The 60,948-nt window shown below is 42.7% G+C and overlaps 2 protein-coding genes across 2 annotated transcripts; both read left to right on the top strand.

The window, feature by feature from the left end:
• Positions 1–492: 492 nt before the first annotated feature.
• On the top strand, positions 493–15,635 carry TAF1A (TATA-box binding protein associated factor, RNA polymerase I subunit A). The gene is given in 12 exon segments (XM_079969281.1): positions 493–616; positions 3,125–3,274; positions 4,101–4,270; positions 5,940–6,053; positions 7,564–7,762; positions 9,012–9,142; positions 11,022–11,180; positions 11,818–11,884; positions 11,982–12,105; positions 13,920–14,080; positions 15,284–15,387; positions 15,389–15,635. Coding segments are annotated over 12 exon segments (1,446 nt in total). The 5' UTR covers positions 493–567; the 3' UTR covers positions 15,407–15,635.
• A 5,163-nt stretch (positions 15,636–20,798) lies between these two features.
• HHIPL2 (HHIP like 2) lies at positions 20,799–49,688 on the top strand. Its single transcript, XM_079969225.1, has 9 exons — positions 20,799–21,264; positions 28,081–28,733; positions 30,675–30,818; positions 31,387–31,718; positions 39,404–39,530; positions 39,783–39,928; positions 40,592–40,673; positions 45,002–45,084; positions 48,560–49,688. The coding sequence occupies exons 1-9, from the start codon at positions 20,884–20,886 to the stop codon at positions 48,958–48,960; spliced, it is 2,349 nt and encodes a 782-aa protein (XP_079825351.1). The 5' UTR covers positions 20,799–20,883; the 3' UTR covers positions 48,961–49,688.
• The last annotated feature ends 11,260 nt before the right edge of the window (positions 49,689–60,948 follow it).

The following is a 60,948-nucleotide window of genomic DNA, read 5'->3' as shown; positions in this document are numbered from 1 at the left end:
GCGACAACTACAAAGCCTCAAAAGTTTTTGCGCATGCGCATATAACCGCAAAGTCCTTTACGGCCTCCAGCCCCGCCCCTAACTAAAAAAAAAAAAAAGAAGAAGACCGGCTGTTGCGTACTACGAACAGGAAGTCGGGATATGCCATGGTCAAAGATGGCGGCGAGGAACGCGTCGGCGTGCTGGAAGGAACTCAAAATGGCCTTTTAGACATTCCAAACCCTCGTAGGGAGCGCGCTTTTCCTGTCGTTAAGCGCGAGACCGGGCCCTATCAGGAGAGGTTACCGAGAGACAGAAGGAAGCTCCGCATCCAGGTAGGTTTGCCGGCGAAGGCTCCTCTCGGAGCCCACGTCACTTGTATCTGGGAGCCAATAGATTCCCGTGGGAGACAACACGTGGTAGCCAACCGATAACTATAGAGATAGGAAAAGTATAGATTGGCACCTCACTTTTCTGAAGTTAAGGAAGAGAATTCTGACATCCTCTTGTTGCAGGAGAAACAGCGAAGGCACCTGTGACGCTTCACATGTTCATTACGGCATAAGCTTTCGTGGGCTACGGAATCAGATGCAGTTGGAGTGTAGAGTTTCCTGGCTCCTTTTGAGGAGACACGCAGGTTGGACTAGATTGCGCTTGGGTCCTTTTGGAGTTCTGCGAATGAGGGCTACCATAGCAAGCAGTGGAGGAACTGGGAATTTGAGTGTAGCTGTGATTAGGAAGCAGCACTTTCGTCCTGGAACAAAAAGTAATAGAAAGCAGTTCGTAGCCTTAGTGCTTTTATTTGGAAACGCCACTTGTTTGCTGAACATTCATCCTGATTTGTTAGAAAGGGATGCGAGGGGGCATCACGTCAAAACAAGCATTACCTGTATTTCCCAGTGCATTTTCTTGTCACTTTCCTCACTGCAGAAAGCCCAAATTTCGGGGGAAATGGGTTTGTTGAGCAAGAGTTCCAAAGCAGTTTTAACTGTGCACCCTGAATTTGCCAGTATATGATTGTTATATCCCACTTGAAAAGCCTGCTGATTTAATTTTGCCACAGGTGCACTAAAATATTGTATTTCTCACTTCTGATAAATAGGAAGGGAAAGGAAGAAAAAAAAAAAGAGGGGGAGCATTTAGCGTCAACCTATAATTTGGGCTTTTTGTTTAATTGTTTATGCCACTGTTACTTTTGCAGACCAGGATGGGAAGTGTCAGGGAAACGTAAGTTATCTGATGCCACCTAGTGGCTTCATGGAGTGTAGAAAACTCAAGAGATCGCTGCATTGGCCCATTAGAAAGAAACGACACAAAAGTTGCAATCCATTTCAGGCACTAAACTCCAGGGGATGCTGTTGAATGGGGTGCTGGTGCCTCCTCCGCAGGGGCTGTGGGGCGACAGAAGACTCCAGGGACTAGGTTAAGTATCCTCACCAGGAGTTTGGCTGACTAAGTTGCCTATTCATGGTGTGAGTCTGTGTCTGTTTATTGCGAAGTAAGGCCCATTGAGTTCAATGGAACTCACTCCCATGTAAGTGTGTGTAGGATTACAGCCTAATAACTTAATTAATATGTGGGGTTAACAAATTATTTAAAAATTAGTCCCCTGCTCCACATCACGACTACATGGAGTGATGGGAATGTACAGTCATATGTGGTGGGATTGTCCGTTAGTTAATGAATTTTGGAAACAGATTGGTATAGAAATATCGGGAATTGTGGGAAGGAATATGGAAATATCTAAATTAATAGTTCTTATTAGCCTGAGTAGTACTGAGTTAAAAACAAAAGAGGAATGGAAATGGGTAAAATTGATCGTAATTGCAGCCAGACAGGTTACAGCGAGTAATTGGAAAAATGCAGAAGAGCTAGGGGTGAACCAATGGAGGAAAAAAACTGAATAAAATTATAATTTTAGAATACCTAACTGTGAAGTTACATAGAATGAAAGGGTTTAAGGTCAGTGAGAAAGAGGAGGATTGGTTTGAGAAGATATTGAATTATTTGGGTAGGTTTGAACAATTTGGGGCAATTAAAATGTTAAAAGTTAAATAAACGTTGTGGAGGGAGGAGTGTTAAGGTATATAGAAGTGTACATATGATTGATTTAAATATGTTATTATTGAATATTATTGAATATATATTACTGAATATGTATGTTATTGAATATGTATACCCAATGTATCAGCCGCCTGGGGGGTTTCACAGTTTGTGTTTTGGTGGTTGGTAAAAATAAATAAATAAACAAATAAGAGTCCCCTGCTCTTCTACAGTGCAGTGTAATATTTATTTGTGACGCTTGCATGCTGGCCCATGCTGTAAGGTTCTCTCAGCTGCTTACAATAAATAAGTATGGAAGTAACTTTAATACAGCCTAAAACATAAAATGAAAAACAACATGAATTCAAGAATAAAGCACAACTCCAAGGTTATAACCAATCTGAAACACTGAGAGGACCAAGACTATGTGAGTTGTTGTCCTGCCCCACTTCTGAAAAAATGGGTGACATAGGAGCCAACTCCTAGGGGCTGTGGGGGCTTTGGCTCCACAATAAAATATTTGAGGGGGCTGTCCCCCCACAAAGTTGATGGGCATTCCCATTCAAATGGTGTGTGCACACTGTGCCATGTGATTGATTATGTGGGACGGAGCTTACAAGGGCTCCCACAATATTTTATTCAAGTTGGCACCCCGATGGGTGATACATCATCCTTTCCAATTCTGATTCTGCACAAGGCAAGGAATAAAAATGGTGTGGGGAGCAATGCTGAAGGCTTTTCCAACCCTGCAGTGGCCTGCTTTGTCTGTCTGTCTGTCTGTCTGTCTGTCTGTCTGTCTGTCTGTCTCCCTCCACCTTCTTCTAAGATGCACACTTTAACCTTCACATCACAGTAGCTATGGCAATGTTGACTGAAATTTCAGCAAGGTGGTCTATTCCCTAATTGTATCAGGCACCCTGCTTCCATTTCATGTCTATAAAGGGGCAATATTTAATGGAAAATAGTAATAAAAAACTAAACTCATGCTTCCTTGTACAGCTGTTTTTAAAGACATTGAAAGTGTCTCTTCCCCCCTGCTTCATTTCTTATTTTGATTTGCCTGACCTGCAAGCATAAATATTTCCCCATCTTCCTTTCACAGAAATGGATACTTTTGTTGAAGAACTGAGAAGAAAAAGAGGGCAGATAAATTTGGAAGGAGAAACACAGGATGTGCATGCAGCCACAACAACGACAGCTCCCATCCCAGGAATTTATTTACCTTTACTCCCAAGATATTTTCACTACACAAGTAAGTTCTTGATTGCTGGTTGGTAAGATTCCTTATTGCTTTGCATGGTATGATAGGACTATCAACACTGGAAGCAAGAAGCAAAAATGGTGGAAAACCTTTTCCTCATTTATGCCCTCATCAGCCTACAGTAGGTGGCAGCAGCACATTTTTTTTGCATGAACGACTAAACGACTAAACAACAACAACAAATGCTTGCATGGGTGGTGCTGTGGGTTAAACCACACGGGTTTAACCACAGGGATGCGGGTGGCACTGTGGGTTAAACCACAGAGCCTAGGACTTGTTGATCAGAAGGTCGGATGTTCATATCCCTGCGACAGGGTGAGCTCCCGTTGTTCGGTCCCTGCTTCTGCCAACCTAGCAGTTCGAAAGCACGTCAAAGTGCAAGTAGATAAATAGGTACCGCTCCGGCGGGAAGGTAAACGACGTTTCCGTGTGCTGCTCTGGTTTGCCAGAAGCAGCTTAGTCATGCTGGCCACATGACCCAGAAGCTGTACGTCGGCTCCCTCGGCCAGTAAAGCAAGATGAGCGCCGCAACCCCAGAGTCGGTCATGACTGGACCTAATGGTCAGGGGTCCCTTTACCTTTACCTTTATGTTTGCATGAAGCTGTGAAGGAAGTTAGACAGTTTAGTAGTATGGTATTGGATTTTATGTTCCAAAGATGAAATGCAGGATTGATTCCTGTATTTAGTTGCCAGATGCAACCAAGAATGTATGGGCTTTTGTGTTTTCCTCTAAATTGCAATTTAAGTCTATAACTGCATTAGAAACACATCAAAATTATTCTCATGTCTGTTACCAAAATTATTCTTGTGTTGTAGCATCTAGGGTCGGAATGCACTCGGAATTTCAGAAGGCAAAAGAAGGTTGTTTAAACTGCATCCAGGATTCCCTTTTGCAAGGCCAGTTGCAGAGGGCTGCAGAATTAATCATAAGCTACATAGAAATGTTGGAGCATTACAGTAAAGACAAACTGCGGGCTGCTCCTGAAGTAAGTAGACGAGCTAATCCCCTGATTCTGAGCAGGAAAGACGGAAAAGGATCTCTGTGATTCCTGTGTCCTATGCTTCTATCATGTAATATGTTTAGGAATAGGGTAGAGCAATTTTTGCACCAAGTCTCTTGGGGATAGCCTGTTGCTGAAGTACATGCCAGTGGTGGAAAGGGCAAAACCTAAAGTGGTCTCTCCTTTCTGCCATCTCATAGAATTATTATAATTATAATTATTAAATTTATGTACTGTCCTATATCCATAGATCTGAGGGCGGTTCACAACATTAAATTGCGATTATAGAATTGTAGAGTTGGAACAGACCACAAGGGTCATTGTTTGTTTGTTTGTTTGTTTGTTTTGTATACCGCCAAAGATCCCAGGGCAGTTCACAACAGGAAAATACAAAATGAGAATAAAAAAACAAAACAAAAACAAGCTGAAAAAGCCCCTCCCACAAACACATTTTAAAAGCCATCAGCCAAACACCTGACTGAAGAGAAATGTTGATTGAGTTTCAGCCTGTTGGCTCTCATCCAATCCGTTAGTGAAGTGAGACAATGGTCCAGAACTTTCATTGCCTTACCTGCAGTTGTAAAGGAGAAGTAGAGCTGTTTGTCATCAGCATATTGCTGACCACGTGCTCCAGAACACTGGAACTACTCAGTAGTTTCATGTAGATGTTAAACAGCACAAGGGGTAACATTGATCCCTCAGGAACTCCACATTGAAGGCTCTATGGGGCCAAAGAACACTGCCTCTGGGAACGACCAGCCAAGTAGGTCGCTCCAGAAGGATACCACGGTCGATGGTTATCGAAAGTTATTGAGAGTTGGGGTTCAGCCCCCTGCAATGCAGGAATCTTTTGCCCAACATGGGGCTCGAACCCACAACCATGAGGTAAAGAGTCTCATTCTCTACCAGCTGAGCTTATCAGACTGAGCTATGCTTCTCTCTGTCTTTCCCTCTGCAGCCAGTGGGCTGCTGGGATAGGGATAGATTGCTCTTGCCAGAGATATAACCTGATTGCTTGCAGAAGGCTTTTGAAACAGTGTTGAGGGCCACATGAAATTAGACTAAGGGCCACAGGTTGCCTATCCCCAATTTAGGCTGTTTTGTTGTGCATTTAATTCTGTGTCACGATGGCTGCAAATTTTTGCATTATGCAATTAGAAGTGCTCTTTGTGCCTGTTGTAAAGTAAAGGTAAAGGTAAAGGTACCCCTGCCCGTACGGGCCAGTCTTGACAGACTCTGGGGTTGTGCGCCCATCTCACTTAAGAGGCCAGGGGCCAGCGCTGTCCAGAGACACTTCCGGGTCACGTGGCCAGCGTGACATCGCTGCTCTGGCGAGCCAGAGCCGCACACGGAAACGCCGTTTACCTTCCCGCTGGTAAGCGGTCCCTATTTATCTACTTGCACCCGGGGGTGCTTTCGAACTGCTAGGTTGGCAGGCGCTGGGACCGAGCAGCGGGAGCGCACCCCGCCGCAGGGATTCGAACCGCCGACCTTTCGATCAGCAAGTCCTAGGCGCTGAGGCTTTAACCCACAGCGCCACCTGCGTCCCTTATGTGCCTGTTGTAAGTGACCATATACTTCAAAGCTATGCTTATGTTCGCTTTTTGTAGCTGTCGTTTGCTTCTGTGTTCTGAATGTGTGTTCTCCGTGCTAGGAGATCTGGAGAATAGGAACTGAGATCTTGCAGCGGCATCCACGGAGCAATATTCAAGAGACCAACCACTTTGCAGATCAGATGAAAAATTTAGGAGTAAAAGGATATTTAAAGGTGAGGAGAGTTCCAAAGGATCCTTAAGATCATAATACTTATTTTTCATAGAAAACATTATTAACATTATTATTGCTATTATTAAGAGTGCTGCTCATTCTTCCATGTGTAGCAGGGATGGGGAACTTTTTAGTTCACCATAGCGATTTTGGGTGGCAACTCCTTTGAAGTGCGTTTTCCAAGTGGTTTGTTTTGAGCGTAATTCAGTGTGCAAGCCATGCTTTTGCCTTCCTCTCACCTGATATCTCATGTGACTTTAGGGGTGTGGCGGGTGGGCATGGTTTGAGGAAGATGGTCTCACAAACATAATTAGGACCTCTGCAGGATTAGGCCAATGAGCCGGAGGTTCCTCACCCTTTCTATTTCTTGTTGCGGAGATTTGTAGCAATGTCCATTACTCCTAGTAGAGGTTTCTTTGGTAAAACATATCCTTAATTACAGAATAGAGTTATTGTTTTGCTGTTTTCATTTAATTATTTGCTTGTTTTTATCCTGCATTTTATTCTGTGAACCGCCCTGAGAACTTTTGCTGAAGGGCAGTATATAAAATAATAATAATAATATAATAATAATAATAATAGAGCAATGAATGCTGATGTATTTCCTGCAGCTTTGGGTTGTATCCGATGCTCTTGGAATGTGTGATTTCCGCTTCCTCTCCTCCTCCCACACTTTGCCTAAATCTGGTCCTTCAACCATATGAAGCACAGAGCAGGGAGCACAGCAGATGACAGGAGAGGAAGGGGAAGTGCCATTGCTCACAAGGAAGTTTCTTGCGCATATGGCACTGCAGCACTGGATGCAACTCTTTGAACTGGATATTATTATTTTTGTGTGTGTGTGTGTGTGTATGTGTGTGTGTGCTTGTATATATATATATATATATATATATGTATGTATATATATGCACAGTTCTGCACCTTGATCTCCAGTAAATTGACCCCATGTACATGCAAAAAAGTGTACCATTTGTATACTTGTAGAGTTCAAACTGGGAGTCCCTAAAAAATTTACCTGATTTTGTGTTAATTCCTTTATATTCAGTTTTCCACTCATTTATAATTCTATTTCATATCATTTGCATATTTTTTTTAAATGTTAAGCTAAACGGAGTAATTCCATTTTGGTTTACATTCAGAAGTCTAGTTCTTTTTCATTCTTTCTTGGTGTACAGAAGCTTTAGTCCCTGTTCCACTGGGATGCTACTGAGCCAGTTTGAACCTTGACTGGGATCCAGTGAGTGTTAGTGCATTTGCCAAGATTGGAATGGCGTGTGCTGATGTTAATTGCATCGCCAATTTGACAGTGGTCCCCCATTTATTTCCAGGTCCAGCATCATTCAAACGGCATATCCCTGTTGCTCTTGCAAAGCTGCCAAATTTTTCACTGAAAGTAGTGGGGAAACCCCCGGATGTAGTAGGTCTCTGAGCCCATTGGGTTTGCATTGTAGCATTTTATTCAGAACCACCGCTGCTGCTGCGGATTGTAAGCTAGGTTGAAATTGTTGTAGGTTTCTTTAGAGCACGCCTTCCACCTCCTGTGCAACGGGTTTGAGGATGAGGCTTATCAGAACCTGGTCCTGGCAGAAAGCTGGAAGTACGGAGAACAAACAGTCATTCAGAACAAAGAACTGAAACTCATTCAAGGTTACAGGGGGCTGCTCGACTATTCTAAGTGGTTGAAAAAGAAGGCGGACATGTTAGGGCTTGGTGAGTATGCGCCTTAGGGAAAATCGGTGCAGGACATAGATGGCCATGATTCTTATGCTCAGCTCTTGAAATTGGAAGCATAGAATGAGACTCTAATGCTGGACTTTGAATATGCAGCTAAGTCCTAATAATGTTTTTATTCTCTGTCTGTTTTGTATCCCACCCACAGCAAGGATGAATGAATAGAGGAATAGTCAGTATGAAACAATAATTAAGAACAACACACAAAATAACACTATACAGTGCAGCAGTCAGTGGTATTTGGACTACTAAACTGTCCTGAGGTCATAGTTAAATCAGAAGTCGTGTGTTTAGGATTTCAGCATTAAGCAATTGTTAGGGAGTAAGTCCAGTGACGCGGGTGGCACTGTGGATTAAACCACAGAGCCTAGGACTTGCCGATCAGAAGGTCGGTGGTTTGAATCTCCGCCACGGGGTGAGCTCCCGTTGCTCGGTCCCTGTTCCTGTCAACCTAGCAGTTCGAAAGCACGCCAGTGCAAGTAGATAAATAGGGACCGCTCCGGCGGGAAGATAAACGGCGTTTCCGTGTGATGCTCTGGTTCGCCAGAAGTGGCTTAATCATGCTGGCCACATGACCTGGAAGCTGTCTGCGGACAAACGCCAGCTCCCTCGGCCTATAGAGCAAGATGAGCGTGCAACCCCAGAGTCGGGCACGACTGGACCTAATGGTCAGGGTTCCCTTTACCTTTACCTTTACCTTTAAGTCCAGTGAACTCGACGGAACTTATGAATAAACATGCTTAGGATTGTGTTGTTAAGTCTGCCTTCCTCATCAGGTGAAGGTTAGTTTTTTTGAATAGTTTGTTGAGAGTTTTCTGCTCTTATCATTGCATCTGTACTGCAGGAACTCAAACTGAATGGCATTCTCAGTAAAGCAGACTTGACTGACACTTTCGTTTCAGTCTGCTTTGCCATTAAGTTTAATCAGATTCATTGACTTGCAGTAAACATAAAGTTTAATCATCATTTGTTGCCTTAAGAGGTGGGTGGGGTTGCTCACCTGTCAACATGGCCTCTGCTTGAAAGAGGTTCCCTGCTTAATAGTCCTCTGTTTGACTCTTTTGGGACCAGAAAGATATGTTGTGAATTTCTTTGGTTCTTCTCTTTCAGAAAGCTTTTTATTTTTATTTTTAGGGTGCTTGGAAAGTGAGATTAGTGTCATGATTTACCTGAGTTGCAGATCCCTGTGCTTAATATAAGAGGTTATATTATGCCTTGTCTTTCACAGATGAGGACAGCTACGCAGTGTCTTCTATTCAGCAGGAAATGCGCATCTTGTACCGGCAGGCTAAAGTCAGCCTCAAGGAGATCATTAAAATTCCTGGAGTTTGGGATCCTTTTGTGACGTGTTATGTGGATGTAAGAGCATGCTTCACAACCATCTTACTCCTCCCCCGTCCCCCAAATCTTGATCTAAGTAATTGCTGGCTGTTCCAAGTTTTTGTAGCTCGGGAAATACTAGAAAAACGTCTTTCATAGCAATTAGTAAAATAAGACTCTGAAAAAGTGTCTAGAAAGCATTGGGGAGTCTTGGGAATTCTCTGTCATAGCATATGATGATGTTCAATGGCTTAAAAAAATGTGGCTTTTAAAAAATACTAGATAGATTGCCAGTTCAAATGTAATGGCTAACTGGAGTTTGCTTGGATCAGGAAGCGAGATAATTGTAGGAGGAGAAAGCCTTCAGCCCCAAGTTTTGAACCCAATGACCAAACCATGGTTTGGCAATTTGATCCAAATGATATTCTCTCTCTCTCTCCCTTTCCCTCCCTCCCTCTCCTCTCTCTGTGTGCACCAAACCAATCACATTTAGTGATATGTATATATTATCCGGGACGCAGGTGGCGCTGTGGGACGCAGGTGGCGCTGTGGGTTAAAGCCTCAGCGCCTAGGACTTGCCGATCGAAAGGTCGGCGGTTCGAATCCCTGCGGCGGGGTGCGCTCCCGCTGCTCGGTCCCAGCGCCTGCCAACCTAGCAGTTCGAAAGCACCTCCGGGTGCAAGTAGATAAATAGGGACCGCTTACCAGCGGGAAGGTAAACGGCGTTTCCGTGTGCGGCTCTGGCTCGCCAGAGCAGCGATGTCACGCTGGCCACGTGACCCGGAAGTGTCTCCGGACAGCGCTGGCCCCTGGCCTCTTAAGTGAGATGGGCGCACAACCCCAGAGTCTGTCAAGACTGGCCCGTACGGGCAGGGGTACCTTTACCTTTACCTTTATATATTATCCAGCCATAAGTTCCCACCTGGATTTTGCTTTTTATTCTAAAGCTCTTATTTCTGATCCATTAAACTGGATTATTGCAGTGTATTCTATGTGGGGCTTCCCTTGTTCCTGACCCAGAAGCTGCAGTTAGTGCAGAACGCTGCAGCAGAGTTGCTGATAGGAGTGAGACCTTGCCTGCATATAACACCTCTGCTCAGAGGTCTGCATCTGGCTGCCAGGCCAAGTTCAAGAGGTTACAATTAGTATATGAAGCCCTTAACAGCTTGGGACCAGTTAACTTGCAGGATCACCCTACCCCTATAACAGACGTACCTTGACTTCCAAAACATTCGACTTCCAAGGTGTGGAAGTCCTGTCTTCGGCTTCCAAAAGAACATTCTAAAACTGGAACAATAACTTCCGGTTTTTGATCGTTTGGGAGCCAAAACATTCGGCAACTAAGCCATTCGAGTTCCAAGGTACGACTGTATAACCACTTAGCCTCTTCAGTCTGTGGAACTGGAACTGTTACAGTTCCTCAAAATACTGATTCCACACTTGTAAGAAATGGATAGTTTCGTGTGGAACTTTGGAACTCCTTGTGTATTGACATCAGGCAGGCACCTTCATTGTAATCTTTCTAGTGTCAGCTTAAAACATTTTTGTTTAGGTAAGACTATCCAGACACATTGAAGTTAAACATGCTTTATTTCTTTTTAGTGGCTTGCTGTTGATTTTAATCTTTTGAATATTTTTAAATACCTCATTTTAACTGCGTTTTATCAATAATTTAAATGGTGTTATTTTTTTGTAAAGTGCTTAGAGGGTTTTTTTTTTTTTTTAGAATCAAGTGGTATACAAATTTTGTTTGAAAAATCATTTCAGTCACCTGATCGTTGACTGTATTGTGTTCACTTGAGAAGATTTTTCTTTCAGTGTTTTTTTCCTTGTTGCAAAACACTCTTTTGGGTACCTCAAGGTGAAAATGTGGTCCCCAACCTTAAATAATCAGCTGTACATTTGTGTGTTTCCTCAGATGCTGGAACATTATGAGGAGTATGAAGAAGCAAGAGAAGTGTTGAGCGAATATGCATATAATTCCAAATTTCCTCCAAACCCTAATGCACATGTCTTCTTATATCAGTTCCTAAAGAGAAGGGGTGAATCGAGGAAAACTCAGATGTCTGCACTCCAGGTATTATATTCAGGCCTTATTTAATGGTCACCATTTAATTGTGTAGCAGTTAGACTGTCGGACTAGAAGCTGAGAGACCAGAGTTCAATTTCCTGCTCAGCCATGAAGCTCACTGAGTGACCTTTAGCCAGTCACTGTCTCTCAGTCCAGCCCTCCTCACAGGGATTGTTGTGAGGAGAAATTGGAGAGGTGGAAAACCATGTATGCCACCTTGAGCTCTAGGAGGGAAAGTGAGATATAAAAGTAATTAAATTTTAAAATGTCACAGTAATCCATTAACTGTGGCTCATTATGACATGAGGTTGAGGTACACTGTGTCTGGAATGCCTATGAACAATGTTGTTGTTATTATTATTTATTATACACACATACATGGAGATTTGTTTTCCTGTAAGCACACTGTAAATTCAATTTTCACACCCCCTCAGACTTGATATTGCAGAATTGCAGAAGAAATTCTTTGTCCCTAGTATGCTTAGGCTATAAAGTGAAATTATTGGACCAATCCAGTCCCCTGCTATAGTGAACTTTGGCACAAGCCTCTGCTCATAATTTGTCTGTTGAAACTGGTGGGATAGGGAAGTGCATAACTTTGTCTCAAGATGGATGTTTAGTGTCTTCGTCTTTTTCTTTTTAGATCTTGCACGAACTTGTCCCTTCTCACGAACTGATGCTGGAATATTACGCCATGCTGAAAAAGTCAAGTAAGGCATTTTAATTATTGTGCTTTAAGATACACAGAATTAGGATCAGGTTGCCCCCCTTCCCTCTCCCCTTAATGTGATTCGCTCTTAATTTCAGAAAAAAGGAAAAACCAGAAGCTACGGCTGGAAGTTATTTTTGCAGCCTTGGACTCTGCTGGGTGGAAAGAGAATGTCAAAGCCTGGAGCTGCTTGGCAAAGGACATCGTAGAAATATTGCAGAAGTGGGTGAATGGTGAAATCAGCTGCCCCATGTGATGTATCTCTTGCTTGCCTGCACCTCTGCAGACTGCAGATGGTGCACTGAGGACATTTGACTGCCCCCTCATTCAAAAACTTCCCAACATATTTGAAAATATGTCAGGGGAAGGCTTTAGACACTTTTACCTGTATTCAAAACTGCACCAGTTTTCTAATGGGATATAATTGGTTAATATTTTTAAGCCGTTTTCATTTCATAATACCTTTTAGTTCATTTAGTTCATTCAGCTTGGTGGATTTCTGGGTCCTTGCGACCTGGGACCTCCAAAATGTTGTCATTTGTGGACCTTAAGGTCCTCCGCGGGGCATACCAGGAGAGGCGGCCCCGTAGGTACATGAGTCCTAGGCCGCATAGGGCTTTAAAGGTCAAAACTAGCACCTTAAACCTTTTAACCTTTAAAGCCCTATATGGCGTAGGACCCTCGTACCTACGGGGCCGCCTCTCCTGGTATGTAGACCTTACAATTTACAAATAACAAAACCCTGAGTATCCTGAGCCCCAGGGAGATTAGACTGGCCTCGACCAGAGCCAGGGCCTTTTCGGCTGTGGCCCCGGCCTGGTGGAATGCTCTCTCACAAGAGACTAGGGCCCTGCGAGAGTTGACATCTTTTTGCAGGGCCTGCAAGACAGAACTGTTCCACCAGGCCTTTGGCCAGGTTCAGTCTAACTCATTTTCTCTTTGTATGAACAAGTACGAAGGAGGTTTCCCAGCCCGCTCATAGGTCCTTATAATATCAGTGGAAATAATTGGTCCTGGTGACTATTAACTGCTTTCAATTTTAACTTGAGGATGGCCATTTGTCCAGTCTAATTTTAATTTATTTGAATTAATTTTGGGATGCATTTTAATTGTTTGTTTATTTTTATGTATATTGTGTTCTATATGATGTTAGCCGCTCTGAGCCCAGCTCTGGCAGGGGAGGGCGGGATACAAATAATAGTAATAATAATAATAATTTATTATACAGCCCAGCATTCATGAAAGATACTAGCCTACAAAAAGTAGCCTATCTTTTTTTTTTTTTACTCCATGCGGCACCAATTTATATCAAAAATGTGCCCAGCAGGTTGCATGTTTTTCTTCTTGAATTTAGGACATTAACTGGAAACTGAACATTTTTTCGCTGCAAGGGCTCAGCCAAAAACAAGTGATGGCATTTGAATATTAGCAAAGCATCCTTTTAAATCACTGAGTTAAATAACCATAAGTAATCTTCCATGCCCCTGAAATAGGGGTAGCCAACGTGGCAGACTATAGTAGTCAGAGACGATGGGAGCAGCCGTCCACAACATCTGGAGAGTACTACATTGGCTCCTTCTAGCCTAAAACTCCAAACGAAAAAGAGAAGTTTGGACCATGATGAGATTGCCTGTGCACAGAGCTTGGTAGAGCCACGCATAAGTAATACACACATCCTAGCCTAGCTTAGTTGTGTTCTGGCACAGTCTGACCCCCTCCTTCTGTAACCCTCATAGAACTCTAGCCCAATGGTTGCCATTAATTTGACTCTGAATTGATTTTAGAATGAATTGATTTTAGAATGTATTTCAATTAATTGATTATGATTTTATGTAAACTGTGTTATTTTTTCTGTTGTTAGCTGCCCTGAGCCTGGCTTCGGCTGGGGAGGGCGGAATAATAATAATAATAATAATAAGAATAAGAATAATAATAAGAAGAAGAAGTAGTAGTAGTACAAAAATCTATCAGCATTCAGCATGGATCTAACTGAGATACACTCTCTTTTCTCTCCCCCTCCCCCTCCCTACCCCCAGCTCTGACAAACAGCTTCACTGGCTCAAAAACAAGTGGGCATCTCGAAAGGACTGGTGGCCAGCCTTGCATTTCAGCCTTTATTTGGCAAAAAGGAATTGGCAGGAAGATGAATGTCTTGCTTGTGAAAAAGTACTGGTGGCTGGAATGCTGATGGGAAAAGGTAACTGCCTCCCTCGCAATATATGTTCTGTCTCCTGTATACATACAATAATTAGAATCCTGGCAAAGTGTATATTGCATAAAGCTTTATCTTGTATCTTCTGCCTTTAACTGCGACCACCTTTATCCTTGCACCAGCCCTGTGAGATGGGTCAGACTGAGAAATATGGCTGGCCCAAGGTTGCCCACTGAAGGAGGATTTAAACTCTGGTCTCCCAGCTTCTAGTCTAACACTAAATCTATTGCTCCACACTGCCATTTGGTGCATAGAACTTTATCAAGTAACATAAGCAAAAGTGATTGGTTTTCACACCAAGGCAGTTAGCATCTAAAGTTCTCCAGAGCAGCAAGCAGAAAAGACAAAAGGAAGAGGCAACTGTTGTTAAAAGTTCTTAGGCTTTCTTTCAGCTTGGACTGTGGAGTTTAGCCAAAAGCTTCAAAGAAGAGATCAATTTTGAGGAGTGATGCGAGGAAAGAAAGAGAGGTGGAACCCTGTAGATGCCCCTTCCTCCCTTTTGTAGGAAGGAAATTTGAAAGACCATACAAAATGTGGGAAGTTAATGAACCTCGTATTACTGCTTACATGTGTTATTTTCATGGCCTTCAATGGAGAGGAGAGGCAATTCTAGCTTCTGATGGGAATACCATGCATACTGCTGGTTACTCATTAGTTGAGCCCAAACAAAGCAAGATGATGCATTTTCTTTTGCATGTACAAAACCCAGCAGCCATCAGACCCCCTAATGGAAACATCTAACATGAGAGATGAGCACATGGTCTGTAGATTAATAGTGCTGTTTGTCAGTATCTTAAACTCTATACAGTACCTTCAAAGCTCTTGTAATAATGGTCTAGATAATTTTTTTAAGAAAATGACTCTCAAACCTCATCAGGCTTCTGCATTGGGACCTTGTCATTAAGCAAAGTGACTTCCAGATGTAGGCTAACGTCGCTGGATTATTTGCTCCACATTATAACAATACTGAAGAAATAATTTACCCATAATTTTTCTATACATTGAGATTTTGACACTTGTGGAGTACTGAGGTTTGAGGATGCTCAGTGGGATTTTTTTATTCTTCTCCCTCTCCATCCTTTCAGAAGCTCCATGTCATAATCACAACATGTTCTTAAGGGTCTGATTGTGGCCCAGTTAGTCTTGTCCCATTCATTCTAATGCCATTTCTCTTTTGTGTGTGTCTAGATTGCAAATATTTTAGATACGTCATGCGACAAGGTTGTGAAGCCAATAAGAAAAAGTTCAAACCATTGAAGACATTTGTGAAAAAACACAGCTGGGTCAGTTTGAAGATTATCTGATACTTGATTGCTTTTAGAGGCGAAATCCCTTTTCTTTTCTTTTTGGAACTATACCCCCCCTCCGATTGTACATGTTTTGCTTTGCATACAGATCTCTCCTGCAATGAAAAAACCTTGTAGATAATTGACAACCATTTTTTTTTTTTAAATGAAGTTCCAGTTTTATAATAAATCTTTCCAAAGGAATTCGGCTTTGAGTCATTGCTAAAATAAAACTTCACAGGAAACACATTTTATCATTTATCTTTCAAAGTCTCCATATGAAAACCTTTGAAATATGTTCTTGAATTGATGGTGCTTGTGTGTGTGTGTGTGTGTGTGTGTGTGTGTGTGTATGTGTATCTATAGCAGACAATATATAATATAGACAGGCTGTGACTACAGCTTGCCTTGCATCCTATAACAATAGTGTAGAATTGTTTGCCCTTAGAAATTCTTCTAGTCACCCATCATGGAGTTAAAAGAAGAGGCCCACACCAGCCCATTCTATGCACTGTTGTTAACACATGTCTTTAAGAACCTGTCTGTGCCATAGCTGTCAAGTGTCCCTTATTTGAAGGGACAGTCCCTTATTCCAGCGCCATGTCCTGCTGCTGTCCCTTATTGATGGATGTCCCTTAAATTTCCCTTAAATGATGTCCCTTAAATTTCAAAGGAAGCAGCTCCTCTCCCTCCCTCCCTGCCGGCCAGGGAGGAGGGAGGCTCCAACTGTGTTGCTTGGCAGTGTTGCTCACCCAGTAAGAAGTCTAAGAATGACTGGGGGGTGGAGCTTGCATGCCTTGTGTGTGGCTAGTTAATGCAAGCTGAGGGGGTTTTTGAATGCTGGACGCCATTTTGTTGCACGTGCTGCTGCAAACTTTGCAGTGCAAAGCCAGGCCGGGGAGCCATCTTAAGTTGAGGCTGCATAGGCCTTGTGGTGCATGTGATTCAGAATCTATTCAGTTGAACCTCTGGTTACAAAGTGTTCTCGAAGCTACCAGCATGAATTTGACCAGACTGCAGGAGGACAAGAAGACTGGAGTGCCTGGAACAGGTGAGGCTGCAGGTCCCTTATTTTGGCTGCTGGTCCCTTATTTTCAAGGCTGCTGGTCCCTTATTTTCAAATCTGTAAGTTGACAGCTATGGTCTGTGCACATGCACTTTGCACATTTAAACACATTTTTGAGAGAGGTAGAAGCTTTCTGGTGCTAATTGACTTGCAGGCACTTCTGCCCTCCTTGGGTAACAAAAATGGAGACAGCAGCTGGTACACTGTGTCTGGTAACTCGGTAGGTAGCAAGATGTTCAGACCTGAAGTCACTATGCACGGTTGAGCTACACGTACATTAGGCAAGGCAGGAAACCCAGAGTAACCCCAAGAAATTCTGCTGTGTACATTTAGCAACTTTTGTGTACATTATGAACATTTAGCAAATATGCACAACTAACTTGGGTAATCCAATGCATTGCCATCTGCCTACTAGACACTGCATTCTGCAAGACCAGCGGCTTCTCGGAGGTATCCTTTCAGTCCAAAAGTTCATACCATAAGGGTTAGAAACGTTCTTTTTCAAAAGAAAAGAAAACTTAATAATCCCAGGAATCTGAATGTTGTACCCAGTAGAACTATTTCTTTGCTTGTGCTGCACTGCGGCATTCAAACATATGAAATGCTTTCTTTAGGATGGAGCTCGTGAATGGATTAATTAATCTCTCTCCACCCCCACGCACCTTCCTGCTGGTCATGGTCATCACTTTGGCACAGTCTTGAATTGTGACTTCATCAGAAGTCTGACTTGGGAGAGTGGCTTGCGGAGGCACCCTGCAGAGAATGTCTAGACTCCGGTTGCCTTCAGACTGTCACTACTTTGCAGGAAGGATTCAACTGGAAATTCAGGTTTGTGCATTTAAAGTGGATTACAATGCTCTGGTGCAACAAATCCACTTTAAAAACACACTTTTTGTGGTTAGCAAAGTGATAGGGAAATACAAGTATGTGATAAAGAACAATTGACAGAACAATGTATAACTCCTGTGCAAACCAATCGGGATGAATGTCCAGGGGTGAAACTAGGCTTTATTTTACCTGGGTCAAAGACACAGTTTGACACCCCCCCCCTGTGCATTTGCACACACACACAGAGGCTGGGAGCCTCAGTGGCGCCCCCTGGAGGCTTCACCTGGGGCCAAAACCCCGCCCCCAGTGGTTATGGTTCTGTGAATGTCCCTTGTGTAACTTCCCTGCAAATACATGGAAAGAAATGTTTAATAAAGAGCGGACATAAGTGAGAGAACTGCTACAAGTGGTGCAAAGTATGTTTTGTATTGGTGGAAAACAGCAACAACGCCATGCATTGGAGAAGGTCCAAGAAGCAGCGTCAAACTGGAATGTGTTTTTAAATGGTTTCACTTAAATGACAAATGCAGTATATTATTGAGTTCATCGAGTTACAACAATGGGAACTGAATTACTGTATTTTCTGGCGTATAAGACTACTTTTCAACCCAGGAAAATCTTCTCAAAAGTCAGGGGTCGTTTTATATGGTAGCTACAGTAGCAGCTCCTGCAGGAACTCCCCACCAAAGGATAAAACGACAGCAAATTAAATCAGAGGACACCAAGCTCTCTGGATGAAGCAGAAATATGCTTGAAAATTGGCCCCAGAAGCCCCCGGCCACTGGGAAGTGGAGCGGATTTCCGAGCCGGACTGGAGACTGGTTTTTAAAATTTTTATTTAGTGTGCGTTGGAAGAGGGGTAGTCTTATGCGGTGAGTATATCCCAAACTCTATATTTTAACTGGAAAAGTTGGGGGGGGGGGTCGTCTTATACGCCCAGTCTTATACGCCGGAAAATACGGTACATAATACTACTATTGTCATTTGTGCATATCCTATTCTTCATCTAAATCAGTGATGGAGAAACTGCAGATACTCCTGGGGATGTCCACTGTCTGAAGCCCTGAAGATCTGTTGTCGGTCAACATAGATAATGCTGAGCTAGATGGACTAATGGTCTGAGTTGGTATAAGGGAACATTCTGTGTTCTAGATATATCCCTGGCATCTCATGTTAAAAGGTGCTCAGGAAACAAGGGATCTGAAACCCACCCACCCACATCTCAAAGGCTGTAACATGGAAGATGGAGCAAGCTTGTTTTCTCCTGCTCTGGGGAGCAAGACCAGAACCAATGGATTCAATTTACAAGAAAGGAGATTCTGCCTAAACACCAGAACTTTCTGGAAGTAAGAGCTGTTCAACAGTGGAACGAACTCCCTCAGAAGGTGGTTCATTGGATGTTTCTAAGCAGAGGTTGGATAGCCACCTGTCATGGATGCTTACTTGAGATTCCTGCATTGCGGGTGGTTAGACTAGATGACCCTTGGGATCCATTCTGATGCCAGTCAGATATAGTATAGTAGACCAGATGGACAAAATTGGTATAAGTCAGCACCCTGTGTTCATTTGGGTAGAATAAAAGACAGTATTTTCTCATCTGCAGCACTGGATGAAGCCGCATTGTAAAAGTTGTTCCTAGGTGAAGTTTTCACTAATCTCAGATCTTTTGAAAGTCTGCCACCTGTTGATACGTTTTTTGTTTTTGAAATAGCATTCACCACATTTTTGCAGGGGTCACGGTGGCCTTTTGCAATTTGGCAGCCAAAGCAAGCATTCTTAAAGGTGCATGCCATAAACCTGTGAAGGAAGCGCTGTACCTGTATGTGGAAGTGTAATCAAAAGTACTAGTTTTAAATCTGAAAGCCTCTGAGCAGTGAAGCAAATTTTACTTTTGTTCATATATACTAGAGCTTTCCACCATTAACCCTTTTATCTGCACGGATGCCAATGCTCACCTTGGTTAGCCTTTAGGATGGGGCTCAGAGCAGGTAAAGGGGTACAGCCAGGAGCCAGAGCTCAGATCTGACAGTGGAGTCTAACACAAACACTGTTCTCCTAAAATGTACAGCTTTTTTTTTTTTAAAAAAAAAGGTCAAGAAGGGAAGGAGGGTGGGTAGAAGCAACTCAAGCTAGATTGCCCCTGAAGCAACAACCCTGACCATGTTTTTCTGGCAACTGATCATTTTTTATTATCAGCAGCTTCATGTTCAGAGTCTTAAAAGTCTTGTTGGTCAAAGGGAACAAAACCAAAAAGAGCAAATTAGACATAAATATTTACAGGACCAACCCATCTTCAGTATGGGGCTATGAGCTGGGATAGCTCAGTTGGTAGAGCATGAGACTCTTAATCTCAGGGTTGTAGGTTTGAGCCCCAGGTTGGGCAAAAAAGATTCCTGCCTTGCAGGGGTTGGACTAGATGATCCTCATGGTCCCTTCCAACTCTACAGTTCTATGAGTCTATGAATTCATTTCTGAATTCATTTCTAAACACTGAATGTAATTAGGGTAACAAGTACAGTGGTACCTCAGGTTACAGACGCTTCAGGTTACAGACTCCGCTAACCCAGAAATAGTACATTGGGTTAAGAACTTTACCTCAGGATGAGAACAGAAATCGTGCGGCGGCGGCGGCAGCAGGAGGCCCCATTAGCTAAAGTGGCACCTCAGGTTAAGAACAGTTTCAGGTTAAGAACGGACCTCCAGAACGAATTAAGTCCTTAACCCGAGGTACCACTGTACCTACAGATTGCGGCTAACATCATGCAGTGCTTTGGGAGGGTACAAAAATTCTCTCTCTCTCTCTCTCTGTGTATACAGATGTGCCAAGGTGGCAAAAAATAAATAAGTCAAAATGTAGGATTTACTAAGTAGCATCTAATAAATCACTTAATATACTCATTTCCAGTTTTTAAAAAGGATGTCCTTTGTAATATTGTCATTGAAAAATATTATTGACAGGATGAACGTATTAAACAACCCAAGGCTTTTTTGGTGGGAAGCATATTAACGATCGATTAACAAAACCCTTTTTTAAAAAAATCCACATGCTTGTAATTTGGCAAAGGGGAAATCCTATATAATTTCTTTAGAATGCGATCTCAGTTTGATTAATTTCAAGTAAATGAGAGTAGGAATGTAATGGACAGAAATGATTCATCTTCTTTCCCAGCTACAGTATTTGCTGAGCTTTGGATTCCTGAGCTTTGTGAATAGGAAAAAATGATTATTTTCTATAACTGTTGACCAGATAGTATAGAATGCTTGCAGCAGCTGTAATTTATGCTTTAAGCTCCCTCCCTCCCTCCCTCCCTCCCTCCCTCCCTCTCTCTCTCTCTCTCTCTCTCTCACACACACACACACACACACACAGTGTATGTTACTGTGTGGCATCTGCCTCCTTCTATCAGAGGGGTCAGAGAAACTTGCAAAAAAAGGAAGGAGGGAAGTATTCTGCAGTGTGAGGTGTGGAATTGCCAAGAGGCGGTCTGAAGGCTTTGCTTCTCAGCACACCAATAGTAAACTTAATGGGAGACAGAGAGAGGGGTGTGTAAGCAAACTTGAGCAAACACTGAGCTCTCTGCGGGTTGGGATGCTTCAAAGCTCAGAAGATGAATAACCCTAATCTTCAAGGTGGTCACATCTTGGAGACATCTAGCAACAGGAAAACTGCCGTGAGGAAAGCTACTGTGATCTCCTACAAGAGCAACAGAGCCGGGATTTCCTTCCATTCTTTAGATTTTCTCACCGGCGTCTTCTTTATGCTCTTGGGCCAAAGTGGGCTACTCCTGGGACACCCGCAGTGCCTCGATTATGGTCCTCCTTTCCAGCCTCCCTTCCACCTGGAGTTCTGCTCTGCCTATGAAACTTTTGGTTGTTGTGATCAGGAGAAAGACAATACGATTGCAGCCAAATACTGGGAGGTGATGGATTATATCGATCCGCAGGCTCACAAATTGTGTGGAGGATATATCAAAGATATTTTATGCCAGGTAAGGCAATGGGTGGGTTGTAACCTTCATTATGCATCACTGATATAAACTAGATTGCAAATTCTACTGTTGGTTTATTTATTTTTTTAAGGAGGGAAGACAGGGAACAGAAATAAAATAAAACTAAGCAGCTACACGTGTGTGTGTGTGTGTGTGTGTGTGTGTGTAGAATATATATATGTGGCATCTTTAGCAGCTACAGGGGAATATATATAAGTGGCATCTTTCCTGCGGACAAATTGTGATGTATGTAAAAAGATAATGTAATATTGTTCAGGGGGAGGATGAGGATAATATTCCATTGATTCATTCTACTTATCTGCTTAGAATACAGGTATTAGGTTGTATAAACTTAGGGTGGGTTTTTTTTTTTTAATGTTTCAAACCAATATGACACAGTGGTGAAAATCTCACATCCTTACTCTCACATGAAAGCTGGAGAGCAAGGAATAATTGTCTTCCCCCCCAGAAATTTGAAGATAGCTTGGAAGAGCAATCACAGCTTGCAACTTGTTCACTCATGCTACTTTAACCCCTGCTAAACAGATTTTGTGGATTTCATATCAGAAACCTGCCAAACCTGTTTGAACGGTGGCAAAAGTGCAGCAAAAGAAATACAAATGCACACCCCAAGAAGCAAAATCTCTTTGGACTGCTGTCTTCTTCCTTAAGCTTTCTCGCAAAGTTGTTGTGAGGCTCAAGGCGAGCTGTGAAGCAGGTTCTTTTTTGTGCCCAAGGGGGCTACAAAACACACTTTCAAGTTAATATTCTAGATCAAATGAAGCAGCAGCGGTGCTCTCCGTTGCTGGAAAGGTGGCGAAGCTAATCATTTTGTGTCTGAGGTTCGGAACAAAAAGATAAGTGTTTCTTCCATTTGCTTTGCAAATAAATGCAGACGGAGACTGGGCAGCGCTCGGAGGCTTATGCAGGGCTGAGCAAAGTGGACCTTGGTGTTTTGATTCCCAGGTGCCATGAAGCGATGTGTTTAGATTGTGCTGCTGCCTGGTGCCCTGGAAAGATGCAGTTCTGAAAGCAGCCTCAGATCAAACAGCTGGCACCATTGCCTTTTTGGAAAGGGTTCCCTCCAGTCTCAGTTGCCCGGTTCCTGCTCCCCCTGCTTTCTAGTGAAGGCTGCCCATCTGGCTGAAGGCAGAAGCCGGCCAGTGTGTGTGTGTAACTAGCAGGAGAACAATGAGCAAAGGGTGCAGCTCCCATTGGCATCCTGCCTATCCAGTGATTTATGAGCAGAAAGGGTTCCCCTTTTACAGTGAGTCATGGAGGTCAATGATTCACTCCTTGCCAGCACAAAGGAGCCAAAACACACACCAGGCAAACACTTAGCACTCTTCCATCTAAGCTTCCTCAGCGCTAAAATATTATCTGCATGCACTGAATATGTTCTCTTCAAGGGGCAACACTGCTCAGATTGTGAAGTCAAAAGGAAGCTGCTTATTTTTAAAAATAATTTCACAGCCACAGGAACCCATATTTTTCCCAGTGTGGGATACTTTGTGTGTGTCAGGGGCAGGGATGGAATTGGTCTAAAGTAAAGCAAAGGCAACCTGGATGGAAAATGAAGCCAGTGGTTCAGTTTACAGTACTCAGGACTTAAAGATTTTGCCCCTCTTAAGATGGCAATGTGTTTGTTGCCTCGCTTAATCTGAAATGTATTTTGGTCTGTCAGCAAAGGTGAGCCTTTCTGCTCCTTTTGATTAATTAATTAGTTAATCAATCAATCAATCAATCAATCAATCAATCGGTGCCAGGAACCTTCACATTTATTCACTAATTAATTAATTAATTAATTAATGTCAGTCTTAGGGCCAAAGAGGAAGGTGACCTCAAATGTGTCTTTGCATCCAATATGCAGATCTTTTAAAATGTAGTGGTGCCAGAGAGGGCAGGGAATTCCTGCCTATGCAAATACTAGCTCCAGAGAAAGGATTTTCTTTCCGACTGCAGCAGGGGAGGAAAGGATTAAACTCTCTCTCCTCCTGTTAATTATCAGCTCCACCACCCAAGCTGATGCAAAAAGTTTCACTTCAAAACCCCTGCTCATTAAATGCAGAAAAACACATTTAACACACTGTGCCTTTAAAGCATATTTGAAGCACATTTTCCACATCTCCAAAAAAAAAAATAATTCCTGGTGTCTCTAGTTTATCCCTCACAGTTACGGTTCCCACCAACCCTTAACAACTGGGACAATAGTTAATTCTGCATAGCTCCACTTACTATTATGTGGAAACAACTTTTCAGACAGGGAAACAGGGAGAGGAAATCCTTATAAAACGGCAGACACAGTAGTCACAGAGGGACCTAAAGACTTAATATTTCATCAGCCCCTCTGAGATAGAGGGTGGAACAATGAGCAGAACACCATTTGCAACCTCTCACATAAATGAGGAAAAAGGAACAGATGGGCCAGCCTTTTACTGGCTTAATCCTAGCAACTGTTATGTAGACCCTTAGGAATGTCTTGACCTCAGACATTTTTAGCCGCAAATGGGGGTTGCTTGCATTCTCTGAAAGACAGCCCCTGCAGGGACTAAGTTTGGACTTGAGACAGGGAGAGACTGTAGGATCCAAAGCAAATGGTGGGACAAAGGCTTGTCAGAGGGGCCATTTTGTTGAACTGCACTTCAGCATACTATACTGAGCTCTGAAGATTTAGGCCCCATCTGCCCTTTACATTTAAAGGAGCATCACACCACTTTAAACAGTCATCATAGCATCTCTCAAAGAATTATGGGAACTGCAGTTTGTCAAGGATGCTGATACTTGTTCAGATACTCTTGTTCCCTTCACAAAGCTACCATTCCCAGAGCTCTCTGCAAAGAAGGATTGATTGCCAAACCACTTTGAGATTCCTAGTTACAGTTGTATCTTGGTTGATGAACGCCTTAGCAGTCAAACTCCCGAACGCCGCAAACTCAGAAGTGAGTGTTCCAGTTTGTGAATGTTCTTTTGGAAGCGAATGTCTGGCAGCCAATTGGAAGCTGCACCTTGGAAGTCAAACATTTTGAAGTTGAATGGACTTCCGGAACGGATTCCATTTGGCTTCCAAGGTACAACTGTATAGTCAATAGTCAAACAAGAGCTTTGAATTTAACAGGTCAACAGGTCAGTTTTGGACTGGAATAACAAAAAGCTATGTAAGCAGGAAGAAGAGCAAGCAAGTAGTAGTAGGTTCTCTGTGTGGAGAAGATGGAGAAATGCTATAGTGTGATGGTAAGAATGGCACACTTCTTTGGACATAGCTATGGAGTCTGTCTCCACAAGATGTGGTTGTGGCCATCAAGTGCCATCACAACATAGATAGCTTTTAAAGGGGGAATAGACACTTCCGGGTCGGCGCCATCGCCGAATGGCGGACTCCCTCCGAGCTCCGGAGGGAGTCTGCTGGGTAGGGGTCGGGTCCTGCCGCGCCGGCGATGCGGGGACCCTCAAAAACCATGGGCGGAGATGCCCATGGACTTGGTGACTCGGCGGGCACCGTTTGCGCCCCCCGACCCGCGAAGGAGCCTTTTTAAAGGCTGCGGAGCGGGTGACGGGGTGTGTGTGGTGCTATGAGTCCACTGCTTCCCCTGCCTAGCGAAGCCGCATGCCATTCGGCGGAGAGCAACGACTTCTTCCTTGGAAATTTCGGATTTGGACTAAAAAGAACAACCTGTGAGTAAATTTATTGGACTTAAAAGGGAAATTTGATCTACGAATTTGGAGCGAGCGGGGGGGTGCAAAAAGGAAGTCCGCCCCCCCCTGTTGTAGATGGCTTAACGCAAGGATTTGACAACTAAGATCGAGAGATGAACTTGCTTATTCGAAAAAAAAAATTAACTTCACGAAGGGAAATTACAATAATTGTGCTGGAGGAGAAGATTGGTTTGCGGGAACTAAAGGGCAACCCCCCCCCCGGGAACTGGGAACGATCCGCTATGAGAGACTGGTGAAGAGACACAGAAACTTTGACAGCTGTCAAAGCAGCTGTCAAAGCAGGAAAATAAAAGAGAACTTTGTTACGATGGCTTTGCTGGTTAGAATTGTTACAATTTGGACATAAATTACTGGAAATAAAGGCAACAAGTTATCTGACTTTTGGGTCTGATCTGGAAAGAAATTAAGTTACCATATTCCCTCTAGAGGGAGACCGGGACATTGCAACAGTAACAGCAAGTGGAAAAATACTATGGATTTGAGCAGGATTTGTTATCTCTTGGGAAAGCTGCAAAAACGAAGCATTATTTTGTCTACAGAGGTTTCTACACTAAAGGAGACAATGGATTTATCTATTGAAGAAAGGAAGGGACTGGACGCAAGTTTATGTTCCTGAATAACAAAAGCCTCTGTGGAGAACAAGAAGTTTCTGAATTAGAAGGTTTCTGCGGCAGAACAGGAAAAAGCAAAGAGCTGGACTAAATTCGAAGTTGGGGCATTTGGAACATCCAGACTTTAAAAGGATCAAGAAACGGAATTTGAGTTAGACTTTTAAACACAGAGGTCTGGATGGAAGAAGAATGATCTTTTTTGAGAGTTTCTCCGAGATTGGACTTTTTGAAATTAAAAGCTATTAAAAGACAGCAAAGTGGAGCTGAGATATAGACGTGGATGCACCAGGCTGGCAGTAGACAACGGATGAATTTTGGGGATCGGAACCGGGGAATGGGGGGGGGGGGGAGAGATCTTTAACCCAAAGGCTGTAAAATTACATATTTTTTCTTTTTTTCTTGTTTTTTCTTTTTCTTGTCTGTTGTTTGAAAATAGGGGAATTCGTGGAAGGGAAATGGGGTCGATCTTAGGGAATTATATAAAATATAAGGAGAAATGGTTAATTAAGATAAATAAGATAAATTAATTTGGAATAAATGGGTTAGTTAAAATTACAATAAGGCTTTAAAATTTGGGGTAAGAATTTGTGGAATCAATTTAAGGGAATGGAATACAAGAGGGGGAGGGGAGGGGGAAGTCCGGGAAAGATGTTACTGAAATTAAGTGTAAACTATATTTGTCCTTTCTTTCTATCTTTCCTTTTTATTCTGGAAAATTTTAATAAATTTTTAATAAAAAAAATAAATAAAGGGGGAATAGACAACTCATGGAAGATATGGCTATCACTGGCTGCTAATAACAATGGTTATCATACCCAACTGCCCCAATAAAATGGGGGGAAATGGAAAGCGTAATGCTGGTGGTCAACAAATTAGGTTTAAAGACTGTCTCAAGGCAAATCTAAAAAATGTAGAATAAACACCAACAACTGGGAAACACTGGCCTGCGAGCGCTCCAGTTGGAGAACACCCTTTACCAAAGGTGTCATGGACTTTGAAGACACTCAAACTCAGAATGCAAGGGAGAAACGTGCTAAGAGGAAGGCACGCTTGGCAAATCCACACTGTGATCAACTCCCGCCCGGGAACCAATGTCCCCACTGTGGAAGGATGTGTGGGTCCAGAAGTGGCCTTCACAGTCCCTTACGGACTCATTGTTAAAACTGGGTTTATGGAAGATAATCTTACTCGGCTATGAGTGATTGCCAAAGAATGAATATATATATATATTCTATTAAATTTTCTGTTTTACAATTTAGAATACTTATTTAAACATCCTTAAAATATCAATGACCTTCCTTCTTCTCTTTCCATGGTTCATTTTGCATATCATAAATCCCTGAATATTTTACATAAAATAAACCATTCAGTATTCCATTATTACATCCATCAAAACTTATTTACACTGTTGAATTTATCTTATTGCTGCCAACATGTTCAAGTGTACACAATTTCCCCCCATATATTCAATAAACATTTTCCATTCTTCTTTAAACATATGTTATTCTTGTTCTCTTATTCTCTATGTTAAGTCTGCAAGCTGAGCATATTCCATCAGCTTAAGTTGCCATTCTTCTTTAATTGGGACCTTGCTTGTTTTCCATTTTGGGGCTAGCAAAACACAGGCCGCAGTAGTGGCATACATAAATAACCCTTTTTGATACCTGGGAATTTCCATACGAATTATCCCCAACTAAAAGGACTTTGGTATTTTGGAAAAGTACTTTTAAACAATTCTAGCCATATTGCATCTTTCAGGGCCTTGCTCTCATGTGAGCCACGTGACTCACACAGGAGCACGGCCCCAAAAGCTCGCATCCCGGATTTCCGCTGGGACATGTGAGAGGGTATGGGTTATATACCACCTTCAGCATCAGAGGCACCATGCTCTGAATACCGGTTGTTGGGTAATAACAGTGGGAAAAGGCTATTTCCTCATGTCCTGCATGTGAGCTTCCCATAGGCTTCTGGACGGCTGTTGTGGGAAATAAGATGTTGGATTAGGTCTGCGATGGGGTACCTTTGGCTTCCGGATGTTGTTGGACTATGTCTCCCATCATCTCCAACCATCGGCCATGCTGGCTGGGGCTGATGGGAGCTGCAGTCCATCAATATCCAGAGGGCCAAAGGTCCCCCTGGATTCGATAGCCCTTTGGTCTGATCCAATGGGGCTGTTACATTTCTTAAAGTCAGGGAGCACACTTAGAATTATAAATCATAAAATTGTAGAGTTGGAAGGGACCCTGAGGACCATCACGTTGAACTCCCTGCAACGTAGGAATATGCAGTTGTCCTGTGTGGGGATCGAACCTGCAACCTTGGTATTATCAGTAGCACGCTCCAACCAGCTGAGCTATTCAGGCCTGCTATTTGAGGTGTCTTTGTAATACATAAATGTGCAGATTGAGGAGGCATGACCGTGCTACAGCAGCAGCCACACAGATAGAGTCCATTGCACAGCACTTTCAGAATGCTTTTCGCCCTTTAACAGGAATGCTCACCCTACGCAGCTCATCTTTACGATGCCGAGAATCCTCAGACGCCCCTGCGGAACCTGCCTGGCCTTTGCTCGGACTACTGTTCGGAGTTCCACCTCTACTGCCGTTCTGCCATCACGTTGCTTACTGACGACAAACACATCCAGGAATGCTGCGAGAGGAACAAGACCCGCTTCTGCAACCTGCTTAACATCCAGGATGAAGACTATTGCTTCCCCGACGTGCTGAAAAACACAGACCTGAACCGTAACCTGGGCTCTGTGGTGGAGGACAAGAAAGGCTGCCTTCAGCTGTGCCTAAAAGAGGTGGCCAACGGACTGAGGAATCCTGTGCTGATGGCGCACGCAAACGACAACACCCATCGCATGTTTGTGGCTGAACAGGTGGGCATCATCTGGGTCTTTCTTCCAGACGGAAGTCGCCTGGAAGAGCCTTTTCTGGATATTAAGAACATGGTGCTGACCACCCCCTGGTTAGGAGATGAAAGAGGTTTCCTCGGGATGGCCTTCCACCCCAAATACAAGGACAATGGGAAATTCTACATTTATTACTCCTACCAGGACAAGAAAAAGGTGGAGAAAATCAGGATCAGTGAATTAAGAGTTTCCATGTCAGATGTCAACAAGGCTGATGCAAGCACAGAAAGGTAATGTTTTCCCCAAACTTCCTTCCTCCTTCCATCTTCTTGGGATCTCTGCTTCCTCCCAAGGGCTTAGTCCTCATATTGACCCTGTGGGATAAAGTAGTAACCAAGTACACTCTGTGCTAAAGCAAATCCCAGCTGTGCTCCAAGAAACAATGAATTCTGTGCACTGTGATTTATTTTCCCTGGCCAAGCAAAAGGGCAATTTTATAGGTATGTGGGTGGAGGTGGACTCAGGTGCTAAGCATTACTGTGCTATCCAAGATAAAAGAATGCATTCAGACGTGGGATTTGAACCCAGGTTGCTAGTAAGGGTGGGGAATCTTCAGCTCACAGACTAATGCTGGCCAACAAAGGTTCCAGTTTGATCCATGAGGCCCAACCACGTCCTCCTGTCAATCAGCTGATGTTACTCATGATGTCAACTGATGGGCGGAGTCCACATTGTTCATTGGCTGCATGGGCCTGTTCCCAGCAGGCAACAGGTGTCTGCAGGCAAAGCAAAGGTGTGTGCTTTCCTTTGTAGCCACAAGAGAGACTGCTCTGACTTGCAGCTGATGCTTGCAAAATGTGATGGGGAGGGGAGAAAGGAGGTTTTGCCAGCCCTACGCTCGGCACTTTGGAAAGAATCTAGACAAATCTTCAACCTGGAGAGTAGTTTCAGTTTCGGCCTGTAACATGGGGGTTACTTGTACAGCCTGATCCCACTGTCTTCAATGGAGATCACTGCCAGGTTCATTGGCTCTATTTTTCCACCTAAATATGACAATCTGTAGTCTAGGTGAGTTACTCCCTATCTATCTTAGACCATGGCATGGCCAGTTTTGGGTTCCTGGCCCACCAGTTGCACCAGCCGATGCTCTAGAGCAGAGACAGAGAACAGGACCCAGATTCTGACAGGCTGGATCCTGAGCTCTTTTGACATTGGAGGGAAGGGCTACCCACTTTTCAATCATAAGTGTAGGTATGACTTGACCCATGTCAACAAAGAATGCTCCTTTGTGTTGTTGACTTGAATCAAAGGTGGTCATTCAAAGGAAGAATCGGGAACACCCTCTGCATCCAAACATTGGCTCTGTTGGGAATTTGGTGACTTTCCCAGTTGCTGTGCAGGGCCTAATGTCCAGCGCAGAACCCAACCCTATCATCTACCAGATCATAGTGTCTCCTAAAAAAGAAGCTTATTGAGGGTCCTAGTCTGAATATTCTTCCACCCACATTCAATTGCTGCCGCCTCAAGATGTGGCCGGAAGCAGGATAGAGGTATCGAGAAGTATATTGCCAAATAGGAATGGCTGGATGCAGAAAGACCTTGCACAGTTAATACTCCTGTGCAGGGTCCCTCCCCCCCCCCCAGCCAGAGTTCACTGGAGCTCAGGTGGGCAAGGGAGAAATTCATGGTGAGCTCTGGCACCTCTCTTTCTGGAAAAATAGCACCGCTCCTGCATCCAGGAGTTGTGCTGATCTGCTGTCAGGATTTCCTGCTTTGACTACGGCTTAGACCTGCAACGTGTCGTGCAGTCCACCACGGGTGATTGCCTATTGGCATAAGAGTTATCATAGATCAAAACAAAGCCATTAATTGACTTATGCATGCTGATGGATGCAACACATTCTGACCCAGCTTCTCTCCTGGGAGGGCAAGTGGGAGTGCCAGATGTTCACTTAAGACGGATCTATCCAGCAGACAGATTTCATCAGAAGGATAGAATTATCCCAGGAATTTTAAGGTCCTTATTTTGCTTTGTCTAGGAAAAGGGAAAGATTGAGTGCTATGCAGATAAGATGTTCTGCTTAGTGACTGAATAACTAAAATACGTCTTTGAACTTTGTAAGGCCCTGAATGTTAACCAGCCTTCCTCCCTTGCTCTTTTTCCTAGTTTCTGATCTCTGTGTTTCTCTCTCTCTCTCTCTCTCTCTCTCTCTCTCTCTCTCTCTCTTCAGGAGTCTCTTAGAAATCGAAGAACCAGCCGCAAACCATAATGGGGGACAGATCCTCTTTGGCCTGGATGGCTACATGTACCTGTTTACAGGGGATGGAGGGAAAGCTGGGGACCCTTTTGGTAAATTTGGGAATGCTCAGAACAGGTAAGGTCCATCTTCAATAAGTGCTGATTACATATGAGACAGCTTACTTCGCCTTTAAAGGCAAATTATACTTTTAAAAATAACACTGCTTTCCTGTTCAAGGGTGCTTTTTAAAGATTATCTTATCATTTATCACTTTTTTCAAATATTTTATGTACCGTATTTTTCGCTCTATAAGGCACACCAGACCACAAGATGCACCTAGTTTTTGGAGGAGGAAAACAAGAACAAAAAATATTCTGAATCTCAGAAGCCAGAACAGCAAAAGGGATTGCTGTGCAGTGAAAGCAGCAATCCCTTTTGCTGTTCTGGCTTCTGTGATAGCTGCGCAGCCTGTATTCGCTCCATAAGACGCACACACATTTCCCCTTATTTTTTAGGAGGGAAAAAGTGAGTCTTATAGAGCAAAAAATACGGTAAGTTCCCTTGCGTATCATTTGACAGAAGGTGATGATATCCTATCTAGTCAAGCAGCCAGCCAGCATATATGGAAACTGTTACAACACTCTCCCTTCTGTTTCTTTGTCACGTTCGTTAATCCTTGTTTTATGCCTTGATTTCCTCTCAGGAGTAGTTTACTAGGAAAGGTTTTGCGGATCAATGTGGATGGAAGAAGCTCTGATGGGAAGCCTTACCGCATCCCTTCTGACAATCCTTTTGCCTCTGACCCTCAAGCTCTCCCAGAAGTCTATGCCTATGGGGTGAGGAACATGTGGCGTTGCTCTGTGGACAGAGGTGACCCGCTCAGTGGCAAAGGAAGGGGGAGAATTTTCTGTGGAGATGTCGGCCAGAACAAGTTTGAAGAAGTGGACATAATTCTTAAAGGCGGGAACTACGGCTGGAGAGCTAAAGAAGGCTTTGAGTGCTATGACATCAAGCTTTGTCAAAATTCCTCCTTGGGTAAAGAATGTTACCTGTCATTTTTAGTATTTGTGGGAAGGCCTTATCTTACCTTTTATTTGGTTTAACTGTTATTCTGCAGCTATCATTTTTGTCATTCCTTTGTGAAGGGCTAGGAAGTGCACATGCACTTCATTAAGGATAAGATCCTTGGGGGCAAAGTTACAACATTTAGAGTGCTTTAGTTTCAGGAAAAGGCAAGTACAGTCATACCTCATGTTACGTTTGCTTCAGGCTGCATGTTTTCAGGTTGTGTCCCATGGCGACCCGGAAGTACCGGAAAGGGTTACTTCTGGGTTTTGCCGCTCGCGCATGCGCAGACACACAAAATGTGCATGTGCAGAAGAGGCGAATCATAACCTGCGCGTGCGCAGACATGGGTTGCGTTCTTTTCAGGTTGCGAACGGGCCTACAGAACAGATCCCATTCGCAACCAGAGGTACCACTGTACAAGGAGACATGATAGAGGCATATAAAATCACACGGGGTTGGGGAAAGTGAATAGAGAAATGTTTTCCATTTCTCACAGAGCCTGGGGACATTCAGTGAAGTTGAACGGTAGAAGATTCAGGACAGACAAAAGAAAGTATTTCACACAGCACACATGAACTATGGAATTTGCTCCCATAGGAAATAGTTATGGCCAACAACATGACTGGCTTTAAAAGAGGATTTGGCAAATACACGGCAGAAAAGGCTATTCGTGGCCACTAGTTGTCATGATCTACCTCCACTGCTGGAGTTCTCTGAATATGTGTAATTTCAAGACCCCTCCTCTCCATTTTTATGGTTAGTTATTTTTAAACCAGTCTTGGGCCCATCAGCCGTTCAACCAGAGGACGCCTTCAAACAGAGGTCTGTCCGCTGCAAAGGTAGATGCATGGTGGTCCTATAAACCAGTGTTTCCATATAAACCAAGATATTCCAAGGGGATCATGGTGAACAATGCGTAAGTGGGGGAACCACAGCACAAGGTTAGGGGGCCACAGAGGGAAATGAGAAGTGAAGGGGGAAATCCTGATTGGCTAGCTATCTGCTTGGCCAATCACAAGCGGGTAAGGGGGCGGGCCACCAAGATGTAGTGCTCTCTCTCTCCCTTTTTTTTTGCCACGGATGGGTGTAGCCAGGATTTTTGTTATTTTTTTTTTTTTTTAAATAATTTTTATTGCATTTTTCACAAAAAAGAACAAAAAAAAAAGCAAATTTTCACAAACATTACAAAAAGAAAAGTTTTCACAAACATTGCAAAAGAAAAGAAAACATAGACAAAAAAAAAGAAAAGAGAAAAAGAGATTTTAACATAAAAAAAAGCAAAAAGAAATCCCTCACTTTCCAATTATAACCTTCAAAACCTTATTTTCCTTACTTCCACCCGCCTCCCGATCTTGTATTCTATGTAATAATTAGTTCAGCAAGCTCAATCTTTGTTCATTTTGATTCTTGATCCCTCCCTTTGTGCTCTTATTTAACTCAGTCACTAGAACCCCTTCTTTCCTTTTCAATGTCCTCAACATTCAAAGATTTTACAGTGTTTTTGTAGATAGACTTTAAACTTCTTCCAATCCTCTTCCACCTGCTCTTCTCCTTGATCTCGAATTCTGCCAGTCATTTCAACCAGTTCCATATAGTCTATTACTTGCATCTGCCATTCTTCCAGAGTGGGTAGATCTTGTGTCTTCCAATACTTTGCGATGAGTATTCTTGCTGCTGCTGTAGCGTACATAAAGAAAGTTCTATCCTTCTTTGGCACCAATTGGCCGACCATGCCCAGAAGAAAGGCCTCTGGTTTCTTCAAGAAGGTATACTTAAATACCTTTTTCAGTTCATAATATATCATCTCCCAGAAAGCCTTGATCCTTGGGCACGTCCACCAAAGGTGAAAGAATGTCCCTTCAGTTTCTTTGCATTTCCAACATTTATTATCGGGCAAATGGTAGATTTTTGCAAGTTTGACTGGGGTCATGTACCACCTATATATCATTTTCATAATATTCTCTCTTAAGGCATTACATGCCGTGAATTTCATACCGGTGGTCCACAACTGTTCCCAGTCAACAAACATAATGTTATGACCGACATCTTGTGCCCATTTTATCATAGCAGATTTTACCGTTTCATCCTCAGTATTCCACTTCAACAGCAAGTTATACATTCTCGACAATATCTTAGCATTGGGTTCTAACAATTCTGTTTCCAACTTTGATTTTTCCACCTGGAAGCCAATTTTCCTGTCCAAATGATAGGCCTCTCTTATTTGAAAATAATGTAACCAGTCTCGCCCCTTATCCTTAAGTTTCTCATAGCTTTGCAATTTCATTTTATCTCCCTCCTGCTCCAGAATTTCCCAATATTTTGGCCAATTAGATTCCATATTAAGCTTTTTTAAGGCCTTTGCTTCCATAGGTGAGAGCCACCTAGGGGTTTTATTTTCCAATAAATCTTTGTATTTCATCCAGACATTAAACAATGCTTTCCTGACAATATGGTTTTTAAATGTCTTGTACACTTTAGCCTTACCGTACCACAAATATGCATGCCACCCAAAAACGTTATCATATCCTTCCAAATCCAAAATATCCGTGTTTTCAAGAAGTAGCCAATCCTTCAGCCAGCAAAAAGCTGCTGCTTCATAATATAACTTAAAGTCCGGCAGGGCAAACCCCCCTCTTTCCTTTGCGTCAGTAAGAATTTTGTATTTTATTCTGGGCTTTTTGCCCTGCCAGACAAATCTAGAAATTTCTTTTTGCCACTTCTCAAAACAGTCCATTTTGTCAATGATTTGTAGCGTCTGAAACAAAAACAACATTCTTGGCAATACATTCATTTTGATAACAGCAATTCTACCCAGTAAGGAAAGTTTCAAGTTTGTCCAAATTTCAAGATCTTTTTTCACTTCTGACCAACACTTCTCATAATTATCTTTAAATAAATTTACATTCTTCGAAGTCAAGTTCACCCCTAGATATTTCACTTTTTTCACCAATATTAAACCTGTTTCTTCCTGAAACCTTTCCTTCTCTACTGCTGTCAAATTTTTCTCTAAAACCATAGTTTTTGATTTATTCAATTTAAAACCTGCCACCCGACCAAATTCTTGTATTATTTCCAGTGCTCTTTTAGAACTAGGGATTGGCTCCTGTAACGTCAGTACTAGGTCATCTGCATAGGCTTTAAGTTTATAGTGTTTAACTCCGACCTGTATACCCTGAATCTGTTGGTCCCTTCTAATCATATTCAGCAAGACCTCCAGGACTGAAATAAAAAGCAAAGGGGAAATTGGGCAGCCTTGTCGTGTCCCTTTCTCTATCTTAACTTCTTCCGTTACTGCATTATTCACTATTAATTTCGCCTTCTGTTCTGAGTAAATCGCGCCTATACCGTTTCCAAACCTTTCTCCAACCCCCATCCCTTGCAAATTTTTCCTCATAAAGCTCCACGAAATATTGTCAAAGGCTTTCTCCGCATCAATAAATATTAAAACAGCTTTTGTATTTATATTAACTTGTAGCTTTTCTAAAATGTCAATTAAGTTTCTCGTGTTATTTGACAATTGTCTGCCTGGGAGAAAGCCAGCTTGGTCTTTATGAATCATTGTTGCTAAAACTTTTTTCAATCTTCTAGCTAAAATATCAGCAAAAATTTTATAATCCACATTAAGTAGGGATATGGGGCGGTAGTTCTTTAGTTGTGTCTTTTCTATCTCATTTTTCGGTATAAGCGTGATGTAAGCTTCTTTCCACGACTCCGGCGCTCTTTTCCCTTCCATAATTTCATTGCCAACCTCCATTAGAGGTTGAATTAAGTAATCTTTCATGTCTTTGTAGTATTTGGAGGTTAGCCCATCCGGGCCTGGAGACTTGCCTAGTTGCAGGTTCTTAATGGCACCTTCAACCTCCTGTTCAGAAATTTTGTCGTTCAATATTAATTTATTCTCTTGAGAAATTTTTTGTAATCCATTTGTTTCCAAAAATTCCTCGATTTTAATCTCATTCTGTGGCCCTTGTGAATACAGTTGTTTAAAGTATCTCTGGAAGCAGTCTTGAATCTCCCGTGGGTTTTGTATATTTCGTCCATTTACTTCAAGATTGGTAACAGTATTTAATTTCTGTCTTTTCTTCAGCTGCCAAGCTAGCAGCTTTCCACACTTATTGGCCGATTCGAAGGTTTTTTGTCTCATTTGTTTAATTTTCCATTCTATATCCTGGTTAACCATTTTCAAATATTGTGCCTGATGTAGTTTAATTTCTCGTAGAATGTCCTGTGACTTAGGTTTAGTCCTTAATCTCTTCTCGCCTTCTCTAATTTTCTCTAAAATCTTTTCTTTCTTCTCCTCTTGAAGTTTCCTCTTTATAGCATTTTGCTGGATCAAAAACCCCCTCATTACGGCTTTACTTGCATCCCAGATTACTCTTTTCTCCACGGTAGTCTTCAAATTTATCTCAAAGTAGTCTTTTAGTGTTTTTTGGGCCTTTTTCACAATTTCAGAGTCTCTAAACAAGGTGTCATTCATTCTCCATCTAAAGGAACCAGTAGGTGTTAGTTTCATATCCATCTTCACTGGGTTATGGTCGGAGCAGATTTTGGGGCAGATTTCCACCTTTCGAATCTTGGGTGCCATCCCTCTTGTAATCCAAATTTGGTCTATTCTAGTCCAGGTCAAATTGGCTTCAGAGAAGAAGGTCCCCTCTCTACCTAGGGGATTTTTAGTTCTCCAAATATCAATCAAGTCCATATTGTCTGTCAATTCAAAAAAGGTCTTTGGTAGTCTTCCATCTTTTGTGACTACTTGTCTTTCAGATTTATCCATATATGTCGAGACAACGCCATTCATATCTCCCATCAAAATGATATTTCGATCTATAAAGTCCATTAACGTCTCATGCAGTTTCTTATAAAACTCTGATTTCCCCTCATTAGGTGCATAGACTCCAATTATTACTAATTTCTCTCCTTGAAATTGTATTTCAATTGCCACAAATCGTCCATGTTCATCTTTAAGGAGAAACTTTGGTGATAATTTCTCTTTTGCGTAGATCACAACTCCTCTTTTTTTTACTTTGTCTGATGAAATAAAGTCTTGGCCTAACTTTTTATTTATCAATAATTTCCTTTGGAGTCTTGTTATATGTGTTTCTTGTAGGCAAATTAGGTCCAGTTGTTCCTTTTTCAGAATATGAAAAATCCTCTTCCTTTTGCTGGGGGAGTTCAAACCTCGAACATTCCAAGTTAACATCTGCAGAGACATGTTGTTGTTATTCTGATGTTCCACCAGTTGCTCCTAGAAGTTGCTCTTGGTTTGTCGGCGGTATCTCTTTCCGTTGGTCCAGTCCCAAGAGAGTTCTTCCTAAGTCAGGTGGTCCCAGTCCTAATATTTCCGAGTCTTTTGTTCTGGCCTCTCTTTGTAATTCTTCTCCAAAATTTCTCAGAAAACTCTCTTTATCTTCCTCTGATCTTATCTTAATTTTCTTTCCTTTAAATGTAAACGAGAGGCCTTGTGGGAATTCCCACCTGAACAAAATTCCGTTTCTTTTTAGCAGGTCCACCAAATTTCCGTAATTGGTTCTAAGATCAAGCAGGTATTTCGGGATATCTTTAAAAATCTCAATTCTCACCCCTTGGATATCGAGTGCTTTCTGGTAGTGTAGACTCAGTATTTTATCTCTTTCCTCTTTTGTCCTTAGAGCAATCAAGCAGTCTCTCGGCCTATTTTTCCTCTTAACCCTTCCCAATCGAAAAGCACTCACTATCTTAAATTCTTCTTTCTCTGGATCCAGGTCCCAGCACTCCTCAAATTCCGATGTCAACAGTTCTATCAAGTCTCCTTCTTCTATTTCTGGGACCGATCTAATTCTCAAGTTGGTCTGTTTCTCTTTAAGTTCAATCAAAGAGAATTGTACCTTGTATTCATCCAATTTTTTATTTATTGGTGGTATCTTTTGTTCTACTGCCAATACCCTCTCTTTGGCTTCCTCCGCTGTCTTCTTTGTCTCCTTAGACTCCTGCACCAGTCTGTCAATCGCCTGGGTGTTAGAATTCACATTCGTCCCCAAATCGTTTACTTTTTGCCCCAGGTCCTTAATAGTTGAAGTATTTTGATCAATCTTAGCTGTCAAATTTTGCAGAGCCGATAAAATCTTATCTAATGTTGCAGAATCCGATCCTGTTCCTTTTGATTCTTCCCTTTCTGTGGCTTGTGGAACAGAGAGTCCTGCTGATGATGTTCTTCTATGCTGGAGTTGCTGCTGTGCCTGTAGCTGCTGCTGTTGTTTAATTTTTGCTCTTGTTGATACTTTATCTGGAGGCTGTAACTTGTCTGGTTGTTTCTCTTCCATTGCTTGCCTCTAGAAATCAAGGTCACTCACACAATTCCCAAGCTTCCTTCTTAGCTATAAACAATAGCAGCTGCAGTGGAAAATCCCCAGCTATAACACACAGTTCCTCTAGGGGAGCAGAATACCAGGTTGTTTCTTCAATAATTGTTAAACAGTAACTTCATCAGCTCCCCAGTTATCTTTCCAATTTGTTGCAAGAGTAAAAGAGTAAAAAAGTTATAAATTTGGAGGCTCCCTTGATTGTTACCAGTCCTTCTAAGCATTCAGTAGCAAAAGTTACAATGTCCATAAACAGTACTTTCACAGTAGCCTTGCATTTATTTAAGACAGACCGGCAGATCAGTGTTAAAAGTAAAGTGGTGGATTTTTTATCCCCCCTTCCCTACTTGGGGGGGGGGGGTTCTTTTGCTCTGACAGTGAAATTTAGCTCTTTATATAAAACAAGTCAGTGGTTCAAAGTTCCCTTGTCCCTTGCTTTTATTCTATTTACAGGATCGGCAAAGCGGACTTCCTGTTTGCACTTTGCCGATTTCAGGTCCGAATTTTAAATTCAAGTTCAAAGTCCCGATCAAAGTTTCTAGTTTCAAGTTCAAATTTCAAGTTCAAGTTTCTAGTTTCAAGTTCAAATTCAAATTCAAAATCAAAGTCCAGTACTTGGTCTTAACTTTGATCTTTCCAAGTTCCCAATTCTTACTCACGGATAGCTGTTTTAATCCGATGTTTCACAGGAAAAAGGCCAGCGCTCTCCGGTAACTGCTATGCAGCTTCACTCCGCAGAAGTAGCGATCGGCTCCAGCACAGCGCTACACCCCCGCTCCGCTCCGGAGCTCTTTTCAGGGCTCCTTTGACAGTTCGGGGGGGCGCAAAGCGTGCCCGCTGAGCCCCACGGCCCCAGGCTTCACCCGCCTGTGGGTTTTTTGAGGGTCCTCCGCTTCGCTGTAGCGGTGGACCCGATTTCTGCGGAGCTTCCCCCTCCGTTTCAGAGGGTATCCGCCATTACCGATGGCGCCGCCTCCGGAAGTCAGGATTTTTGTTAGGGGGGCAGGTTTCTTTCGGGGGGGGCAGTACCTCTGATTTGTATTGTTTTTTACTTATTGGGGGCAGTTGTCTACTGCCTACGCCCAATAAGTGCCTGCGCCCATGGGAGGGGCAACAGGAAGGAAACTAGGTCGGATGGGGGCCACAGACGGAAAAAGGTTGGACAACACTGCTATAAACTACACTAATTTTACTTTAAATGTCCAATTTATTTTAGAAAAAAATTGCTCTTGCATTGAAGAAGGATGACTATTTCCTTTTAAGATAATCAAACAGTTTTAATTGACTAAAGTGCATTTTCTCTGTTTTTAACAGATGATATACTTCCAATATTTGCCTACAGCCATACAGTGGGAAAATCAGTCACTGGAGGTTATGTGTATAGAGGATGTGAGTCTCCAAACCTGAACGGCCTATACATTTTTGGTGATTTTATGAATGGGTAAGGAACAAACTTATTTCCACTGACTTTTCAGTACAGAAGGTAACTTTCCTATAGACCATCTCAGAATATTGGTTTTTGGTTCATCCCTAGTCATGGGCTCACACAGTACATGGCAATGGGGAGTAGCAAAAAGTATTTATGGCCCCAGAGAAAGCCTTGGATCTATTTTGGGATATACCAGAAAGAGTTTTTCTAAGCTACAGTGGAGCTGTGAAACCATAAAACACGTGTTCTTGTTTTTTCATCCAGTCGGCTTATGGCTTTGCAAGAAGATGAGACAGCAAATAAATGGAAGAAGCAAGACATTTGCATTGGTAGCACTAAAGCCTGTGCCTTTCCAGGGATGGTCAGCTCTTACAGCAAATACATCATTTCTTTCGCTGAGGATGAAGCAGGTAATGTTGGTTGCTGTGTCTGTTTTCTTAGGAAAGCATTTTTTGGGAGCCCACCAACTCTGAGTTGCTCAACAACTTTTGGGGTGTCCTGGTTTACTTTTTGAAATATGGCAACCCTGGAATAGTCAGGAACCTGGAAGGCCACATGGTTGCTTTAGGCTGGTGGTAGGTTACAACTTGGGACGCAGGTGGCGCTGTGGGTTAAACCACAGAGCCTAGGACTTGCCGATTAGAAGGTCGGCGGTTCAAATCCCTGTGACAGGGTGAGCTCCCGTTGCTCAGTCCCTGCTCCTGCCAACCTAGCAGTTCAAAAGTGCGTCAAAGTGCAAGTAGATAAATAGGTACCGCTCTGGCGGGAAGGTAAACGGCGTTTCCGTGCGCTGCTCTGGTTCACCAGAAGTGGCTTAGTCATGCTGGCCACATGACCTGGAAGCTGTAGGCCGGCTCCCTTGGCCAATAAAGCGAGATGAGTGCTGCAACCCCAGAGTTGGTCACGACTGGACCTAATGGTCAGGGGTCCCTTTACCTTTACCTTTACTAGGTTACAACTTGCGCAGGCCTGGCTTACATAGAGAGGAAAAATTGCACTATTATCAACTTGTTGCAACTTTTTCTGATGAATTTCACATTCCTGGCTTTCTCCTCTCTTCCTGTTGTCTCCAGCTGAGCTCTATTTTATGGCTACGTCCTACCCCAGTGCCTTTGCGCCACATGGATCGATATACAAAGTTGTGGATCCTGCAAGGTGGGTACTTTTTCAAGTCCTTGAATGTCCCTGTGACCTGCTGATTTTCTGAACAGCATCAGCATCACACACAAACATTTGTCAGTTTTCTTCCAGGGCGATAGATACAACAGAAACACCCCATTCACATGACTGGATTTCAGTTTCATGCATTAAACTTGCAGAACAACTATGTTCCTGGGAAGCCACAGTTTCTTGCTCTGGCACTTGCAGGCCAATCGACTAATTTAATTAAAATGAAGTACATTGATTTAAAGCAATTGGGCTCCAGTTAAATCAGTGGGAGCCCACAGGCTTAAACTCCTTTTAAGGGACTTGAGGATCAGGAAACCAAGAGCCTCAAAAGCCCCACAATTGTTTTTCCCAACTCTCTTTCCTTCAGAGAATTCTGGGCACTGTAGTTTGTTAAAAGTTGCTGGGAGAGGTAACTCTGTAAGGGTCCCCAGGGTTCTTTGAGGGAAGAATGTCTCATGAAGGTATTTTGTGTGTGCAGTGCACAGAATAACAAAATACTGTGAAGCATGGGAGCATGTTCCATCAGTAACAAGAATTAAATATCGGATAAGCTACTACACTTGATATCAAGAAACCTGACCCCAAACCCTAGGTCATTCTTCCCCTGGTGGTTCAGATGGTTCCAACTCTCAAGGAGTAAAAAACCAACCATGCTAGGTAGAAGAGCTACCACCACTCCTGCTTTGTTCACCCAACTTGCGCAGGAGATCTCAGGCTGTACTCTAGGGACTCAGCTACAGTAGTAAAAAACCCCCAGTGATTTGAATGTGTTATAAACATGCAGCACCAGATGGCGCCAGAGAGCACAAAACTTTTCTCTAGCATTTTTACATAGGGGTTTTCCCCCCTTGGTTATAACGGTTTAATTTCTGACTTATTTATAGTATTTTTTCCTGTGTGTAAATCCACACTAGCTGTCCCCAAGACCCCAAGGAGCAAGAATTAAAGTACCACTCTGCTTCTGAGGCCTCAGGCAAAAGAAGCCAAATTATCGCAGTTGTAACTCGAGAGGTTCAAGGAATTGGCTTAGAACCAAGGCTTAACTAAAAGAAGCACACCCAAAATGAAGAGGTGGATGTTTTATTAGTAATAATTGAAACAGCAGCATAGCATGAGACCTGTTTACCAAATAGGAGAAACTGGAAATAAATCTGGAGCTAGGCCTGGCCAGTGTTCAGTCTGCTGTTGCGCACATCTCAGTTCAGTTACTCGTTTTATATTGTGTCTGTTTTCACCCCTACTGTAGGGAACTCTGTCCCCATTTGTGCTCAAGGAGAGCTGGCTTGCAGGCAACCCGCAGCATAGAAAGCAGGCAAAAACACATCTCTTTGTAGCTTGTATTTATTTTGAAGTTGAGACCAACCATAGAATTCGTCTGAGACTCAGGAACTAGTCTAGAAAAACATGAGAGTTGTTGACAGAGCTTCTGTCCAAGGAATGGCAGGGCACATCAACAACAGTAATAAATATTCACTGTTTGTCTACCTCCTTTTATGCAAAGGATATCCAAAAGATTAATGTACCAAGTAAGCATCGCTTTTGCTCCCAAGCAGGGAAGACATCCAGGCCTATCAACATTTGGGATGCTTTTCTGGGCGGATAGTAATTTTCATGTTCTTTTCACCTTGTTATGAAGATGTCAAGCAGTTCTGGGAAGCTTTAATCTCTTTGATACACACTTTCCAGATTTTATTTTTATTTTTCTGAGCCTATGGGTGCTTTCAGATGTGCATTTATTGTGGGATGGATGCTTCTTATGCATGCAGGTTTGGTTTTGTTATTGGTTGTTTTTTTTTGCAGCATCCACATGATGGCATTGGCATCAAACCACCAGCATCTATTTCCCTCCCATTTAATCTCTTTTTTTTGTGGGGGGAGGAGGAGAATGTAAGGCTTTAAACACCACACACACACAACAAAAAAACAACAAAACTTACCAACCTGTTGTTCATGCTATCTGAGAATGGGTATTACTTCACCTTCGGTGGAAAAAGTGTCCAACAAGAATTTCCAGGAAGATCAGTGGACCTTTCTGCAAGTTTTTAGAAGTCTATATTCCCCATTCATTTCTTTACCATGTTTGTGAATTACACTCAAGAGAGACAGTGAGAACTGTCTCAACTACTGTAGCATTAAAAGGCCATGGAGTTTTCAAGGGAGAAATGTGAGAACTCATCAAAGCCAAACGACATGTTATATTGTTTAACACTTGTTAAACAATTGTTTTAAAAGTGTGGTTAAACAGGCCTGTTTTGTAAAATAAAATAAAATGTAGCTATAGGGTCCAATCTGGATTGGGGCACCATGTGAGTTTCTTGTGGAAAATCACTCACTTGCTCATATTTACCCTTGAAGTTGTTTCTTTTACTACAAATGAATTGCTCCCGCTAAATACTGAGATTCTAGAGAACTTGCTTCTTTCAAAGAATCCTGGGAAATGTAGTTGTTTAAGAATGCTTTCGGGTGGCATGGCTACCTAGCTCATGATAAAATAAAAGCACATAGAGGATTCACTAATCATTTGGTGAGAAAGGCCCTATTTGAAGTCTGGGAAAGAAATAAAACAATAGTAACAGCCAAAACTCCCTGGTGGCTGTCATCTATAGAGTCATCAGCCTTGCATAGAAGCAATATGAAAGATAGCTGGCTAACATATAGGGAACTCGTAGAAGAGATAAAAGATTGCCCAACAGTAAAGAAATTTGAAGAATTAAAAGAGAGGGCGGTGAATTGGTTAGAATATTTCCAATTAAAAACAATATTTGAGAAGGATAGTAAGCTTAAGGGGTTTGATAAAAAAATCTTGGTATGGGAAAAAGAAATTTTATATAACAACGAACAGACTCTCAAAAATATATAAACTGTTACAAAATGGTAAAGTAGAAAAGGAGGAAAAAGGAGAGGCCATTAAAAAATGGGAACAAGATCTGGGCCATCCAATGGAATATAATGAATGGGAAAGACTATGGACAAAAAATATAAATTTTACAGCACGTTACTTAATAAGAGAGAACTATATGAAAATGTATCACAGGTGGTACCTGGCACCAGAAAGGCTTGCAAAAATGAATAAAACATATAATAATAAGTGCTGGAGATGCAAGATACAAAAAGGAACCTTCTACCATATGTGGTGGACATGCCCCGAAATTGGGAAATTTTGGAGCATGATCCACGAAGAAATAAAGAAAATATTAAGAATATCATGTAGTAAAAGGCCAGAGGCATTCCTTTTAGGAATTTTAAATGACGATATCCCAAAAGACAAAACTAATTTTTTCTTATACGCAACGTCTGCAGCAAGAATCCTGGTGGCTAAGTACTGGAAAGGGAATCAGTTACCCACTAGGGGAGAGTGGCTATGTAAGCTCTCAGAATACTTAGAATTAGCTAAATTGACAGATATAATAAGACAAAAACCGAAAAGTGAAGTAAAAAAAGAATGGGAGTGCCTAAATGAATACCTCAAAAGTCAAGGTTCGAGGGCAGAAATCTGGCTGAGTCTGGAATAACCTTGTGAAGTGAAAGGATATGAAAGAAGGATTTATATCTAGATGTTAGGATAGAGTGGATAAAGAAAACAGGAAAACAGGAAGACACAATGAGAGATAAAGGAGTTGCTGTGGGATTGGCGGAAGTCAATGTCTTGTTGTTGTTTTAGTGTTTATAATATTAACTTGTAAGATATGGATTTGGTTTTTTTGTTTTGTTTTTTAAGTTTTCGAATGTTGATTTTTGTGTGTTGTGTATTGTTATTTTTTGATAGCTTTTGTGTTGTTGTGTGGAAAATACTAATAAAATTCATTATATATAAAAAAGAATGCTACGAACTGTAGCTCTAGGAGGGGCAAACTACAGTTCCCAGAATTCTTTGGGAGGCCATGTATTTTAAAAGTATGGCGCGCATGTGACCCGTTGGGAATGATAACTGTATCACAGTTCCAATTAATTTAGCAGAGCAGTGGAAAGACTTAAAACCAAAGATATACCGGTAGTAGGCAAATATCCGCAGGAAACCTAAATCAGGAAGAGAGTTCTTTTCAAGTACAAAATGCTTGACATTTTCCTTAACTGAAAATCCACTTCTTCACAAGGAGAGAAACTAATGGAAGGATTTGGGCAGGATATACCGGTAGCTTTTGTTCTGTTAGCATCAGAGTGCTTTCAAGGTCTTTCGCTGGCAAGCTCATGATTTAACAGAAAGACTGAAGTTGGCTATCTGCTTCTAGAAAACCACCACAAACACAGGCTTCCTTATCCATTCTCAAGATGTCCACACATAATTTTTGTGACCGAATCTGTTTGTTTTTTAGGAGAGCTCCACCAGGGAAATGTAAACAGAAGCCTATTCCAGTGAAAACGAAGAGTAAGCGAATCCCATTCATTCCCCGTGCAAGTAAGTCAACAAGGATATGTGGCATTTTTCTGTTTTGTTTGCTATGTAGCACAAATGCTAAGACACATTGAAAGGAACTGTTGATGTATGCGCCAACCATTAAAGGCTTCCAACTAAGTAAATACTACAATCAATCAATTATCAATTTAGTTACCCCCCCCCCCTTTATTGTACACTTGTGATTATTTTGCTCATGATGGTATTGGGGTGGTTATACACAATCACGTTTTGACACTGTTTGCACCTGCAATCGCTTTTGCAATGGACATACTGCCAGGTTTCCAATTGGCACAACAAATGTTCTAGGATTTGTGGTATTTTTGGGGTGGGGGGTGGGGAGGCAGGAATTGGCTTGCTTTTGTTGTGCTGTAGTCCAACAGTGCCCTTCTAGGCGACACTAATACCGTATCGCTGGGGAAGCATTGCAGAACAACAAAAAAAGTCATGTGATGTGTGGACACTCCAATGTAAATCCACCATCACTAATGCAATAGTACTGTATCACTGACTTGTTGCAGAATACGAAAAAACAACAAAACCCTCCAGTCTGAATGTATATATTCTGTTCTAAGTATATCTGAATCAGGGGTGAACTTTTCAGCCTGGGGGGACCAGACCCTTATCTGTCCCCACCCCCGTCAAAAGGTGGATTGGATACCAGTCCAAGTTGTCACTGAAACCGCCCACACCCTCCCACATTTCACCGATGAAAATAGGGAGGTCCCATTCCATAATGATAATTTTACTATTTATACCCCACACATCTTACTGGGTTGCCCCAGCCACTCTGGGCAGCTTCCAACATATACGGTGGTACCTTGGAGAAGAGGAGGTTAAGGGGTGATATGATAGCCATGTTCAAATATATAAAAGGAAGTCACATAGAGGAGGGAGAAAGGTTGTTTTCTGCTGCTCCAGAGAAGCGGACACGGAGCAATGGTTCCAAACTACAAGAAAAAAGATTCCACTTAAACATTAGGAAGAACTTCCTGACAGTAAGAGCTGTTCGACAGTGGAATTTGCTGCCAAGGAGTGTGGTGGAGTCTCCTTCTTTGGAGGTCTTTAAGCAGAGGCTTGACAACCATATGTCAGGAGTGCTCTGATGGTGTTTCCTGCTTGGCAGGGGGTTGGACTCGATGGCCCTTGTGGTCTCTTCCAACTCTATGATTCTATACGCTTCAGGTTACATACGCTTTAGGTTACAGACTCCTCTAACCCAGAAATAGTACCTCGGGTTAAGAATTTTGCTTCAGGATGAGAACAAAAATCGTGCTCCGGTGGCACGGCGGCAGCAGGAGGCCCCATTAGCTAAAGTGGTGCTTCAGGTTAAGAACAGTTTCAGGTTAAGAATGGACCTCCAGAACGAATTAAGTACTTAACCCGAGGTACCACTGTATAAGAACAAAATAAAACATTAAACACTTTAAAAACCTGCCCTATACAGGCTTGCCTTCAGACGGCTCGGGGGTCGGGATAATGCCATACGCTCCAACATTGCTCTAAGGAAAATAGGGACATCCTAAGGAAAAGGAGGACATTCTGGGATCAAATCAGAAACCGGGACGGCTTCTCTAAATCAGGGATGTCCCTGGAAAATAGGGACACTTGCTGGCTAAAATGGACCTTTTCTCTTCCATTTTCAAAGCGGCTTGAGTGCAAACCACTTGGTGTTTGGCATGTTCCTACTCTCCGTCAGCTGATGAACAGGGGGAACAAGTCTTGCTCCTGCAGAAGAGCAATTCGGAGCTCACTTTAAGCTCTCGATCATTTCTTTATGATGGGAGTTGTAGTCCCATGTGGCTACATGGGTACCTGCTCCACACTTGATGATATCAGGTGGGGGAGCAGGTGGGTGTGGTTTTCAAGGGTTGGCCCTGTGGGCCTAATCGAAATCCCAACTTTGGCTCACTGGTCCAAGGCTTCCCAAACTTGGGTCTCTAGCTGTTTTTTGGACTACAAACCCCATCATCCCTAGCTAGCAGGACCAGTGGTCAAGGATGATGGGGACTGTAGTCCAAAAGCAGCTGGAGACCCAAGTTTGGGAAACTCTGCACTGGTCAATGGCTCCTCACCCCAAAACTAAATGTTTGAAGCTTAGGGTGGATTACACAAGTCAGCAAATCGCTTCCTAACAGCTCAGAATATTTCCCAAGTCCCCCCCCCCTTTCCATTTTATCCTTACCACAAACCTGTGAGGTAGGTGAGGCTGAGGGATAGAGTGACTCAAGGCAGGGGTGCTGTTGTTAAGGGTGGCTGAGGGGAGGGGTTCAGGCAATGTTGCAAAGTTCTGTGATAATGACACCCCACCCACCATTCTTAAAAAATCGTTTTTGATATTACAAATATAGATTTATAACAATACCAAATAACATATCCATATAAAGAGAGATCTCTGAATCTCAAGACTTCCCAACCATCCCCTCCATGGGTCCTATTGTCAACCTTCTCAACTGCATATTATTTCATAATCTATATTTTATATCTATCCATATTGTCCATAGTATTTGTTACATTACAAGCGAGATTAAAATCCTGCTAATGTTTCCATCTGCTTACAGCGGTCTCCTCAATAAATTATAATTTTTCCCACTCTTTCTTGAAGTTTTTGTCTTTTTGGTCCCTGAGCTTTCCGGTCAGTTTTGCCATTTTGGCGTAGTCTAACAGCTTGGTTTGCCATTCCTCTCTGGTAGGGACTCTTTCTTCTTTCCATCTCTGGACTAGTAGTGTCCGCGCTGCTGTTGTCACATACATAAATAATCTTTTCTGTTCCTTTCCCACCCACCATCTTAAGTTGCTCTGTATCGCTGCTCCCCTAACCTGGGGAGAAAACAGCAAAGACCTGATGAAGAGAGCACAGCAGGTTATATTTTCTGAGAATCCTCTGGAAAAACAATCTCTCAAAGGACCTGTTGATGGCATTTTACCATTGTACTGTTGAGAGTGTATTAACTTATGGTTTGTGTGTGTGGTTTGGGAGCTGCATGGCCAGGGAAAAAACAATGCTGTCCAGGGTTGTAAAGACTGCAGAGAGAATAACTGGGTGCACTCTTCCCACCTTGGATCAAATCTATGTTTCCAGGTGCCATAAGAAAGCTGCAGAGATAGCGCAGGATAGTGCACACCCCGGAAATGATCTCTTTCAGCTTCTGCCTTCTGGAAGAAGGTACAGGGTTATAAAGACTAGGACTAGCCGCCTGAGAAACAGTTTCTATCCAAATGCGATTATGGTTTTATACGCAGTGTAAGGAGTCTCTATGGGAGTATATTTTATTTTAAAAATGGGGTATCAGTTTTTAGGGGGCTAACCAGGTTGGGATAGCTGAGATAGCAGGATTGTTGGTTTTAAAGGTCTTATGTAGATCCCCCCCCCAATTCGTTGTTCTGTATGGCACAATCACAATAAAGATTATCGTATCGTATCGTAATTCAACCTGTTGAAACAAGGATGGTAACCGCTTAAAATGTCTTTTCACAGAAACTGTCCTTGAACTGCTTAAAGAGCGTCTTACAACCCGTCCCCCCAAAACAGCCTTCAATGCTACCGAACCGCCCCCAAATTCTTCCACTCCAAGATCCAAGAAGCCTGTCTCCCACAAAGACCCTACTAAACGTAAGGCAGCGAAGCCTTCCAGGTCTGGCAGAAAGCAGCAAATGACACAAACCCCCAAGGCCCGGGGATCCAAGACGAAGTCAGACAGAACGGTGCAAAAGACGAGGCCTCCACGGGTCTCGAAAGCGATGGTGACGACCTCCCCGCCAAAGCAAAAAGGCTCCCGGTTAACCAGAGCCCAAAAGAAACAGGTTCCAAAGCTGAAGTCAGCGGCTAAGGAGAAAATGCAGAAGAGAAAGAGGTCCAGCTTAAGAGGTGCTGCTTGAACTTCCAGTATACACCAGTTATGTGAATGTAGATGGAGTTGCTGGGCAACTTGCTTCCGTTCCGCTCTTAGTAAGAGAGTGAGATCAGTGTGTAGTTTACACGCCAAATAAATATATATATGTATATGAATGAAAGCATTCCGCTCCAGGAAAAGCAAGCAGCTGCTAGGCCACTGTGCAGATGCAGCACATTCGCTTAATGAGGAGTTTAAATGCCCCAGATGGGTTCCAGGTTGTTGCTTTGCAGAAATCTTACTCCGAAGATCATTTAATCAATTTAAGGAGGCGAAGCGGTGGCCATTTACAGCAATATAGTTCTACAGGAATGTCAGTGGGATTGCTTTGGCTGTGTGAAGCAGCAAGTGATTTGCACCCTCTTCAGGAAATTCAGTTCCCCCATCAACTTGCATGGCAAAGAGCACCACTGAAAAGATGGCGAGGTTAATAAGTCTGTGGTACTTTTGTCTCGGGGAGAGCAAGGCTGTATCTCAAAAGGTTAGTAAGCAAGGAACATTGGCTGCATTTCAATGGCTGAACAGTCAAATAAAATGCAAACCTTCTAAGGAATTAGCTACAGGGAGCAGAATTAAATAAACTGCCCTGTCTGATATTTTGATGGGCAGTTGATTTTCTATTATCAGTTGCAACATACATTCTAAAGCACACGTGTTTTCTCTCTCCCTATAATAAAATGCTGGATGAGAAGAAATAAATCAAAGTGCGTCTATTTGTGTAATCGATTCTCTTGCAAGGCAAAAAATGTTTCAACTTAAATGCTTTATGTTGTAGGTCTCACCTGGTCACTTTATTAGACAACATCCTATCAACACCCAATGCAGGTGTACAATATTCCTGGACATCTGGGATTCAGATTGTACTATCACAGATACAAATTCCAAATGCACCAGTATTGGGGGGTGGGAATTTACCTGTGTTTGGATATGGGTAGGATAGGAACAATTAGGATAATAAGCTATGCTTTGCAGAAAACCTTATGTCTAGTAGTGGGCGAGGACTTAAGAATGACTTAGCAGGGTCAGACTAAGGCCATCCCTAAATGAAGCGAGAAGGCATTTTTGCTGCTTCCTTCATTTTTTCACGTTATGACTGCCATATTTCCAATGCATTTACAGCCTGTTCCACCACACTGATGTCTGACTTGCATGAACGGATGCATCTCTCATTTAGCGCTATACAACTAGATAATGTATCCTTATTTAGAAAAAAATATACAAATCACTTAATAAAAAACACCTAAGCAGGTTACATGACTGTGTAAAACAACTAGCCTTGAAACACAGATAAAACATGCAAATATTAATGACCATTATACATAACTAAACAATGTCTGGAAGAGCAGTGGCGTAGCGTGGGTTGTCAGCACCCGGGGCAAGGCAAGTAATTTGCGCCCCCTAACCCATGGATTTGCGCCCCCTAACCCTAATCCCCAGATGTTGCGCCCGGTGCGGCCGGCCCACCCTGCACCCCCCACGCTACGCCACTGTGGAAGAGACATGCTGCTATTAAAAAAAGCTTTTAGCTGCCATCTAACACAGAAAAAAGGTCAAAATAAATTCAATAGTTTTACTACTGAGAATCATTCATGTATAATTACTTATGTGCCTGTTATACACACTGACGATCTAACATCAGCTGAGGAAGGGAGATATCTGGAAACCTTGTTAAGTTAGCAGTTTGTACCTGCACCATCCAGCTTGTGCCAGCAGTCTGCATTAGCTGTGTTGTTCTCGTTAGCTTGAGGACTTTTCTATTTTTACCTAAGGATTGTGTTATACAGGAACTTTCCAGAAGAAAATAAAAAAAAATCCTTCCAGTAGCATCTTAGAGACCAACTAAGTTTGTTATTGGTATGAGCTTTCGTGTGCATGAAAGCTCATACCAAGAACAAACTTAGTTGGTCTCTAAGGTGCTACTGGAAGGAATTTTTTTTATTTTGTTTCGACTATGGCAGACCAACACGGCTACCACCTGTTACAAGAAGAAACAATAAAAAAAGAAGAAATGAATTAATATTGGAATTAGTCTCATAGGTAATATACCGTACATATGAACTGTATATGTTGCACATACTGGGCTAGACCTTTACGTTAGCAAATAACCAATAAAATGTTTACAGCTATTATTATTCAGCCTGTTGCGCTTTGTGTATCTAACACAGAAAAGCAAAGTGCCTGTGCAATATTACTAAATTAAGAAAATATTAATTCCCTCTCCGTCCCCCAGTTAAACTTGTCCCAGGTGTTCCAGGCTGCCTGGAACCCTGATCACCTGTCTTAATGGGTGGGGATATACAATACTTCTTCGTGAGTTTATTACATAATAAAGAATACAGTATATTCTTTAGCAGTAGAACACATTTTTTCTCTTTGGGTCTCTGAAGCGGAGATTCACTCAGATTGTGCCACGTGGTTGCAGTACCACTTCGGGCAGACCTCAGATGTTCCCAATAAGGCTGCGTACACCACCATCCCTTGGAAGCACATGGCTTGCCCCCCAGGATAAATCCGGCCCTTCTTCCAGGGAACTTTTCTCACTTCGGAAACCCGCGCATATTCCTTGTCCTTTAGCGCCATCTGCTGGCTTTAGCCTGGAAAGACACCTGAAACTGCAGCCTTTGCAACCAGCGACGCCTCCCCGCTGTCCTTTCGAACCTTCCAATTTCTTAAGAGTAATTTTCACTTTTGAAGCAGGCGTACGTAAATACGATTTATGTTTTTTTTAAAAAAAATAATAATAATAAAAATTATTTTTTCCTGCTGTAGAGAAAAAAAAAGCCATAATGGTCCCTCCCTACTTTTTCTTCTACGTTGATCGAAGGGCAGCAGTCTTGACTTCCAGAGACCTCTGCCAACGAGCTTCAAATCTTGCGCTAAACGTTTTGCATTAAATTGTAAGTTCTTAAAAAAAAAGAGGAAAAGGAGGAAAAAAACCGCCCAGGCCCCAGCGAGGATCGAACTCGCGACCCCTGGTTTACAAGACCAGTGCTCTAACCACTGAGCTATGGAGCCACCTATCAGTTCTGCTGATACAAATGAATGGTACTGTTCTATGCTACCCGGATGCTTCTACCATTTTATCGTCTTTTTAGATCGATGTTGTCGCGAAGACCCCAAAAGCAACCTTTTAATTAAAAAATCCCCCCAAGCGCTGTGTGCATAACGCTGGGGAAAAAACACACAAAAAACTACAGCCCCGAAGCAGAGACACAGCCGGATCGTGCGTTCCCGGGGAAGTTTTCCAAAGCAATTCTCTTCCTCCTGGACCTGGAGAGAGAGATTTCTCTCCCCAAAACATGATTATATGATGTCCAGCTAAAAAAGCAAATCCAAGGGCGGCTTCTTGTTGCAATGCATTCGCCCCCACCCGGCCGTCTCTAAAAATGGTTTTTTAAAAAATCACAAAATCCAGCTCAGATTCACCTATACGCTTTACAAGGTTTGGGTTGGTGCAGATGTCTACTTCGCTTCTCACTGCCAAAGACCCGATTTCTACCAGGTACTATGAAAATCATCATAACATATAAATAAGTTCATTTTGTTCCAAGCAGCGCCGATTCAAGTTCCCCGTTCCCCGTTTTGCAGAAAGAGCTCCTTATTCGGTCTCGGGCTGGAATTCCTGTTAACAATTAAGGTAAGACCCGATCGACTTACACGAGGACTTACTTCCGCGTAGACATGATGGATCGGACTGCAAAAAAAAAAAACCCTGCAGGCCCTATAGGGAGGTGGGTGGGTCAGGGTATAAGAATGAAAATCACAGCCTGGTCTAAATTTATTTTCCCCAGGAAATTTGGAAGCTGCAAGGAAGCGGCTGATACCCCATTAGAAAACAATGGGAGAAGCCCAGGATTTAGACACAGCTTCCATCGGGAAGCAGTAAATTCTCTCTCCCCCCCCCCCCCTCGCCCCAGTCTCCCCTGTGCTACTACTATGAATTTTACTAACTCTTTGGGCTATCCAAGTTTGAACCCTCAGAAATGCAGTCCAATTGCATTTGTTAACAGTCGTCAACTGGTTTACCACACCTATCAGCCCATCACCAATTCCCACCACCCTTCTGAGTAATCCCCCTCCCCACCCTCTCACTATACAGTGGGGGGGGGGAGTATTTGATCCCCCTGCTAAATTTGCCCATTTGCCCTCTGACAAAGAAATGACCAGTCCATAATATCAGTGGTAGGTTTATTGTAGATGTGAGAGACGGAATAACAACAGGAAAACCCTCAGAAACCCAGAAGACAAAAAGTCAGAGATTGATGTGCGTTATAATGAGTGAAATAAGTATTTGATCCCTTTGCAAAAGATGACTTAGTAGTTGGTGGCAAAACCCTTGTTGGCAGTTACAGAGCTCAGACGGTTCTTGTAGGTGGCCACCAGGTTTGCACACATCTGGGGAGGTATTTTGTCCCACTCCTCTTTGCAGATCTTCTCCAATTCAGTAAGATTTCGAGGCTGATGTGTAGCTGGACAGACTCAGGTCACACACCCTCTCTGGAGAAGGAGGAAGTGAAACCTACCTTCCTTCCTTCCTTCCTTCCTTCCTTCCTTCCTTTCTTTCTTTCCTCTCTGTACATCTCTCTCTCTGTCTCTGCATCTGGAGGCATGTGTTTACTTGCTCCCAAACTTAAGAGCACGGGTCTGGGACTATATTCCGTATTTTCTATTCAAGAGTATTTGCCTGTGTTTCTCCATGCAGCTGCATGGAACAACACATGTATCAGACCTATGAATCTGTAAGTAAAGCATTCAGGTAGGTAGCCGTGTTGGTCTGACACAGTCGAAATATATATATAAAAATAAAAAAAATTGTCCAGTAGCACCTTAGAGACCAATTAAGTTTGTTCTTGGTATAAGGTTTCATGGACATGTGCATGCTCACCAAAGCTTATACCAAGAACTAACTTAGTTGGTCTCTAAGGTGCTACTGGACATTTAAAAAAGTTTCTTTATATATTTGTAAGTAAAGTGGTATGTGTCGTGCTAAAGGGGTCAAAAGAGGGGGGCATTGTAAGCAGGGTAAGAAAGGTCTTACAACCCACATGCCTAATGCTTCATTATGCTGCCTATTTTTGTGGATTTAATACTCTGCTATAGGGCTCTCCGCGTGCTAACCCAGACAATTCTTTTTGTTGTTCACTCACACAAGTGGGTCCACATGGATCCGTATATATTTTCCTCTCACAAGAAATTGAAAGTAGACCCAGTTGTGGATCAGTTGTGATTGTGCAGTTTATTAGAACACTCATTTCTGTAAGAACCAACTCCCAGAATGGATTCACTTGTGGGCAGGGCCGGCCCAAGACATTTTGTAACCTGAGGCAAACCACAAAATGCACTCCTTGCTGCAATGCACTCTTTCTCTCTGCCTTAAAAATTGCCTTGGCACAATCCCTCTTTCTTGAAGCATTTCCGATTTAATTATTGTATATTTAACCTGCTATACAATTTGATAAAACCAATAAACTAAGCTGAAACTCTTAAGTAATAATCAGAGTGATGCATTGGTGAAATTCTTAATTCCTTGTTAAACATCGTCCACAGGATCAGTACTGATCAATGTAATTGAGAACCGCTAGGTGGAGCCAATATATCATATAAAAACCCAGGAGGAAGGAATTCTGGAGGCAATGTCAGATTCAAAAAGTTTAGAAGAATTTACCATGTGTTTCAAAAATAACATGGTAGAGCAAATTAGTGCTTTAAATCTACTGGACAGCCTAACGTTGAATTTCATATGCCCTATCAACATTTTATCTGATTTAGTGGAAGTTTCAACTTTCTTTTATTGCTGTACTACATTTGGTCATTTAGTGTACGGACATCTGTTCACTCACCAAATTATGGTTAATCACACCTGGGTTTTTTTATTATTAATTTCTTTATTACCTGCCCTTCACCCTAAAGTCCCAGGCTGGGTTGCAGCATTGAAATAAATATTAAAAACAATTTGAAACAACGTACGACCATGAAAATAAATGGGTCCTAAAAACTTACACCTCATGGGTCAAAAGTCAGGATAAAGAGGTGCATCTTCAGCAATTCCAGAAGCTGTATAATGAAGGTAAAGTAAAGGTAAAGGGACCCCTGACCATTAGGTCCAGTCATGACCGACTCTGGGGTTGCGGTGCTCATCTCGCTTTATTGGCTGAGGGAGCCGGCGTACAGCTTCCGGGTCATGTGGCCAGCATGACTAAGCTGCTTCTGGCGAACCAGAGCAGCGCACGGAAATGTCATTTACCTTCCCGCCAGAGCGGTACCTATTTATCTACTTTCACTTTGAAATGCTTTCAAACTGCTAGGTTGGCAGGAGCAGGGACCAAGCAACGGGAGCTCACCCTGTCGTGGGATTCGAACCGCTGACCTTCTGATCGGTAAGTCCTAGGCTCTGTGGTTTAACCCACAGTGCCATCTGCGTCCCTATAATGAAGGTACCAGACTCATATTTGGGGAGAAGAAATTCACAGAGAAGACCCCCACCTGAGCTGCCGCCACCCCCCCAAGCCCCCCAAGTACCAAGAGGGCACCTTTTGCCGATTTCAGCACACAAGAGAGTCTGCAGGGAAGGAGGCAATATTTCAGGTATTTGAGCCCTGAGTTGTTTAGCGTTTTAAACACCAATGTGAGAACTTTGAATTGGGCACAGAAATGAACTGGAAACCAGTGCAGCTGTTTTAAAACAGGGATTATATGAGATATCATCTGAATGGAACCCCTGGCTGCTGCGTTTTGGACCAACTGAAGTTTGTGAGTTGTCTTCAAGGGCACCCCCACATAGAGCACATTGCAATAACCCATTGCATTTGTATCCCATCTTTTTCTCCAAGGAGCTCAAGGTGATGTACATGGTTTTCATTTAATTCCCACAGCAACCAGCCCTGTGAGGAAGGTTGAGAAACAGTGACTGGTTCAATTGGGGGGGGGCATGGGGGATGGAGAGGGGGAAAGGTCCCGTTGTGTGAGCAGAAGTCCTTGTGCAGGGCTTCTGCTGATGGAACCCATTAGTTGAATCCCACCCTAAATAATAATGATAACAATTTGAATCTAATAAACACAGACCATCAGCCATGGGTTGCCGACTGGTTACAATCCCCTCTGCTCCAGTGGAAATCTCAGGGAGGCAGCCAATAGAGGAGGTTTATAAGGGAGACATGAGCTGTCAAACATGGATGGTGTGGCTGTGTTTGGCTTGGTGGGTCACAAAAGTTGTATAGTCATGGGAAGGAGTCATCAAATTTGAACCCACCACTTAAGATAGAGCCATTCATATCATTTTGCACACACCAATCCAACTGATTTTGGAAAGAATTTGAAGCGGCGCTCTGACCGTTGGGCCGAAAATAGAGGAGCTTTCTTCGTGGTTGGAAAAGGCCACTAGATCTGTTTGCAAGTGTCAGGCTAGAGCTGGTTTCAGATTCGGTGTTTATTTTGTGCAAATTAGGTCATGACACATTTATGGAGTGGGTGACCAGCAGAAAATTCAGGTGGAAAGAGCAGATGGGTGACATTATCAAGTACTTGGTTTATTTCAAGCCTGATCTTTGGCAACTCAAGCAAATCCCCTGAAGTGGAATGAGCATGTTAACTCTGGAATCAAATTCACCAGCGGACTTTTGCACCATCGAGAATATCAGCACCAAGATCACGACGAATAGAAGAGGGGATGAATTATTCTCTAATCTGATTCACAAATCAGAATGTTAGTTTCTGTGGGTCTGTGTGTAAAATAAATACATATTAATAGTTGCTTTTCATACATAGGTCTTTTGAAGAGCTTAGACATGCATATATTCACTAATTTCCATTTAAATAAAAATATATGTGCTTAATGGATATGCAAGAGAGCATGCCCTAGAACTATGGGCATTTTACTATATTTGGATTATGGATTCATTTAGTGATATTAAGGTGATAATTTCAGTTTACCATGAAGGGAGAAGCAAAACCCAAGACTGAATTAGTACATAATTAGATTAAAGACAATAGATGCTTTGAGTTAATGAGCTCTGCTTTCCAGAAACTGGGCAGGATACTACTCGTTGGCTTAGTTAATATTTCCATAGGAACCTAGTAAGTTGTCTGGTCACTGGTTCATCTAGTTCATATTGTCTAACGAGGTGTGCGATGGTTCCTTTGGCACTCCAGATGTTTCCGAACGGCCCCTATTAATTCTCTTCAACCTCTCAGCGGCTTTTTTGACCATGGTATCATTCTGGAGTACCCATTCTGGGTGGGATGGATGCTTCCAGAGGGTGATGCTTGGAGTCCCATGGAGTCTTCAGTGTGGGGTTCCTCAGGGTTCAGTTGAATTCCCCATGCTGTTTAACATCTACATGAAACCACTGAGTGGGGTTATCTGGCATTCTGGAGTATGTTTTCAGCAATATGCACCCAGCTCTACTCCTTTGCACCTGCAGATGTGGCAGTCAATGTCCTGGGCCGTTGATGAGAGCCAACAAATCGAAGCTCAATCCAGATAAGACAGAGGCACTGTCACTGGGCCGTTCCCTCGACTGGATGGATAGAAAGTTGCCTGCTCTTGATGGACTTGCCCTCCCTCTGAAGGAGCTTGAGAGTGCTTCTGGATCTGCTGCTGTCACATGAGACTCAGGTGGCCCTGGTGGTGTGGAGTGCCTTCCATCAGCTTTGGCTGGTGGCCCAGCTGCACCCCTATCTGGAGAAGAATAGCCTAGCTTCTCTTGTCTATGCTCTGGTAACCTCTAGGGTAGATTACTGCAACGGGTTATACTTAGGGCTGTCTTAGAAGCCAGTTCGGAAACTTCAGCTGGTATAGAATTTGGCGACCAGGCTCCAAATTGACATATAAACTGCATGAAAAGGACAACAGTGACTTCAAGGAAGAATGGGAACTTTTTACAAGACAACAAAATGATCTGGACTTCTTGGCAGGTTTTGAATGTTGTTGTTGCTTAGTTGTTTAGTCGTGTCCGACTCTTCATGACCCCATGGACCAGAGCACGCCAGGCACTCCTGCCTTCCACTGCCTCCCACAGTTTGGTCAAACGCATGCTGGTAGCTTCAAGAACACTGTCCAACCATCTCGTCCTCTGTCGTCCCCTTCTCCTTGTGCCCTCCATCTTTCCCAACATCAGGGTCTTTTCTAGAGAGTCTTCTCTTCTCATGAGGTGGCCAAAGTCTTGGAGTTTCAGCTTCAGGATCTGTCCTTCCAGTGAGCACTCAGGGCTGATTTCCTTAAGAACGGATGGGTTTGTTCTTCTTGCAGTCCATGGGACTCTCAAGAGTCTCCTCCAGCACAATAATTCAAAAGCATCAATTCTTCGGCGATCAGCTTTCTTTATGGTCCAGCTCTCACTTCCATACATCACTACTGGGAAAACCATAGCTTTTACTATACGGACCTTTGTTGGCAAGGTGATGTCTCTACTTTTTAAGATGCTGTCTAGGTTTGTCATTGCTTTTCTCCCAAGAAGCAGGCGTCTTTTAATTTCGTGGCTGCTGTCACCATCTGCAGTGATCATGGAGCCCAAGAAAGTAAAATCTCTCACTGCCGCCATTTCTTCCCCTTCTATTTGCCAGGAGGTGATGGGACCAGTAGCCATGATCTTCGTTTTTTTGATGTTGAGCTTCAGACCATATTTTGCACTCTCCTCTTTCACCCTCAATAAAAGGTTCTTTAATTCCTCCTCACTTTCTGCCATCAAGGTTGTGTCATCTGCATATCTGAGGTTGTTGATATTTCTTCCGGCAATCTTAATTCCGGAATTAAGATTGACGAAATTACGGAATTAGGTTTTGAATAAACACCCACAAATTTATTAGTTGAACACATGATAGATAAAGCAAGGGTATGTACAATTTTATGATATGCAGAGAACAATATGTGCAAAGAAATCAGAGAGGGGAGCTGAGGGAAGTCCTTGGTGGGGGGGGGGAGAAGGAGGGGGGAGAGGGGAAAAAATAAGATGATTATGTGGATTGATATTTTGTTATGCTGAAATTGTTTAATAAAAATACTTATATAAAAAAAGAATTTGGCGGGCAAGGCAGTTTGAGCATATAACACAAATCCTGGCTGCCTGTCAGTTTCTGCGCCCAATTCAAAACAGCTGGTTTTGGCCTATAAAGCCTTAAATGTCTCAGGACCACAATACCTCCAGGGCTGCCTCTTCATACGAATTGACCTGGGCCCTGCACTCATCATTTGAAGCCCTTCCTTATGTGCTTCCTCCACCAGAGGCCTGGAGGGTGGCAACACAAGAATGGCCCGTTTCTGAGGTGGCTCCCCATTTGCAGAATGCTCTCCCCGTGGAGGCTCGCCTGGCACCTTCGTTACGTATCTTCCAGTGCCAGGTGAAAGCATTCTTCTTCTTCCAGACCTTTTGCTAATTAAACAATTCATGGCCTTTTAAAGGGAGTGTGTCTGAGAGAGGTGTTATGACTTTATTTATTATGTTATGTATTTTTGTGTTTTAATACTGAATTATGGTGCTGGAGGAGACTCTTGAGAGTCCCATGGACGGCAAGAAGATCAAACCTCTCCATTCTGAAGGAAATCAGCCCTGAGTGCTCACTGGAAGGACAGATTGTGAAGCTGAGGCTCCAGTACTTTGGCCACCTCATGAGAAGAGAAGCCTCCCTGGAGAAGACCCTGATGTTGGGAAAGATGGAGGGCACAAGGAGAAGGGGGCGACAGAGGACGAGATGGTTGGATAGTGTTTTCGAGGTTACCAGCATGAGTCTGACCAAGCTGCGGGGGGCAGTGGAGGACAGGAGTGCCTGGCGTTCTCTGGTCCATGGGGTCACGAAGAGTCGGACACGACTAAACGACTAAACAACAACAACAACAACCACCCTGAAGGGCAGTATATAAATGTAATAAACAAATAAATAGTCCAACCCTCTGCAACGCAGGAATCACAAATAACTAATTATTAAGGCATCCTCAGATTAGTTCGTTTGCTTATTCGTTCGTTCAATGTAATGTTACTCCGCCTTCCAATAAATATAAATAAATCTATGACATATTTTGAAAATAAAGCCAACTTTAATAATGAAAACAGAAATATATTGGGTGGAATACACATTACCATTTACTGCAGCTCCAGTCTTTGAAGCCTAGTATACATCATGTTAGCCGCAATCTGTAGGTACAGTGGTATCTCAGGTTAAGAACTTAATTCTTTCTAGAGGTCCGTTCTTAACCTGAAACTGTTCTTAACCTGAGGTACCACTTTAGCTAATGGGGCTTCCTGCTGCCGTGTGATTTCTGTTCTCACCCTGAAGCAAAGTTCTTAACCCAAGGTACTATTTCTGGGTTAGCGGAGTCTGTAACCTGAAGCGTCTGTAACCTGAGGTACCACTGTATCCTGTAGCTTCTTGGGAAATACTCCTATTGGATGTGCTTTCCCTCAAGCCAGCTTCCATTCAATTAGAAAACAGAAGCTGTGGTCAAGCTGAGGGGTTTTGGGGGAAAACTGCTTCCCAGCCCTATCTGAGGACACCAGATATTTAAACATGGGATATTTTGCATGCAGACACCATGCTCTGCCAGTATTTGGCTTTTAATTTTTTGCTGTATATATTCCCCCCCCCCCTTTCTCCTTGTTTTTCCTTTACGTTTGCTCTATTACATCTCTCAAGTATCTCTTTACAATCTCATGTTTTGATTAACCTCCATCCCTTAAAAATATCCGTTATCTCACTGGGGAACTGAGCGACGCAAACAAGCTCTTTTCTGACCTCAGTCAAATAGTGAGCAAAGTTTTAAATTAAGCCCTGAAAAACAACTATAAATATTATTCCTTTTACATTTACGCAAGCATGGCCCAATGTGGTTCACAGGAGAATATCAACAATCTGTGCACCATAACCTGTACAAACTGCTATCAAAAAAAGAAAAGAAAAAAGAAGGGAAGATCTAAGTCCGTGCAGAACGTCACACCTCACATATTTAGAACACAATAAAGTCATTTGCTGGCCTCTGTTATTC

The sequence above is a fragment of the Podarcis cretensis genome, assembly GCF_951804945.1.
Source record: "Podarcis cretensis genome assembly, chromosome: 3".
NCBI lineage: Eukaryota > Metazoa > Chordata > Lepidosauria > Squamata > Lacertidae > Podarcis > Podarcis cretensis.
This window is presented reverse-complemented; position numbering and strand designations above follow the sequence as displayed.

What these genes read in the sequence shown, in the direction of transcription:
- HHIPL2 (XM_079969225.1), top strand. Translation starts at nt 20,884, where the DNA reads ATGAATAACCCTAATCTTCAAGGTGGTCACATCTTGGAGACATCTAGC. An exon ending in TTGTCAAAATTCCTCCTTGG is followed by an intron (nt 31,719 to 39,403) that starts GTAAAGAATGTT and finishes TGTTTTTAACAG; the next exon opens with ATGATATACTTCCAATATTT. An exon ending in CCCATTCATTCCCCGTGCAA is followed by an intron (nt 45,085 to 48,559) that starts GTAAGTCAACAA and finishes GTCTTTTCACAG; the next exon opens with AAACTGTCCTTGAACTGCTT.